Genomic DNA, 71,432 nt, shown 5'->3' on the forward strand with positions numbered 1-71,432 from the left:
TGATTTTTTACCAAGGTTCACTTGCTTGCTGGCAAGCTAGTCCTCGTTGTAGCGATTCACTCACTTGGAGGTTCACGCGCTAATTGGCATCACACGCCGAACCCTCAATAGGGTGCCACACAACCAACACAAGATGAGGATCACACAAGCCATGAGCAATTCACTAGAGTACCTTTTGGCTCTCCGCTGGGGAAAGGTCAAGAACCCCTCATAATCACCATGATCAGAGCCGGAGACAATCACCAACCTCCGCTCGATGATCCTCACTACTCCAAGCCATCTAGGTGGTGGCAACCACCAAGAGTAACAAGCGAATCCCACAGCGAAACACAAACACCAAGTGCCTCTAGATTCAAACACTTAAGCAATGCACTTGGATTCTCTCCCAATCTCACAAAGATGTTGAATCTATGATGGAGATGAGTGGGAGAGCTTTAGCTAAGCTAACAAGGTTGCTATGTCAATGCAAAATGGCCAAAAGGGTGAGCTTGAGCTGGCCATGGGGCTTAAATAGAGAGCCCCCACGAATAGAGCCATTGATCTCCTCACTGCACTAAACATGGGGTGACTGGACATGCAGGTCAGATCGATCGGACGCTGGACCCCAGCGTCTGGTCACGCGATGTGTGCCACATGTCCCCTGCTTCAAACGCTGATTGCTCGATCTCAACGGTCATCAGTACATTTAAGTTGTGACCGGATAGGCTGCTTCGAAGTGACCGGCAACAAGACCTCAGCGTCCGGTCATTTCCAGTAAGCATCCAAAAGAGAAAAATCATGACCGGACACGTCCGGTCATGCCTGACCAGACACACCCAGCGTCCGGTCACTCAACGTCATCATACATCATACTGACTGGACTCAGGCCCCGAGCGTCTAAAAGGTCCTAATGGCTAGAGGGGGGGTTAATAGCCTAATAAAAATTTCTACAACAACACATAACAACATGGTTAGACAATTATGAGGTGAAGCAAGTGTTGTGCTAGCCTACTCAAAATGCAAGCCACCTACCACAATTCTAGTTTAGATAGTATCTATTCACTCAATAGCTATGACACTACTATATGTTAGTGTGCTCTCAAAGGCTAACTAAAGAGCCACACTAACCAAGCAAGCAAGCTCTCACAACTAACTACACTAAAGAGCTTGTCAACTAGTTTGCGGTAAAGTAAAGAGAGTGATCAAGAAGGCTATACCGCCATGTAGATGATTGAACCAATCAATCACAAGGATGAATAACAATAGAGACCAATCACCTCGGAATCAATGATGAACACAATGATTTTTACAGAGGTTCACTTGCTTGCCGGCAAGCTACTCCTCGTTGTGGCGATTCACTCACTTGGAGGTTCACACGCTAATTGGCATCACACGCCAAACCCTCAATAGGGTGCCGCACAACCAACACAAGATGAGGATCACACAAGCCACGAGCAATTTACTAGAGTACCTTTTGGCGCTCCAACGGGGAAAGGTCAAGAACCCCTCACAATCACCACGATCGGAGCCGGAGACAATCACCACCCTCTGCTCAACGATCCTCGCTGCTCCAAGCCGTCTAGGTGACGGCAACCACCAAGAGTAACAAGCAAAATCCGCAGCGAAACACGAACACCAAGTGCCTCTAGATGCAATCACTCAAGCAATGCACTTGGATAACTCTCAATCTCACTATGATGATGAATCAATGATGGAGATGAGTGGGAGGACTTTGGCTAAGCTCACAAGGTTGCTATGTCAATGAAAATGGCCAAAGGTTGTGAGCTACAGCCGGCCATGGGGCTTAAATAGAAGCCCCCATGAAATAGAGCCGTTATACCCCTTCACTGAGCATAACACGGGCTGACCGAACACTCCGGTCCAACTGACCGGACGCTGCTCCTCAGCGTCCGGTCGCCCAATGATGGCCACATGTCTTCTGCGATCAACTGTGAATGTTTGATCTCAACGGTCCACAAGTTGACCGGACGCTCCGACAGAGCTGACCGGACGCTGGACCCCCAGCGTTCGGTTGTTTCTAGTAAGGGTCCAAAACATGTTTTTGCCGACTAGACGCGTCCGGTCATGCTTGACCGGACACAGCCTAGCGTCCGGTGCTTAACCCTAATCACTGTGCCGACCGACAACACAACTGGGCGTAGCCCTTCAGCGTCCGGTCGCAGAGCTACCCAGCATCCGGTCAGTTGACCGACGCCAGCATCATTGCGACCAACTCCATTTCACCTCTAACTTCTTCACCCTTGCTCAAATGTGCCAACCACCAAGTGTATCACCTTGTGCACATGTGTTAGCATATTTTCACAAACATTTTCAAGGGTGTTAGCACTCCACTAGATCCTAAATGCATATGCAATGAGTTAGAGCATCTAGTGGCACTTTGATAACCTTATTCCGATACGAGTTTCACCCCTCTTAATAGTATGGCTATCAAACCTAAATGTGATAACACTCTCTAAGTGTCTTGATCACCAAAACAAAATAGCTCCTACAAGTTATACCTTTGCCTTGAGCTTTTTGTTTTTCTCTTTCTTCTTTTCAAGTTTAAGCCCTTGATCATCGCCATGCCATCACCATTGTCATGTTATGATCTTCATTAGCTTCTCCACTTGAAGTGTGCTACCTATCTCATGAACACTTGATAAACTAGGTTAGCACTTAGGGTTTCATCAATTTACCAAAACCAAACTAGAGCTTTCAATCTCCCCCTTTTTGGTAATTGATGACAACCCTTATACAAAGATATGAATTAAAATTCAATTGAATCCATGTTGCTTGTCCAAGCATATTTACCATGTGTAAAAGGATATGGACAAGTTTCATGAACCCCAAATGGTAGCAATTGCTCCCCCTACATATGTGCTAAGAGTTTGGATTGTAGCTTGCACATATGCTTAGATAGGAAATATAGGAGTCAATGTCTACCAAATGATGATAAGGTATAAAAGATGGACCTTTGAAGCGTGATACCAATTGGAGTGCACCATTATACCTTCCTTAGCACCATGGTTAGCTTAATATCACTTGGAAACATACTTTGGAAAGATACCACTTGTAAAGACTTACATGGAAATGAAAGTTATCTAGTGATTTCATTTCATCATTCAATCTTACAACTAGCATATATCACACAAGCATGGATATTTTGAATTTTAGAACTTATGCCATGCAAGCAAACATATGAAATGCACATTCAAATGCATCATACAAGTTCATGAGCTTGCTCCCCCTACTTGTGTGCTCAAAATTTTAATTGATCCCTTTTCTTTTTCACTTTTTTCCCTATGTCATATATCAAGTATACATTTATGTTTCTCTACCTTTATGATATTTCTCCCCCTTTTTCACTATTTTTACTACTATCTTTGTTTCTCTCCCCCTTTGTCATCAATGACCACAAAGGTTCAAAATATAGATAGTATTATTTGTAGGGTCAAGATTATCAATGTCAATCAATGGGGTGATGATCATTTTCCCAAATTTGGTCCAATCTAGATTATTTGCCAAAGATATTTAACTCGGTTTGATCTAAGGACAAGCTTCTTCACACCTCCAAATAAGGGTTATCTTGTACCATATTGAGTTAAACACTTATAGTTCATTTTCTAGATTAAACACTAGGTTTACAAGCCCATAAACATGTCATATGCTATCACTAGATCATGTCAATCATAGAAGCAATAGTGATATCATATAAACATCAAATTCATTTGATTTTCATGAATGAGCCTAATAAAATAGAACCACTTGAAAGGTCCTAATAAAATTGAAAATGTGACTAGATGCACTAATCATGTCCTTAGCAAAGATGTATGTCATGCCAATCAACTTTTACCTTGGATTGCTCGAAGGAGAGGCATGTCATATGAGTGGGGGGTGCATCAACACATATTTGAGAAATCCAATATGTTCAACTCATTCCTTAGCTTGCAAAACCTTTTCTCATCCAATGGCTTGGTGAATATATCAGCAAGTTGATCTTCGGTGCCTACACTCTCAATGCAAATGTCCCCTTTTTGTTGGTGATCTCTTATGAAATGGTGGCGGACATCAATGTGCTTTGTTCTTGCATGTTGAACCGGATTGTTTGTCAACTTGATTGCACTCTCATTGTCACATAGCAATGGCACTTTCTTGAACTTGATTCCAAAGTCACTCAAAGTGGCCTTCATCCAAAGTACTTGTGCACAACAACTACCGGCGGATATGTATTCGGCTTCGGCGGTTGATAATGCAACACTATTTTGCTTCTTTGATGACCATGAAACAAGTGATCTTCCCAACAATTGACATGTGCCCGAGGTGCTCTTCCTTTCAACCTTGCATCCCGCATAATCCGAGTCAGAGTGACCAACTAGCTCAAACTTTGCTCCTTTGGGATACCACAAACCAACATTTGGTGTATGCTTCAAGTACCTCAATATTCTCTTTGTAGCCTTCAAATGACTTTCTCTTGATGAGGCTTGAAATCTTGCACACATGCATACACTAAACATGACATCCGGCCTTGATGCGGTCACATAGAGTAGGCTTCCAATCATAGACCGATACAACTTTTGATCCACCATGTTTCCACTTGCATCACTATCCAAGTTGCCATTGGTTCCCATTAGTGTGCTAATGACTTTGCTATCACACATGCCAAATTTCTTGATCATGTCCTTGATATACTTGCCTTGACTTACAAAAGTACCATTCTTCAATTGCTTGATTTGAAGACCAAGGAAGTAACTCAACTCTCCAATCATGGACATCTCAAACTCATTAGCCATCATTTTTCCAAACTCATCACAAAATTCTTGATTGGTTGATCCAAATATGATATCATCAACATAGATTTATAATACAAATAGATCTTTTCCAATCTTCTTGATGAAAAGTGTGGTGTCAACCTTGCCCATTGTGAACCCTTTAGAGAGTAGGAAATCCCTCAATCTCTCATACCATGCTCTAGGTGCTTGCTTCAAGCCATATAACGCTTTCTTCAACTTGTATACATGGTTGGGCTTCTTATCATCTTCAAAATCGGGAGGTTGCTCAACATAAACTTCTTCATTGATATAACCATTGAGAAATGCACTCTTAACATCCATTTGATAGAGCTCGATGTTATGGGCACAAGCATAGGCTAGCAAGATTCTAATTGCTTCCAATCTAGCAACTGGGGCATATGTTTCCCTAAAGTCAAGACCTTCAACTTGTGTATAGCCTTGTGCTACTAATCTTGCTTTGTTCCTTACTACTATTCCATCTTGATCTTGCTTGTTTCTAAAGACCCATTTGATTCCAATCACATTGTGTCCCTTTGGTCTCTCTATTAATTCCCATACTTAATTTCTTGTGAAGTTATTCAATTCTTCATGCATAGCATTCACCCAATCAACATCCTTTAAAGCTTCATCTATCTTCTTTGGTTCAATGGATGACACAAATGAGAAATGCTCACAAAATGATGTCAATCTTGATCTAGTTTGTACACCTCTTGAAATATCACCAATGATAATGTCCAATGGATGATCTCTTGCAATATTGGTTGGTTGGAGGATTGGAACTTGATTGCTTGCACTTGCTTGATCATTGGGTTGAGATGATGTACTAGCCACTTGATCTTGTTCATTATCATAAGAGCCACTTGCATTAACTTGATTTGTATCATCTTGCACATTTGAGTTAGAGAGCACTTGCACTTGATCATCTTCATCGTCATTCACTTGCCGGGGCCTCAATTCACCAATATCCATGTTCTTCATGGCATTTGAAAGTTGAATGCCTCTAACATCTTCCAAGTTCTCATTCTCTACTTGTGAACCCTTGGTTTCATCAAATTCAACATCATGAACTTCCTCAAGAGTACCACTATCTAAATTCCAAACTCTATATGCTTTACTTGTAGTGGAATAACCAAGTAGGAATCCTTCATCACATTTCTTGTCAAACTTGCCCAATCTAGTGCCTTTCTTCAAGATATAGCATTTGCAACCAAAGACCCTAAAATATGCAATGTTGGGCTTTCTACCATTCAAGAGCTCATATAGTGTCTTCTCTTTCAATCGGTGACAATAGAGGCGGTTGCTACAATAGCAAGCCGTGTTGATAGCTTCGGCCCAAAAGAATTGACTCACATTGTACTCACTAAGCATAGACCTTGCCATATCAATAAGTGTTCTATTTTTCCTCTCAACAAGGCCATTTGATTGAGGTGTGTACTTGGCCGAGAATTGATGTCTAATTCCAAATTCATCACACAATTCATCAATTCTAGTGTTCTTGAACTCACTACCATTATCACTTCTAACTCTCTTGATGGTTGTTTCAAACTCATTGTGAATTCCTTTGACAAATGATTTGAATGTTGCAAATACATCACTTTTGTCCACTAGAAAGAATATCCATGTGTATCTAGTGGTCATCCACTATCACAAATCCATATTTGTTTCCACCGATGCTAGTGTATTGTGTTGGCCCAAACAAATCCATGTGCAATAACTCAAATGCTTTACTAGTGCTCATCATGCTTTTCTTAGGATGGGTGTTTCCAACTTGTTTGCCGACTTGACAAGAGCTACAAAGCTTATCCTTTTCAAACACAACATCTTTCAAGCCTCTAACCAAGTCATGCTTAACCAATCTATTCAATTGTTTCATTCCAACATGACCAAGCCTTCTATGCCATAACCAACCCATGCTAGACTTAGTGAACAAGCATGTAGATAATTTAGCTTCACTAGCATTGAAATCAACCAAGTATAGATTTTCATATCTAAAACCTTTGAAGATCAAGTTAGAGCCATCTACACTTATGATCTCTACATCATCTACTCCAAATATGCATTTAAATCCAAGATCACACAATTGAGCCATGGATAGCAAGTTGAAATTCAAGGTCTCTACTAGCAACACATTGGATATGCTCATGTCATTGGATATTGCAATCTTACCAAGCCCTTTGACCTTGCCTTTGCCATTGTCACCAAATGTGATACTATCATAGCCATCGTTGCCATTGGTGTTGATTGAGTTGAACATTCTTGCATCACCGGTCATGTGTTGAGTGCACCCACTATCAAGAACCCAATGCCTTCCTCTGGCTTTGTAATTAACCTACAAAAGAAGATCAATTCTTTTTAGGTACCCAAACTTGCTTGGGTCCTTGAAGGTTAGTCACTAGGCTCTTTGGTACCCAAATGGCTTTCTTCTTTGAGCCCATCCATGGTTTACCAATGAACTTAGCCTTCACACCATTTGTGCCCTTAGTAAGCATATAGCATGAATCAAGCTTAATGGAGGATACATTAGCATTTTTGCTCTTATTTTTGCATTCTTGCTCTTTGTGACCCACTTGCTTGCAACTAGTGCAAAACCGACCATTGTTCTTCACAAAACTAGTCTTGTGAGGAGCAAAGGCCGCTTTGCCTTTCTTGGGGGTATAGCCCAATCCCTCTTTGTAGAGAGAAGCTCTTTGGCTACCCAAGCACATAAGCAAGCGGTCCTCATCACCATAAGCCTTAGCTAAGGTGTGAGTGAGCTTAGTGACCTCCTTCTTGAGGTTCTCATTCTCAACCACTAGTGAGGTATCACAAGTGAGACCATCACTACTAGATGAGGCGGAAGTTGATGTACTACAAGAAGGATTAGTAGGAGCAACAATGATAGGTATAGATAGTGATGTATCAATTAAATCACAAGTTACACCTACATCACAAGTTTCAACATGCTTCTTTTTATCTTGTTTATTAAGCAAAGTGGAATGAGCCTTTTCAAGCTTTTTGTGAGCCTTGCCAAGCTTCTCATGGGCTTCCTCTAGCTTCTTATGAGTTGCTTTGAGCTCATCAAGGGCTTGCTTAAGGGATTTACCTCCTTATTTATGCTCTTGCATTCCCTTCTCTTAATGTCAAAGTGTTCTTTAGCATCTTCTAGCATGTCAAATAATTCATCTTTGGTGGGTTCATCATTATCACTATCATTTTCATGTTCATTTTCATCATTATGTTCTTCATCACTTTCATCATCACAAAATTGTACCTTAGTGGCCTTAGCCATGAAGCATGATGAATATTCGAAGAGAGAAGGCTTCTCATTGATGGCAATACTTGTAAGAACCTTCTTCTTGGTGGTCTTGTTATCATCACTATCATCATCATCATCACTTGAGGAGGCATCACTATCCCAAGTGACTACATATGAACCACCTTTCTTCTTCTTGAATGCCATCTTGTCCTTCTCTTTCTTTTCCTTCTTGTCCTTCTTCTTGTTCTTCTTGTTGTCATCATCATTTTCGCTATTGTATGGGTATTGAGCAACAAGATGATCTTTGCTTCCACACTTGAAGCACCTTCTTGACTCTTCTTTGTTCTTGGATGAAGACTTCTTCGGCCGCAGTGGGATTCTCCGGATCATCGATCTCAATTTTGGTTTCTACCACCTTCTAAACCTTCCTATTGATTGACTTGATATAAGTTATCATCTTGGCCTTCCAATAGGGATAGTTGGAGCCATCAAATTGGGGTGGCTTCTTGGTGTTGTTGATTTGAGCCATTTTAACACCAAAGGTTGTTAAGCCTCAAATAACGGCGACCTCGTCTCTGATACCACTTGAAAGGTCCTAATGGCTAGAGGGGGGGGTGAATAGCCTAATAAAAATTTCTACAACAATACTTAACAAAATGGTTAGACAATTATGAAGCGAAGCAAGTGTTGCGCTAGCCTACTCAAAATGCAAGCCACCTACCACAATTCTAGTTTAGATAGTATCTATTCACTCAATAGCTATGACACTACTCTATGTTAGTGTGCTCTCAAAGGCTAACTAAAGAGTCACACTAACCAAGCAAGCAAGCTCTCACAACTAACTACACTAAAGAGCTTGTAAACTAGTTTCCGGTAAAGTAAAGAGAGTGATCAAGAAGGTTATACCGCCGTGTAGATGATTGAACCAATCAATCACAAGGATGAATAACAATGGAGACCAATCACCTCGGAATCAATGATGAACACAATAATTTTTACCGAGGTTCACTTGCTTGCCGGCAAGCTACTCCTCGTTGTGGCGATTCACTCACTTGGAGGTTCACACGGCTAATTGGCATCACACGCCAAACCCTTAATAGGGTGCCGCACAACCAACACAAGATGAGGATCACACAAGCCACGAGCAATTTACTAGAGTACCTTTTGGCGCTCCGCGGGGAAAGGTCAAGAACCCCTCACAATCACCACAATCGGAGCCGAAGACAATCACCACCCTCCGCTCAACGATCCTCGCTGCTCCAAGCCATCTAGGTGGCGGCAACCACCAAGAGTAACAAGCGAAATCCGCAGCGAAACACGAACACCAAGTGCCTCTAGATGCAATCACTCAAGCAATGCACTTGGATAACTCCCAATCTCACTATGATGATGAATCAATAATGGAGATGAGTGGGAGGACTTTGGCTAAGATCACAAGGTTGCCATGTCAATGAAAATGGCCAAAGGTTGTGAGCTACAGCCGGCCATGGGGCTTAAATAGAAGCCCCCACGAAATAGAGCCGTTATACCCCTTCACTGGGCATAACACGGGCTGACCGGATGCTCCGGTCCAACTGACCGGACGCTGCTCCTCAGCGTCCGGTCGCCCAATGACGGCCATGTGTCTTCAGCGTTCAACTGTGAACGTTTGATCTCAACGGTCCATAAGTTGACCGGACGCTCCGACAGAATTGACTGGATGCTGGACCCCCAGCGTTCGGTCGTTTCCAGTAAGGGTCCAAAACATGATTTTGCCGACCGGTCGCGTCCGGTCATGCTTGACCGGACACAGCCCATCGTCCGATGCTTAACCCTAATCACTGTGCCGACCGACAACACAACTGGACGCAGCCCTTCAGCGTCCGGTCGTAGAGCGACCCAGTGTCCGGTTAGTTGACCGACGCCAGCGTCATTGCGACCAACTCCATTTCACCTCTAACTTCTTCACCCTTGCTCAAATGTGCCAACCACCAAGTCTATCACCTTGTGCACATGTGTTAGCATATTTTCACAATACATTTTCAAGGGTGTTAGCACTCCACTAGATCCTAAATGCATATGCAATGAGTTAGAGCATCTAGTGGCACTTTGATAACCGTATTCCGATACGAGTTTCACCCCTCTTAATAGTACAGCTATCAAAACTAAATGTGATCACACTCTCTAAGTGTCTTGATCACCAAAACAAAATAGCTCCTACAAGTTATACATTTGCCTTGAGCTTTTTGTTTTTCTCTTTCTTCTTTTCAAGTTTAAGCCCTTGATCATCGCCATGCCATCACCATTGTCATGTTATGATCTTCATTAGCTTCTCCACTTGAAGTGTGCTACCTATCTCATGAACACTTGATAAATTAGGTTAGCACTTAGGGTTTCATCAATTTACCAAAACCAAACTAGAGCTTTCAGCGTCTGGTCATTTCTCGCACTGGTCATGAGACCAAAACCGCGCGCTCTCTGTTGCCACTGACTAGACGCACCGGTCCTACTGAGACCAGCGTTCGGTCACTTACAGTGACCTCTGTCTTTTCTATATAGAGCGCCAGGGGCACCGTCGGACTGTCCGCACTCTATGGCCGGACACTCCGCTGGTAAAGTTCCTTACCCTTGCTTAAATGTGCCAACCACTAAGTGTATCACCTTGTGCACATGTTTTCACAAACATTTTCAAGGGTGTTAGCACTCCACTAGATCCTAAATGCATATGCAATGAGTTAGAGCATCTAGTGGCACTTTGATAACCACATTTCGATATGAGTTTCGCCCCTCTTAATAGTATGGCTATCGAACCTAAATGTGATCGCACACGCTAAGTGTCTTGATCACCAAAACAAAATGGCTCCTATCACTTGTACCTTTGCCTTGAGCCTTTTGTTTTTCTCTTTCTTCTTTTCAAGTCCAAGCACTTGATCACCACCATGGCATCACCATCATTATGTCATGATCTTCATTTACTTCACCACTTGGAATGTGCTACCTATCTCATGATCACTTGATAAACTAGGTTAGCACTTAGGGTTTCATCAATTCACTAAAACCAAACTAGAGCTTTCAGCGGCGCCTGAGGGGTGGGCGCGGGGCGCCTAGGGTTTGGCCGCGGCTGATGGTCCTACGGAGGCCGAGCGTCTGGGCCTGCGGGGGCTGGTGGGCTCATGGGCCGTGTGCGCGAGTAGGCCGATGAAGTGCTGGTGTTGCGGCTTGGCTAGGCGGGCCACACGTTGCTGGGCTGTGCGGGCCAGGCGAGATGGAGGGAGGGGCGAGCAGGCCGGCAGCTTTAGCTAGGCCAGGCGAGGGGGAGGAAACCAGTTGGCCCATGGGGTGCTGCTCGGCAGTTGGGCCAATAGGAGGGGAAGGGAAAAGGTGGCTGGAATTGAAGGAAAGGAAAATGGATTTTTCCTTTAAGATTTAATGGCATTTGCGATGAAATTCAAAAGAGATTGAGATGATTTCAAAGGGGAGATTTGAGAAGGCATTCAATGAGAGGAGGAGAAGAGATTTTTCTCCAATCCTTACTAGGCTAAAGATAGGAGGTTTTCGCCATTTTGCTAAGGTGATTAGAGAGGGAAAAAGGGAAAGGAACTTTTCCATTTATATGAATTAGGTCTTAGGGAATTTGAAAGGGAATTCAGAGGGGAATTCAAGAAGGGGTTGAAAGGAATTTCGCTACGGACTTGTGCACCCCAAACTCCAAACAAGGCTCAACTCAAAACCAACTCAAGAACACGGGCACTCTCCTACAATCATATTTATATGTGTACACCAATTTATTAGCCATCTCTCCTTGGTTTGACTCAAGGTTGACCTAGCGACTATATGATTCACACATTGTAGGAAAAAATTGAAAAAGCTTGTATTTTTTGTTGCACAAAAACCTAGGTTGTTACAGTGAGATTGTACATGCGTCTTGTCGGGCCGTATCTGGCCGGTGGTTATCGTGCCTGTCGTCACCGCCCTAGGGCGGTGTTGTCTTTTTCGATCTTCGTGGCGCAGGGCTAGCATCTGAGCGGACATAGGTGACTATTGTCCTTGCAGGGTCAGTGAGGTGTGCCCGCCCTTGTCAGAATAGGCGTACTTGGCAGGGCTCGACCTCTCCCCGACCCTTCTAGGGGTCGTGACAGAGGTGAGGTCATGGGCTTTCCAAGCGACGTGCGACTAAGGCAGGAGATAGAGGTCGTGGCCGATCCTGGTTTGCTCGGCTCAGCTGGGCCTCGGTCGTTCGGGCCTCCACTAGTTGACGTATTGCGGGCCGTGTGGCCCGCTAACTAATCGATGCCCTGAGATACCCTGGGGTTATAACCCCGACACTTGTTTTCGAGTTTTTTCTGGTATTTTGCAAATGGTTTAAACGTATGTTCCAAGTGTTTTACCTGTTTTCGGATGGATGTTGCAAGTATTTTAGCTAGATGTTGAAAAAGTAGATCGAATATTGCACATGTTATAATGAGACCCACCTACCACAGCCGTATGCTGCAACTGCTAGGGCGTCGCCAAGCTGGCACAGATGGTCCCCGCGTGGGGTCGAGTAAGCAGTAACATGCTCGTGCTCGTCCACCTCACGTACTACTGAATTTTCATCTCTTTTTTTTTTAGGGAACTGAATTTTCATCTCTTTGATTCATTATAACACTGACTCGGACACCTATAAGTGGAGTCTTCACTTGTTAGCTAAATACTAGGATAACAAATGTCCACATTTTGGATTCATATACATTACCTAACATTACCGGCACAGGGCAGCGGAGGCGAACCTAGGCTGCTTATCGCCCCCATTGTTCTAGTCCTTCTCACATATAGATTTTTCAGATAGATTTATATCCTCTAATTGCCATAAGCTTCTCTAGATTTATATCCTTTAATTGCCATAAGCTTTTCTCACATACACTGGAGTCACGGTGACGGGAGATGGATAGAATAGACTATGTCTGGCTAGTGCCAACAACCGTATCATCAGCCGCTGCTGGCGATGACATTTACAAACAAGTAGAATCAACTACTAATTTCTCGTCGAGGTTGCATGTACTGGGAGAGGGTTTAATACCCTCCCTCTGTATATACATTTTCTTATAATGAAATAACACACATTTCTCTTGCGTTGCTCGAGAAAACAAATTACTAATCCCCCTCCCTCATTTTAGTGAAAAATGTGATCGCTTTTCTCAAGTGGTTGGAGATGTTTTAACTGATGCATTGTTGTTTCCCTTTATCCCAACATGAAATTTCAGAATTTAACACCAAATAATTAAGACCTTGTTTAGATGTTATAGTATTAAAAAACCATAGTTATCAAGAAACTATAGCTTTAGAACCATTGATGTGCAAAACTATGGTTTAGAAAAAAAGAGATCTAGAGTGGAGTTTTTAAAACTCCAAAAAGAAGCAATACCATGGTATTCAAAACCATAAAATTTGTTGCACCCAAACACTTCATGATACTCTGAAGCTAAAGTATTACACAAAATTATAGTATTTTTTCTAAAATTACAAAATACTTTGCATGCCTCGTTGAATAAATGGACTCGTTTTGCAGGTCATTTGTGATTTGACACCACAGGTGCGATGTCGACGGCGCTTACAACCTTTCGTCGGGCACCATAAAAGTCCATTCCGTGAGGCACACGTAAGGATGGCAACGGGTCGGGTTTGATTGGGTGGAGTCTCCGTGCACCCAAAACCGAAATCCAAAATCGAAACCCGAATCCGCCCCGAAAACCGATTCGTGTGGAAATCCATCACCAAAACCAAACCCACGGATACCCAAAACCCGAACGGATACCCGAAACCCGAATGGATACCCGAAACCCGCGGATATATATACACATATTCACATGTATAAACAAGAGGCAACAAATAATAAATATTTTCATGAGTCAACTTTAAATAAATTTAATAATCTAAGTAAACAAATTATTATTAGTATATTATAAAACATGAGTTTTAATTCCAAATGATTTATTTCGGATATCCATTGGATATCCACGGGTGAAAAACCAAACCCGAAACCGAACCCGATTGGTTTCGGGGCCCCGAACCCGAAAACCGTGGGTGAAAAACCATCCCAAACCCGAACCCGCAGAATCCGAAACCCGCAGATATCCGCACCAAACCCAATCCGTTGCCATCCTTAGGCATACTACTAAAAATTCCAAAATTTCTCCATCCCACCACTATCTACCTGCGCATGACTATGGCTACAGAGAGAAACCAGAATACGATGCCTGCCCAATACACACTCCATTGCATAGAACAAATTCATCAAGCCCATAGTATCAGGCCCGGCCCATTAGGGTTCCTCGCCCAACCTATAAAAACTAGTCCGCCTCCACCACTTCCCTCGTCAGCCGCCATATCACCCCCGGTTAGGTTTAGGTCTCCTCTCCGCCGCCTCCAGCTGCGGGGAGCTCGCCAAAATGGTCGCCCACAGGGTAAGCTTCTTTCGGCGGCGCCGTCTTCTTCGCCTGCTCTCAATCAGCCGCTTTGTTCCTCTTACCGGCGCGGCTGCTGATCTGGGCCGCTTTTGTGTAATTTGTTTCTTCGACCCTGCAGTTCCATCAGTACCAGGTTGTGGGTCGCGCGCTGCCAACCCCCGCTGATGAGCACCCCAAGATCTACCGCATGAAGCTCTGGGCTACCAACGAGGTCCGCTCCAAATCCAAGTTCTGGTCAGTGCCTTGTAGTCTAGTTGACGATGATATTTTGTTGCTTTGGTGTCTGTTTCGTGACAATGACTTGGCTCTTGTGCGCGCGTAGGTACTTTTTGAGGAAGCTCAAGAAGGTTAAGAAGAGCAACGGTCAGGTTCTCGCTATCAACGAGGTACAATACAACCAGTTCTCTTACTGCTAATGCTGATCTATTTGATGAATTTGCGTTAATGGGTTTCGTATTTCAAACATTTGGTCGGTAGGTTCTGTTAGTGTGTTGCTTTTGCTGATTTTATTTATATTGTGAAGTTGATGCCCTGCCCCACTAGTCACTACATTCCATCATTGTTGATTGGTTAAATGCAATAGATGAATGGTTAATGCTGCCCAAATTGAGAAGTGAGTAGCATAGGCAGGCCTGTTTCAGTTGAACTCTGAAATTGTAGTGATGAACATTGTCATCTGTTTTGTTCAAATGTTGGATCGTGGGGATTTGGTTTGCTCTTTGATTACTTCAGCAATGAGTGGTGCTATTCTACTCTGAGTGTCTGACAATGTGCATTAGATGCACATCTACTGGAGGACCATTTCTTAAGAATTCGTCTGCTGCCTCTATTTGCATTGAGTTGTAACTTTTGTCTGAGTATTTCTTGTCAAGCAGTGTATAAGTGAATATATCTTGATGTACATTTTAACAAAGTACCTTTGATTACAACTAAAAAGTACCCCCCTTTTATACTACACTTATATTATTTAAAATATTTTTAGTTGAAGGTTGATTAGTCAAATTCAAAATTAGGAAGTAAATGCAAACGGGGTGATGCATGTTTACAATTTTCAGCATTAGAGTGCTTTATGTCTTGAAGAGCTTCCAACTAGCTAATGCATTTCAAAAGCTTGTTGGAGCTATGTCAGTTTCCAATGTTAGACTTACCACATAGTAGTCATGTTCAATCATATTTTGCCCCACCTTACTTGCTATTTGTATGAACCCTGTTGATCTGACTTTGTAATGAGATGTGTTAGTTTGCATTATAACAATCTGATCAAGTACCTGGCTGTTGACCGGTGCTTATCTATTTTGCAATTTTGTAAGTTGCTGAGTGGGTTTGCTTGTTGCATTTTGACTAGCCCTAGGTGGATGTTGCTGTACCAGAACTAATGAGAATGGGTTTGCAATCGTAGAGTTAATTGTCTTCCAAGAGCCAATGGGGAAATTGTATTATCTAGGGCTGTAGAAAATTTGTTTCTGTTCATCATTGTCCCTTGAAGCACTTGTTGTCTGCAAATTTAAGTGTAGTGTTTCTTTTCTTTTTCATGTCTGCTTCAAAACTTGCTTGATCTTTCACAGATCTTTGAGCGTAACCCTACCACAATCAAGAACTATGGCATCTGGCTGCGTTACCAGAGCAGGACTGGGTACCACAACATGTACAAGGAGTACCGTGATACCACCCTGAATGGTGCCGTGGAGCAGATGTACAATGAGATGGCTTCCCGTCACCGCGTGAGGTCACCCTGCATCCAGATCATTAAGACGGCAACAGTTGACTTCAAGCTCTGCAAGAGGGACAACACCAAGCAGTTCCACAATTCGAAGATTAAGTTTCCTTTGGTTTACCGCAAAGTCAGGCCTCCAACCAGGAAGCTGAAGACCACCTTCAAGGCTTCAAGGCCCAACCTGTTCATGTGATCCAACTCACCCGACACCATCCCAAATCTGTGAGCCTAGCAGTCTGGAGGGTTGCTAGTTCAGGTTAATTGAATCTACATGCAACCTATTGTTTCTAAATTCTAGTTTTAGGTCCATGCCATGGCCTTTATTAGTTTGATGAATATCCCCATTTCTTTCTGTACTTTACCATTTGCTGTCTTATAAATTATAATAGCTAGTTCAGATCTCATCTCAAATGCCTAAATTATTGTTTGCTTATGACTTTGTGGCTGCAGTCTTCCCTTTGTCAAGAAAGTTGCAACATGATCTGGTCAAAGTTGTTTTACTCTGTACCCCTTGTCATTTGTTAATATTACCGATTGCTTGTTTAATTGAGTATATTTGCAATGCTCTTAAAGTAGTAAATTTTGCTAGTTTGGTGTTTAAGTTACGCCTTGTGTTTTTCTCAAAAAAAATCTTTTCATTACTTCGGAGGGCAACTTTGCCAAGGTTACCAACTATAAATTTGGTTTCCTTTTTTTCCCTGTTGCCAAAATCACTGTTGCTACTGGATGTTTGAACTTTCCAATCCATGAGCTATTTTATTTGGTTTCATGGATGAGCATCCTTGCCAACATTGTTTAGTAAAATTACATTTCACTTGCGAAGTTGTATGAAACTTGCAGTGCTATGAATTCTCATGTATTCTTCCATTCCGCAGCATAATCGGGTTCTTTTTGCGTGACATTGTGTAATCTATTTGTTTTTCCATTAGTGACATTATTTTGAGATTTTGCCTTGTATTTTGAATCCAGGTGTGTTAATGTTTACCCCTTCTGAGCACGTATGCTAGTTTGGTTTCTGATTACCATTGTAAATTTTTTCGGGCAACTTTGCCAAGGTTACCAATATTTACCTCGGTTTCCTTTTTTTCCCTGTTGCCTATATCATTCATTGCTTGATTGCCGCACTCAATTCACCTTCATGGTAGGCATTCTGGCAAACATCAACTAGTTCAATATTTTAAATCCAAGTGTGTTAGTATTTAGATCTTCTGATCATGTATACTAATTTGGTTTCTGATTACCATTGTAAATTTTTTCAGGCAACTTTGCCAAGGTTACCAATATTTACTTTGGTTTCCTTTTTTTCCCTGTTGCCTATATCATCCGTTGCTTGATTGCCGTGCTCAATTCACCCTCATGGTTTTATTGTAGGCATTCTGGCAAACATCAACTAATTCAACTATTTCATGTGCTTAAGTTCTTTTCCCTGAAAGTTCATAAGATCATAATCAACTCGTTATTGCCTCTTTCTCAGTAATGTTGCTTTTCCTCCCTGGTCATTGGCAATAGTTTACCGATTGTGGTACACTGGATTTAAATTGCATGGCTTGGAATAAATGTGATAAAAGTGATCACAATTGTTCGATTTGAATTTCTTGGTCTCCAGAAGCTACACTGGATTTAGCAGCCAGTTCGTTTCGGCTTATACGATTGTGGATTATAAGCTGAAACAGTATTTTTCTCTCACACCAAACTAACCAGCAATACTTCTGACTTATAATCCACGATCGTTTCAGCCGAAACGAACAGGCTGTAGATTGCATGGATCAGAATAAATGTGATAATCATTGTTGGAACTGAATTTTGTGGTCTCCAGAAGCCATTTGAAACTTTTTTATTTGTTATTATATATATGTATGCATTATTTTAGTGTTATATATTTGTTTTCGGCTGTATTCTTGAGGCTGAACGATTTGTAAAGCGGTAAAGCTCCAGCTCAAACGCAAAACTTTTCAAAGAGCTGCCGAATGTTTTTCGGCCGCATCCTGTTTCTCAATTGTATGTATTTGCACGACTGCAGTTACGTGCAGCATTGATTGCCATCTGATTTGAGGGACTGATGATAATCAGTTTATTTCTGCTCCCATCACTAGGACAAATTAGCTAGCTCGTGGACTCGGTTAATTTGGGGGCTTGTTTTTTTATTTTTTTGAAAATGAGGTGAGCCATCGTTAGACGACACTGTAATTGTCCATGCTTGCGAGCCTAACAAGCCAGGGAAATATCCTGCGAGCAGCCCCTAGCTCATAAGCGTGCTACTAGCTCATGCTCAAAAGTATTGGGATTTTATGGAATTTTAATTACAAAATCCGTAGTTGACAAACCAAGCATCACAATAAAACTGTAGCATTGCATTGTTTACAGTAAATCTTTAAAATAATACCGCAACTTAATATATTTTGTTTTAACGAATATTTATCTTGTGGAGATAAAACATAATATATTTTGTTAGCAAAAAATTAGGGTTGAAGCTGGAAAATGCACGATCAGATTCCTTGCTTCTTGACAGTTGGCCTTGTTTGTTTGTGAGTGTACTATTTTTGTGAATAAATAGTGTTTTTTTACAACAAATCATGAACAGTATTTTCTGTTATGGTTTTCCAGCAAAGTGAACCGGGCCAATAGTGCCAATGTTTGAACTATTCAAATATCGAGCACAGGGTGACCCAAAGGCATAAAACTAGGGTTGTTTGGACCACATTTTGCATTATTACGAATCTAGATTATGAATTGGATTGTTATAATCTTGATTACTTCTCTGTTATAGGCACTGGATTATTGTCTATTAACCTATAATCTCCAATTAGTAGGTTAGAGATAGATCATAAGATTACAACACTATCGGTTGGAATATTAGAATCCAACATATCTGATTACTATGTTACAAAATTATGTCCCAAAGAGATCTTAAGTTTATCCCCAATCAAAATTTGTTTTGTCAAAAATCGTGTGCCCTTGGCATGGTTTACGTGATGTTTGGGTGTTCCTTTGTCCAATTTACGTCCAAACAAGTGCTTACCAAGGTTTCAGTAACAAGAATGCAAAGGAAGCAAAATCCCCCCCCCCCCCCCATAAGACACAAGAAATTTACACTAAAAAAATATGGGGATCGTGATCTGAATCCAACAGCTCTCACCAGGATGAAGATGAATTTGATCGGAAGAACCACAAACCCTGGATACTTTAGCAGGTGTATGCTCTCTCTGTTCCTGAAAAAAATCAATTTCTAGCTAAAAAAAATTGTCTTTAAAAGAATCGATTTCTAGAGGTGAATGGTCTATGATCCACATTAATCTCTCTTGTAGTTTGGGTTGCATTTAACACCTCTCTCCAGTGCTGCTAATAGATACTCCAAACAACACTACTTAATTAAGCTTCTCGGTAACTAGAGAGCTATTAAGGTTCAACGGTTCAATGAGGGGCAACATGATCTTTTATCTTCGTTACTAATCTGTCTAAAGTTGCTAAGAATTCATTTTTGTAGGGACAGAGGGAGTATATATTGTCATATGCTTGATCGTTTCATGTCACTATACTTCCTCTATCCCAAATTATTTGTCGCTTTTGTTTTCCGTGCCGCAAGTTTGATTCAATTCGTAGAAAATGCATGCAATATTTTTATCTTTAAATAAACTTATTAAAAAACTATATTAAAAAATCTTTCCAATGATACCAATTATGTACCATAAATATTATATTTTTTAATATATATATTTTGTCAAAGTTGTTTCTCGGGAAACGAAAACGACAGATATTTTGGGACCGAGGCATGTCAGCAAGAAATTTTGACTTATATGGAGGCAACTCGAACCCTACTGACAGTTTACTAGGCCACACGCCCACATATTAGTGCACTTAATATGAAGTATCAGAACCTTAGTTCCAGAAGACCATCACCCTGAAATTGAAGGGTCGAGGACGCGGCCAACAAAGACGATAGCACGAGACACCTCCTCGATCACAAAGAACACAAACGGGTGGTCAGCAACGAAATCCACCTTCACCGGTTGATTCGTCACCGCACTTGCCCCACAGAGCATATAGCTGGCGGTGGCACCATTGGCAACGGTGCCTCCCTCGTTCACCTCCAGCACCGCCTTATGGCAGACGTCCGCAACGTACAGCGGCGTCGTCCTCGTCGCGCTTGGCCGCCATGTCGGCCAGGTCAGCTTCACCAGCCAACGAAAACGGACTCGATCCCCATGCCGTCTCTCAGGACCTGCCTCACGCTGCTGGAGACGGACAGCTTGAACCTCGGCAGCCGGAAGGCCCCGACGGGGACCTGCAAGGTCGGCAGGCGGTAGTGCCAGAACCCGGGGCCGGAGGCGATCTTCTCGACGAGACCTGGGAGCCCGTCGTGCTCGTCCGGCAGGAAGATGCACATGGAGTCTTTCGGGGCGGGGTCGTCATCGCCGTCGCCGGGGCCAGGCTTGCTCTCTGATGTTGTTGACCCCTTACGTCGTGGTGCTGGCGCCGGTGCCTGTGCCGGTGCCGGCGATCTGTATGGGAGCTTGAGCACCTTGTACCTGCTGCGGACGGCGATGAACTGGCTCCGCACCGAGCACATGAAGGGCACGTCGGCGGTGCTGCCGTCGAGGCGGTGGAACTTGTCCACCACCGTGTGCGCCTTGGCGAACGGCGCCTCCCATCTGCCCTTGAAGTAGATGGCGCTGCAGAGCACGAGGGTTGTGAGTGTGTCCACTGAGCTTGGATCAAGGATCGAGTCGATGCGATTGTTGGTCGCCGCCGCCAAACAGCCGTTGATCTCGCCAACCGCCTTCTCCGGCTTCACGAAAGAGAGAAATTAAATTTTGTTTCAGTGCAATCCATTAATTAATAATAATGTACAAGAACCGAAAGGAATTGGGATGATTTCGATTAGATCCGTATACACGTTACACTAGTAGAAGATCTCACCTCGTTACTGAAGTCGACGGCGCGCGCCTCGGCGTTGTAGGAGGCGGCAGCGGCGTCGCGGAAGGCCGGCAGGAGCGCCCACGCGGCGTCGAGCCACGCGCCGCACGCGAACGCGACGGCCGGCCCACCGCCCTACCTGTCCGCCAGTGCGCGCTCCGCGGCGCGGCGGGCGAACGCAGCGAGGTCGTCGCCGGAGTCTCCGCCGAGCGCGTCACCACCGGCGAGAAGACGAGATTGGCGGCGGCGGTGCTAGGGCCGCCCGCCGGCTCCCCCGCGACGACGGCGGCGGGCGGCGCTTGTAGTTGCAGTTGCCTGGTGAAGCAGAGCGCGAGCGCCGTTAGGCTGGCGGCGTTGGACCTGCGCGCGGTCTTTCCTGATCTCCGTCGCTTTCGCGTCATGGCTAAGTTGATGAATACTTGATCGGCGATGTTCTTTTTTTTTTGTATGTCAGGATCGAGTCGCAGTCGGAGCTCGGGATCAAGATATGGAACTTTTGTCTAGTTCTCATACAATTCCAATATCCGCGATTAATAATACCATAAAACTCAGGTGTATGCTCGGGATCAGCGCTTCCTTTCTCTCCTATGCTGAAGCCCTTTGCTGTGCTTTCCTTCTCGAATTCCATTCCATCTCAGTTGTATCAGATTATATTATCATCAGAATTCATGTGCTTGTAATGGAGTTGTGATGTTGTGTCACTATAACTGGTATCAGAGTGACAGACGATTCCTTGGGGCCTTTGGTATGGTCATGGAGTTGGAAACGCAGAATAGTAGTGGCCGTTTGATTTGAGGCTGAATTGTTGCATGTGTATTGACTACAAAATTGGTGCCTACAAGGTCTTTGACAAAATGTTCGCAGGTGGATTTGAGGACTGCAGGGCCCCTAACCGGTCCTCAGACCCGTATTTGGTCCAGTGCAAGTAGGGCGACACCACTAGGCCCCAAAATTTTAGGATCCCCTCCGACTGGCCTTCAAGAGGTTGGTATGGCTGTATAGGCCTTTTGGTTTTGTTTTTTTCCTATTGCAGCCTGCGGCCTGGTAGCTTTACGTGAGTTTCTGACTCGCGTTTTGACCGGGAGTGTAGGAGTCAAAGCCTGGAAGCCGAACTGACGCTGCCGTTGCCTGTTCTTCTCGCAGGCCGCAGGAGCAACAACTCGGTGATCCCTGATCCAGGTACATGCCCTTTATTTTCTTAGCTAATTAGTAACATCCGTCATATGTTTTTGTCTTTTTGATTTGTTTTGCTGGGTTTTTATTCACGAACAGGGTACTCTATTTTTATCTCATGTCCTCTAGAATTAGAAAATAGGATGATTATAAAGAATACCTGAAGAATGATGATTTTATTTCAAAGAATGCCCGAAGAATGATGATTTTTACACCAAGTCAAGAAGATATCGGTAAGGTTCAGATTCAGCATTTAATATTTTAGCATCAATGCCTGTCTATGGTTCTTGATATTGTGAGAAAACATGCTTTATATAATACTAGGTAAATGCCCGGGCGTTGCAACGGGAACATATAATACAACGATAACATATGTATGAGCGTGTGTTATACTGTTATCTAAAATAGATACCGCAATCATAATGTTTCAATCAATACTATATAAGTCTTCACGAAAGATAGATAGTTAAAATATAACTCTAAATTTGAATGCAAAACTAAAACATCAACTACAATTGTCGCATCACTTCATGCCTACGATACGCGAAAGATAACTTGCACTTCTTTAGGAATCAAGTGCTATGGAAAAATAATCATAACAAGTTTGTGTTTCACAATACATGTTTAGAATCTATTCACAATTAAGAATCTAATCTCTCAATAGTTCGACTAAGAGAATGTGCTTTGCACGAATACCAAGCTGCAGTTGGTCACCAATCAATGATGATCCAGAAGATTTTCTAGTCCAAGATGCGGCATCTGACTTCTTGCAGCTGAAGCATACAGATGACTGAAGCTGTAGTTAGAAGTATCCTGCATATAAGTTGTTTGTTAATTTTTAAAGTTAAACTACCATTTGATATCTAAAAAAATATGTATCGACGTGTGATGCATTACCTCTTTTATATTCTTCCAAAATGTATGGTGGGCTAATTACGGCCGATATTCTTTTGTTGGTCACCAATCAATGATGATCCAGAATAAGCAAAATGAATGCACCAACCACGAATTTAAGAACAAGATATGCAAGAACTTCATAATGATTGGAAGAAAACCTGCGCGTACCATTCATCCAGGTCCAACTCCAACATCTGCATCCTCCTTACGATGCCGCTGCTGCCGCTCCACCTTCCTCAACCCAACTAATGACCTGAGCCACTTCGCCAAGATGCCCATCGCGCCGCCACTCCAGCCGCCTCAACTGTAGTAACCTAAAGACGCAAAATTTTCGGTTTCTGTTAGCACTAGCACAAACTGCAGCACAATGTCACAGGACAGAGGGAGGAAAAGGAGTGCTCACATTACCTATTCAGTCCAAATTTAGCCAAGAACTCTACCTACAGATCAGGGGATGCTAGGGGCCACCTGAGGTGCCAAATTTTCAGCATCAGTTGTATCACATGAAACTAACAGCTTCCTTCGTCCTATAGAATGCTTGTTGGCAGTGACGCCAACTGCGTTTGATAACAACATAATTGTATTAATCAGGTCCAGTTAATGCTCCCATCCTAATAGTAAAAAATCAACTTAGCAATAGAACATTCAGAAATAACATTTGGGCACAAAAGCATATATTTGCAAGTAGAGAGGCAGCAGAAACACCTCCAACAATTAAATGATGGGTAAAAACCAACCATTTTTCCAAATCAGTGTCAAAATAATTAGAGGGCTAATAAGTATTGAGATGCTAGTAATGCAGGAAGTACTCACGGCTTAGCAATCTCTGTAGAAATTTCAAACCTAGGATCAAGGCCTTGAACAATACAATCTCGAACTGCATAAAAGGGAGAAAGCATGAGTAAAGTGACAGCATAATAACAATTTCTTTATAATAAACATGTAAACTATTAGACAAAGAAACTTGAGAATGCTCTGACCACAAATGGTTGGTCAGCAGCAATCGCCAGAAGATCCTCTCCTGCAAAATTTAATTCGAGTCAACATAATAAAATTGATAGAATAAACCATGAACTTCTTTTCAAATTGGTAGGTCACACAACATTACCGATTGCAGCAAGTTTCTGCTTCTTCTTTTCAAACTTCTTTAGTAGGAAAAAGGACGCACATTTTAACCATAGCTTTAAGCACCTGCAGGAATACAAGATTCAACACTTCCCCAAAGGTCGTAGGGTATAGATTATCATCGGCTGGCTCAGGGAAAGGAGAAGGAAGAACCTGTAGATGGCGACAAGGAGTACAGAGATCCAGCGAGGGCCGACGGGAACGGGAAGGGAGGGGTTGAGGTGGGCTGGTCCAGATGGGGTAAAAGGAAAAGGAATTTTCCTTTTATGACTTAGAGATAATTTGGGAGGGATTCAAAAGGGGTTTGAAGGGAATTCAAATAGAGAAGTTGAGGGGAAAAGGAAAAGGGACTTTTCTATTTATATGAACTAGGTCTCAGGGAATTTGAAAGGGAATCCAAAGGGGAATTCAAGAAGGGATTGAAAGGAATTTCACTACGGATTTGTGCACCCCAAACTCCAAACAAGACTCAACTCAAAACCAACTCAAGAACATGGGCACTCTCCTACAATCATATCTATATGTGTGCACCAATTTATTAGTCATGTCTCCTTGGTTGACTTAGGTTTGACCTAGCGACTACATGTTCCACACATTTGCAGGGAAAATTTTAAAAAGTTCATATTTTTGGTTGTGCGAAACTCCGGGTTGTTACAATCACTACATCAGACAAAAACAATTCATGACCTACTGTGACAATAGCCAGGCAAATATAACTCTTCCAGATGTATCTGTGTTTTTTTTTCCTAAAGTTTCCGCAAACCTACCACCAGGCAATATTCATAATATAATTGAGTTACTATAGACAAATTTAATGAACATAGAAAAAAGTCTACTGGACTATGAGGAAATAAAGTCTAGATACCGAGAGTTAAATTGTAGCATTTGTGTTCATGTCTATGTGGCTAGATGCTTTGTGACCGTCACATCGGATTGTTCAAAAAATAGATAAAGGTCATTCCCGCATGCATTTTTTACTTTCAAAAAAAATATTACTTTCAAAAATTCCCACATGCATTTTGTGGTGCAGAGATAACTTTGTGACCATCTCTTGCCGTTGCATTGCTAATGAGACACAATCAACCAGTGTTATTAAATTGGTGACCATCAAAGCCAGAAAATAAACTAAAAAATGAATAGTGTGACACAAACTGTGATGACCCATAGTCCCTCACCTTATATCTCAGTTTTCGCCCAAGTGAAATTCATTGATGTTGCTATGATGATCTCACGAGATGGTAATCGAGTGGCCGTGAAATTGGTCGATGTTGCTGTGATGACCTCACGAGATGGTAATTGAGTGGCTGCAAAATGACTTCTCCCTTTAATTGAAGACATATATACAAATTAGTTTTGTTCCACAATTATATGATCGCAACATATCTGATGGGCAGATATTCTACACTGTATATTTGTTCCTTCAGGCTTGATCTGCAGTCATGCGCTCACACTGTATATTTCTTTAATTGATACCATTCACTGAATAAATGGAGATCAACAGATATGTGAATCAAATGTCAGATATGTAGAATTAAATGGACAGATATTTAGAATAGGCTAGGCTAGATACAAATAGGCAAATGTCATAACATAAGGTCAGAAGAAAATAGACAACCTGGTAAATTTGTGGGATTATTATTGTTCATGTGTATCATATGTTGTTGGGAGTAGGTATAGCACAGATAAAGCAGTGCAGCCAACTTACTGAAGGGGAAAACATGCTGATGCTCTGTAAATGGCAATGGTAAATGGTCTCGTAGGTAGCTTAGAAGACTGGTTACCAGAAACAAATTAGTTATTTGAAATGAGATTGACTCAAGTTTTGACATTACGTTCAGACAAAATTAGCAGCAAAATCAATGTTTAACTCTGACACTGATTGTATAGAACAAAACTCAGTTATTTTTACTGAACTATAGCCTTAATAGCAAATGCATTAAGGAACCGATAAGAAAATGCATAGGTAAACAATCAAAAGGCAATAACATACAGTTGATCAAACACATCAGCAGTGATCGACAAAGTCAAAACAAATAGGGAACATACTACCCACTAAGACTGAAAGCAGAGTACTTGTGGTGTATGCCAGTTTCAGTTTTTTCATTGTTTGACATCTATACAAACATGTGATGGGCACGCCATTATTGCAAAGCTCCAAATTGTTTGTGACGAAACCAGTGCAATGTAAGTATCCAGATTAGAGATAGTCCGAACATACCATAAGAAATCCCAGTTGAGACCACCGATTCACGCAGGACCTGCAGATCAGTCATCGCCTGTATCTGAGGATGGTGCGAGGAGCGTGAGCAGTGCGTCGAAGGCCTGGCGTCAGATGCCTGGATAGATGCCGGATATTAATCTACTTGGACTATGAATATACGTGGGAATAGAAAAAGATCAAAGTATATGATATTGAATTATCAAACTACTTCACTGATACAGTAAATCAAACTACTCCACTAATACAGTATATTCTACAATACACAGTGTTCTGAACATGTAGAAAAGCTTCATTTTTGCCCACCCCCCTGCTGAGAATTTATGAGACCACATAATTCTTCTCAATATATATACTAATGAGCCCATTCCACTGAGTTGGACCTTGATCAGTTTTTAAAGAGAAAAGATGGAATACTGCAGATAATTACATAAGCATTTACCAGGGCACATTCACCTAGTGGTCCAACCAGAGAAGCGGAGTCTAAGATTACCACACACACATGGATCACAAAATAGAAGAGGAATGCTTTATATATCCAGAAACAAAAATAAAAGTAAAAAAGAATGCTGAGTGTATTTGGAGAGACGGAATGAAGGAAGAATCATCTCTTGACCAAACAGGTATCTTTGACGCGTACGCCTCCTCACCTATGTATTTGGAGACGGAGCAGCGTGGTGACAGGTGCAGTTGACAGAGCTGCCATCAGCGCCGACGACATAGGGCCCCAATGCTCCACTTCCGCATCGCCGTGGACAGGCACCACCTCTCCTGGGTGTGGTCATCCCAGCCACAGCAGTACGAACCCATTGTCACAACTCACTACCTTCGATATGGACAACTGAGGAACTGAAGCAGGCAAAGCACAGAAGCATTTTGTCACACTCATCACCTTGGTCGCTGACTTCATTGAGGACTTGGCCCCAGCTGCCGCCACCCTAGCCAACACTCATCAACACACGGCGGTGGCGTGCTTGCAATTCTCGAGGTCGAAGAGGTCCTTCGGTGGTTGACGCCCGCGGCAGCGGCCTTGCGCTTCTGCTGAGGCACACGACGAACTCGCGCGTTTGCGTCGGTGTCTAGAGCGCGTCGTAGTCGAGTCCCAGGTTGTCGCTCCGGCACTTCCGCGAACTGTTGGGCCGCCGCGCTGCGAAGGCATGGGTGCGACGGCGATGGCAGCGCAGTTCCGACGGCGAGTGTGGAGAGCGGCAGATCGCGAGGAGCGAGGGCAGGGGCGGCGATATGGGGCTTGAGGAAGTGGTACGCAGTACGCTTCCTCTTTTACAGCCGACCGGGTGTTCGCGCCGGGAGATGGACCTTCCTTTTTCACGCGTTGAATTTGGGGAGCGAGGCCGTGATTGCCGGACGAGACGAGCGCTAGGTTTCCTTTGGCGTGTGCGTGCGATCTGGGGCTGATCGCGGTATCGCATGGGGAGAGGCAGAGCGAGCGGCTTTGGTGTCAGACGTGGACGGAATAGTTATGAATGATTTAGTTGTAGAGATAAAACAAATGCACTTTAGTAATTTGTATTGCTCTATAAGGCCCCATTTGTATGATTCGCACCGGGGCCTAAAATTCTAGGTAAGGCCTGCCCGTCCTGGAGGTAAAGATTTCCAAACGGGCCGGTTGAAATGGGCTGGCACCATAGTGCTGACCCGGGCACGGCCCGTTCCAACAGGCGGCATGGCTCAGGCACGCCGGCGGGGTTGCGGTATATAAGCCACCCGCCACGGCCGCCCCCCACCATCCAAACCCTAGCTCATTTCGCCTGCTCTCGTCTCCCTCGCGCCGCTCTCGTCTCTCTCCTCGCTCTCGCCCGCTGTCGTCTTGCTCCTCGCTCTCGCCCGTTCGCCTGATCGTCGCCTTGTTCCCCTGCTCCGCCGTGTCCATGGCGTTCTCCGGCGGGTAAGGGGTCAGATCCGGTGGGTTCCATCCTCAATCTCCCTGCTTTCCCTCTCTGCCCTCAATCTCCCTCTTCTCTCTCAGATCTGGTGGTTCCCGCCTTCAATCTCCATCTGTTCCCTTGTTCTTCATCCTTGAAAGTCGATTGAGAATCGTTCTTAGCATCCTCAACGCATCTCCATCTTGTGTCCGTCGTTCTCATCGCCGGCCGCCGCCACCTCCGGGGCTCCGGTCTCCGTTGAGGTACCGGGGGTGTGCATCCGGTCCATCTCATCGTCGTTTCCGACGCTCCGGCTCTAGAGGTAAGGGTAATCCCCTACCCTAATCCCCTACCCTAACCCTAATCCCCTACCCTAATCCCCTACCCTAACCCTAATCCCCTACCCTAACTGTCTTTTTCTATTGTTGATTGATGCAGCCGTCGAGGAACCGGAGACGGCAAAGATGACCCCAGGCGTAGGCGACGCCGATGAAGGGGAGTTTGATCACTCCCAGAACGATGAGCTGCGGATGTGCGGGTTAGCCGGGGATGATGACGAGGACGATGTCCGCGAGGATTGCGCCGAGCTATTTGGGCGGTCTGCTGCTGATCCCCTTCCCTGTGACCAAGATGCGGTCCCGGTCCACGGGGAAGGGGCCGATCCCGATGCCGACGGTGGCGACAGTGAGGTGGTAGGCTCCAATCGGCCTTCTACCTCTGCTGTCTGGGATGATTTTGAGAAGCACTTCAAGAAGGTGCTAGGTAAGGCGAGACCCGTCAGGTATGCTGCCACTTGCAAACATTGCAAGAAACAATACTCTGCTTATTCTGCTAATGGCACTAGACATCTTACTCGACATCTTAAGGTTTGTGTTAAGCGTCGTGAGAAATGTCACATGTCTCAAACTCAAATTGGTTTTAATCCTGATGGTTCTGTTCGTCACTGGGAGTACAATGCTGATGTAGCTCGTGTTGAGCTTGTTCGTATGCTTGCTAGGCTAGATTTACCTTTACTGATTGGTGAAACTGATGCCTTTAAAGATTACATTAAAACTGCTCATAACCCTGCCTTTGCACCTGTCTCTAAGCAAACTACTGCTAGAGATCTGTTTAAGCACTTTAATGGTAAACGTGAAAAATTAATGACTTGTTTGCAAGACAATGTTGTTTCATCTGTTGCTGTTACCTCTGATATTTGGTCTGGAAAGGCCAAAGAAGATTATCTGTCTGTTGTGGCTCATTTCATTAATGCTGATTGGCAATTAGAGAAAAGGGTGCTTGGTTTAAGGTTGATTGATGTCTCCCATAATGCTGAAAACATTGCTGAGCGTGTTAAAACTGTCCTTGCTGAGTATGGTATACATAACAAGGTTTTTTCTGTGACTTTGGATAATACATCTGCCAATAAAAATGCAATGGATAAACTAAAATCTATACTTAAAGAGTATTTAGGTGCTGATCTGTTTTTGCATCAACGATGTGCTTGTTATATTATTAACCTGATTGTTAAGGAAGCATTGGCTGCTGTTAATCCTCTCATTGACAACTTTAGAACTGCAATCTCTTTTTTGAACTCCTCTAGTCAAAGAATTGCTGCATACAAGAGTTATTGCATTGCTAGCAGTGTTAGACCTAGGAAGTTCTCACTGGACATGGATGTTAGGTGGAACTCCACCTACCTTATGCTGAAAACATTGTTACCTCACAGGAATACTTTCAGTACTTTCATTGAGGCTAATTACCCTAGACCTGTAGGTAGTCCTTTCCTGTTGACTGGGATATGGCAACTAAGATGTTGCAATTTCTTGAACTGTTTTATGACTCTACTGTTGCTTTATCTGGTGTGTACTATCCTACTTCTCCACTTATGATTCATCATATTGTTAAGATTGTTGTTCACCTACATAAATATCAACATGATGAACATCTGAGATCTGTTGTGCAGTCTATGATTGACAAATATAATAAGTACTGGAAGAACATACCTAATCTTCATTCCATTGCATTCATACTGGATCCAAGAGCTAAGATTAAGGGCTTTACCAAAGTGCTTAGAAAGTTGAATTCTCATTTTAATGTTGATTACACTAACAAGTTGCTGGACACCAGAGCTCTTCTTTTTAGAATGTACAACATGTATGATGCAATGTATGGCTCTGTTAGGCTCAAAAGGGCTGTTCTTGCATCCCTTTCTGGTAAAAAAAGAACAGCTTGGGCTGACATTTATGATGATGATGAGTTTGACATTGGAGCTGGCTGTTCTTTCCTCCCTCCTAATCTTGATCAGTCCAGGGGTGTTTCTGCCACTTCTTTGCTACCGGCAGCTTCTGCTTCTAACTCTAGTGAGCTTGCATCCTACCTGGACTCTGACACAGTCAGCCAGTTAGATGATGATTTTGACCTCATGCAATGGTGGCATGAGCACAAGCTTACTTATCCTGTGCTTTCTATTCTTGCAAAAGATATTTTTACTGTGCCTATGTCAACCATTTCTTTATAATCTACCTTTAGCACTACTGGCAGGATCATCGAGGAGCATCGCCGGAGGCTGAACCCTGAACTGTGGAGGCACTAACCTGCATCAAGGACTGGGAGAATGCTGAATCAAGATTGCAGCACATGGTGGAGGATAAGGAGCTGGAAGAGGCCTTTGAAGCACTTTATCTTGATGTTGATTAAGTTCCCCATTTATGTAATGGTTATGTAATAGCTATTAAGACTTGGACATGCTGGAGGCTGGATGTAATGAACTTATGAACAATCTTAGGAGCTGGCTGTACTCTTTTCCTATTTAGGGTTTCTCACAAGGGTGAGTTTTACCTAAACAGGTTTTTAATGAGGCAGCCATTGCACAGCTCCTACTTTAATTAGTTTTAGTTTCAAAACTTGCCTGTGTTCTTTGCTGTTCTTTGCTCTTTGCTGTTTTTTGCTGGCATTGTCTGATGTTTTTGATGAGTTAGAAGTTATCTCTGTGAACTTATGATTTGAATGAATGCTTTTGTAATTTCAGTGTTAGGGCCGGCACGGGGCACGCTGGGCTGCCGTGCCGGCACGGCACGCTAGGCACGGTCCAGCAAGTTTAGTGCCGTGCCTGGGCCTGAACTCCGGCACGGCACGGCACGGCACGCCTCATCAACCGTGCCTGCCGTGCCGTGCCCAGGTGGGCTAGGGCCATGTACTGCCGTGCCGGCCCGTTTGGAAATCTTTACCTGGAGGACAGGAGGACACCATCGACAAGGTTTGCTACCCTATCACTCAAAGTGTGTTTCTTTAGGTCTTTTGTCCATTTGGAGATGTGGAGCGGGTGCTTGTGTTTCGGGATTAGACCGTGTGTTTTCTTGGGTTAATTTTCAATCTAAGCTTGTTGCTGCTGAAGCCTTTGGAGCCTTGCAAGGTCAGCACATTTATGATGCGCAAATAGGCGTGTGGTGTGGTAGGGCTGTACAGTGGAATACTATTCATCAGATTCAAACCTTGTGATCCCATCTTTTTCTGGATTTTTTCCAGAAATTTTAGGGTACATGCACGCATGCGCATTCAGTGGTACTGCGTGTATCCAGAAAATTTAGGGTACGCGCATGTGTGCGCATTTGGTGGTACTACATGTTTCCCACGCACTGGAGGCGACGTCATCTCCCAATCTCTTCTTTGCGTGTGTACGGACGCGCACGCGTGTGGGCGTGTGGTGTTAATGTGCGACTTGTATACGTCCAAGTTGTACCCGATAAAAAAAGCACATCGGGCCTGTTCGGCTGGTATTAAAGCCGGCTGAAACTGTTTTGTTGTGAGAAAAAAAATACTATAGAATCTAGCGATAAGCCGACTGATAATTTCATGCGAACAGAGCCATAATGTGGGCATCATCTCAAGATCATGACAACACCAACTTACTTTGCCATGAGCTGCTGTCACACTACGAATTGTCTCTCACTATCGCCGTGGGGCACGTATGTGAAACCAATCTTGTTGTTGCATCTGTGGCAAACACTGAAGTTGTCCCTGGCATTACCAACATCGAGTTGCCCACCACATGTTTGATACCGGGCCTCGATGTCAATACCAGCATTGGCCTTGCAGAAGCGGCATTGCCGCTCGTGAGCCTGCATCGATGATCTCAACTTTGAGGACTTGTATGTGGAGACTACTGCAAGCGCAGCACAAGCAGAGACTTCTGCTCTTGCAGAATACGACGACATCGACATCGTCAGCCGACCCACCGCTACTCTGAACAATGTGGACTGAGATAGTACAGCCACTTGGTTATTAGTATCATAGCTTGGGAAAGAATAGCCAAAATCTGTTACATGATTATGGCCTCCTTTAGTTGAGCTTTTGGAACCTACTTTTGTTTCAAAAGCCAAAAGTTAACCTAAGGAGTAGTTTTCCAAAGCTGCTTTAAGATAAAAGCAACTTTTCCTCTAGTACAAAAGTCACAGCAGCTCTCCCTGCTTTTTCACCGGCCGTGGAGGTGAGCTTCTTCAAAGAACTTACCCACTTGCCACTGGTCATGGAAGGTACCACTTTGTTTTTCTTCTTTCTTTTCCTCATACGTGAATCGTGATTAGATCCACAGCCGCTCGCGAAAATGGATGTCGCGCCGCCGCGCACTAGCTCTAGGGTTTTGCATGAGCGGAGCATCGGCAGTGGCTGTCCTCGATGCCAGCCGATTCCGGCCGACCGCGCCTCTCTGTTCCTTACCGCGGCGCTGCTCCAGCGTCTGGACGTAGGTGGCGTCTGCTGCGCCACGCCGTGCGCACGGCTTCTTCTGCGTCGTCAAACACAACGTGTCAACCCACCTCATGGTGCGCGCGCTCGAGTTGTCGGCTGCGTTCTTTGCGTTGCCGGACGAGGACAAGGTCAGGGCATGGGCAGCCGATGGTCTGAAGCACCCCTATCCGCGGGCTATGCGCGGCAGCCGGCGCACTCGAGATGCCGGATTCAGGTCAGTCGATAACCCGAGATGCAAAATTTGCGCACTGAAATTGGAGTACCGTTTGTTTGTTTGTGCATCGGGATTTCTAAAAGAAAGTTTTTTTTTTCGAGACCATTACAATTGTCCGAGTTTGAAAAAACACCATTACAATCCATGCCATTTTCTACACCTGCCGCGTACGAGGACCCACTGTCAGACATGTAAGCGTATAAGAATGCATACGGATGTCAAGTCCTCGCCTCCTCCGTCAGATCGAGCCCGCTTGGGGGCGCCTCGCCTCGCCGCGCTCGCATCGCCGTGACTCAGACTTCTGCTTCGCCTCACCGTGTACCTCCGCTCTCGGTGTTGCTCCAGCTACTATGGCCAAGGACGCGGCGCCCTTCGCCGTGTTCGACGTTGCGCACTACTACGCTGTGGCGCGCGAGAGTCATGCCATTGAGGATGTGGATCTCGCCGTGCTAATGGTAGCCGCCGTGGGGTTGCCCAGCGTGATGGCGTGGATCCGCCATGGACGCAGAGCCTCCACCACCTGGCACTGGCCACGCACGTGGCGGCGCACACGTCCTGCAGTTGGAAGTCGTGCGCGGCACACTCCACGGGCATCGGCGGGCGAGAAGAAGAACAGCGCACGCGAACAGCAGGGCTGCCAGGACACACACCTCTCCCGTGCTGGCGCCTGCCCGTGGGGGCCAGAGGTGTAGCGGTGGCCTGCGCGCGATCACGGCGAGGCCATGTACCACCACCGTCGCCACCGCGCCCCGCTGCCCCGCCCCTGCTCTCACGGCCACAAGCGCAACATCGTCGTCCGGGCGGCGACCGCCACAGTACCCGGGTGTCACGGTGACAGCGCCGGACTCGCCATCCGCGACATTCAGGGACTACAACCTCCTATTCCGATCGCAGCGCGCCGAGTCCCCCGACCCCATCACGCCCTGTGTCACGGAGGGCATGATCCCGCCGGACTTCCTAGCGAGCACCTACTGCTTTGCCGGTCCCGAGATGTTCGCCGACAACCATGGGTCTACTGTGCACTCGCTCGACAGCCACGGTTACCTCTGCTCGTTCCGCTTCGGCGCTTACGTTGTGGTGCACTACTCCGTGCGGTACGTGGAGACGGCGGCAAGGCAGGAGGAGCACGACGCAGGTGGCGCATCGTGGTGGTTCACGCACCTGGGCCCCTTCTCAGTGCCGTAGAGCGGCACCTTTGGCCAACACCAGTGTGCTGCACTGGGGCGGTCACGTGCAGCCACGGCAGCCTGCGCGCGCGAGGCGAAGCGGACGTGGGCGGGCTTGGTCTAATGGAGGTGGCGGGGACTTGATGTCCATATGCATTCATGTATGCATAACAGTGGGCCCTTATAAGCGACAAGTGTAGAAAAATAGCATGGATTAGGGAGAGAAGAAATTATAATGGTAGATCTCCAAATAGGCGAATTGAAATGATGTTTATCAAAACTCAGGGAATTGTAATGGCATCAATAAGAAAAACCCCTAAAATAAAACTTCCACCAAATTGATCCATCTAGGGACGCGGTGGAGGACTGCTACGCCAAGCTCACCGAGCTGGGGCTGCTCGGTCCTGAACGAGTGCACCAACGAGTCCTATCTTCTGGTTCATCTCAGTCTAGTACCAGTGGCGGAGCTTTTCAATTTTGACGCCTAAGGCCGCTATCAAAGCGTATATAGCGCTCGGCGCTTGCATCGGGTAAAAATACCGCCCGCCCTGGGTCTAATACCGATAGATAACAAAACTAGCTTATAAATACATAAGTAATAAGTTTAGATTATATCTTAATTCCATACTAAAATCCATAACATAATTGATAGAAACATGAAAGTGGTTATAGAATTACCTAACTAATGATGGTTTGGATCGGCCTGGTCTATCATATATTCATCAAGAGCATCATATGAACCTAAACATACATACAAATTAGTAATGTAATCCATAAAATACAATTGATCATTCGACAATGACAAGGAAGGTAGAAAAATATCAATGCAAGTATGCAACGTACCACTTGCTCTAGTTTGAGGTAATGGAGGTAACTTTTTCATCTGAGTCTTCAGTTCTTTAAAGTGATATAAAATATCTTCATATTTGATCTTTGCAAAGACATCTCGCTCAATATAACAAATCATCCTATGATTCAACCATTCACCCCCATCTTACTCCTCAACTCATTCTTGACAAATTTCATAGCTGAAAAGGCTCTCTCAACCATGGCGGTCGCAACTGGCAAAGTCAAGGCTAAGACAACGAGACAATAAACCAATTGAAAAACTATGTGTCTTTCAGATTGAACCATCTTAATAGCAAGATCTCCAAGGTTGTGACAATTAGCAAAATTAGAATCATTTCTCACTTCACCAATGAATATGTCAATTTGTTCTCTAAGGCATAAAATGTCATATGAGGAGAAGTCATCTTTATAAATCTGAGCCAGCTCTAGTATTTTGGATCTGTCATAGTTGGTAAAAGAATTCCTTGGATCTAGACAAGTAATGCATCTCAATAGTTGAGTAGACCTTTCAGCAAAGCGATTATTCATTTCCACAATAATCTGTTCATGCACCACATTGAATATTTCATACTTGAAATGGTGATAGTGAGTCACTAATTGCCCTCCTCGTCCCCTTGCGCGACCCCTAACAGTTAATGTGTCCTCCATATTTGGTACAATGATATTATGTAAGAGACAACAGGCCTTTACCTCCTCAAATAGTTCTTCCCAACCATGCTCTCGTACCTCACTAACTTGTTCCAATGTTGTCCCAATCAATCCTACAGCAAGAACAATGTTCTGATCTTTCTTTTGCAAGCATAGAGACAAATCATTAGTTTTTCCCAACAAGCGGATCATGAGATGCAAAACAAGCACAAATTGTGATCTCTAAGAAGCTCCCCTTATTGCCTGAGCTAGAGGATTCATCATGTCCACGGAAAGCATGTGCTTGCAATAAAAAGGAACCTTATCACTCCTAATATAATGAGCATCCACCCTTTATATTCCTCCTCCGACTTCTTACCACCATGGTTCATCACATGTGCCACACTTTGCCTTTGATTTTTAAAGTCTTGATAAGCCCTTCTAGACTTATTGTGATCTATACCATTAGAATGGGCATCAATCAAATCACGCCCATCCTTCCATCCACGAAATCCATTAACCGTGAAAGCATTAACACCATAATTTTCAGCTCTAGGTTGTTTAAAGAGATAACAATACAAACAAAATGCGGCGTCTTTGACAAAACTATACTCCAACGATGCATGATTGAACCATGCATCTTGAAATGATCTATTACGATTGCCTATCTTTCTTTTTGGATAAGCATGACCTTTTGGTTGGCATGGACCGTTTGAAATATAAGCTCTTCTAACTGCATCCCTTATGTTTGGGTCCATTTGCTCAATCGGTATCCGAAGCCCAGGATCAGCAACAATATCATCGCCATTAGGAGTAACTTGGGGTTGGGGATTATTTTGCAAACCATTTGCATTGCTAGGTCCAGGTGGATCTTCTACTGCTGCTGTAGGTGGTTCTTCTACTCCTACTGGTTCTTCGAAAATCTGTGTTCCTTCTACTACTTCTGACTGTACTTCTACACAAGGTTGGATTTGTGACACTGGTTGTATAATTGGTGTAGGAGCAGGAGAAAAAAAACATTTTAATGTCCTTCTCCTCTTCATTGTGCAACTCTAGTACTCCACAGACTACAAAAATTGACATAATCAAAATCAATTACAGTATCATTCATGGAATTTCTAGATCAGAACGATTGATTTGAGAATTGGGATTGGGATTTGGATATTACCGCTGCTTCCTGATGGATGGCGCTGCAGCACAACCGCATAGGGCCTAGCCGCCACTCCGGGACAGGCGGACGGCCACGGCCAGTGCGCCACCGCGCTAGGCCCAGGCTGGCCGGTGGGCAGCGGCGGGCGGCCGCTAGTCTTGCACTCCCACCCCTGCGCGACTGGCAGCGAGAGCAGGGGAGGACGACGGCGCCCAGCCGCCTAGCCCAGTGGCCGTGGTGATGGACTAATGGGAACTGCCGCTGGGACTGGGAATAGCGAGAGCAGAGCAAGAACAGCGGCGCCCAGCCTAGCTGCCTAGGGAGTGGCCGAGTGGGGATGGGGAGTTGGGGACTGCCGCTGGGGGCTGGCCGACTGGGGTAGTGGGGCCTCGCCGCGACGGGCGTCGGCGAGACCGAGACGAGCGAGTCGAGGTCGAGGGGAGGCGGCGAGGCGCCGAGGCGGGAGCGGGGCAGCGGGCAGACTGAGCAAGTCGCTGAGTCGGAGTCGTAGGGTTCAAGGGGGGAAGGCGCTTGCTTGATTTTCCTAGGCTAGAGTTGTGAAGGATTCGGCCCAACGACTAGGGCCAAGCTGAAAACATACCTATACTATAAAGGGAAAATTTGGGCCACGCCTAGGGCCGTGGCCCTAGCGGTCCCAGGCCCAAATCCGCCCCTGTCTAGTACTACATCTGAATCTGGTACATCTTATGATATTAATATATTTTCCACTATGTGGTCTTCTCGATGTTTAAAATTCACAAGTTTCAAAGTTCAAGAGCAATTATTAGGCATGTTACACTAAACATTTTCACTACTTTTTGGCAAATATAGGTTGCTGCCTAACAATATGAGTATGTAGCACTAGGAAAGCAAGAGTGGACTACATATAAAGCTAAGGGATGTAACATTTTTGGAAGGGAAATTTTGCTACAGCACACCATTAAAATTTGTAATATACTGATGGACACCGCAACGAGCAATTTGAGGTTCTTTGCTGTAATATACCGCAGCCAATATTTTATTCATTTATTAGATTCGTGGAGAGAGAGGGTGAGGGAAATGTCCAAACTACCCCGTCTTCGACCTCTGGTCCTTCACTAATATTTACCGTCACACACTACGTCGATTCATCTCATTGTCCTTCTTCCACCAACAACGGCGGCGGCGGCTTAACCCTCTCTAGCCTTGCACGAGCGGTGGTGCGGTCCTCTCTAGCCTTGTGCGTGCGGTGGCGCGAGCTCCCCCGGCCTCGTGCGGTGGCGCGGCCTCCCGACCTCGCAGGGCAGCAGCGCGAGCTCCCCGGTCTCGTGCGGCGGCGGCACGGCCTCCCCGCGTAGCGGCGGCATGACCTCCCCGGTCTCCTGCGGCTGCGGTGCATCCTCCCCGCACCTCCCTGCCCAGCCCCGCATCCGCATGCACGACCAGCTGCCATGCTCGACGCCCGCAGGTCCACCACTGGCATGCTGGGCTGCAGCACCGCGTCCTCGTGGAGGCAGCAGAGCACCACCTGCGCCACGTCCGCGCGCCCCTCTAGCCTCGGGGCCACCAGCTCCTCGTACGGCCCCTGCTCGTGCAGCTCTAGAGGAGCGCCCTCCCTCCCATGGTGTCAGCAGCAGCTGGCAGTGATGGACCTAGGTTTTTACCTCTGGGTATGCGTAGCAAAAAAATTTCTTATGCAATTCGATGAAAATTTCTTTTTTTTTTTATTTTTTTTACATTGAAAATTTCTACCTATCTCTATGACTGACGGACCCCAGGGTATGCGGTGGCCCACCTGGCATACCCTGTGGGTCCGTCCCTGGCAGCTGGTCGCCGTCGTCGTGCGTTCGGGGCAGAGGTGGCGTGGCTGCTCTTCTCAAGTTGCGGAAACAGCGCGGCTGCACGAGACAAGGGCTAGAAAAAGAAGAACGGAAACGTCAGCCGTGGAAGACCTCGCCAGAGAAGACAAAGCGCCGACGGTGTGTTACGCCAAAAATTGGTGTACGGCCGGAGGTCGAAAACAAGGGCAACAAAGTCATTCTTCTGTCTTCTCTCTCCGTGAATACGAGAAATAAATAAAATAATAGACACGGTGTGTTATGACAAATATATATGATTTTATAATAGTACTAGGCAAATTCCACTCAGTACGGTATCCATCAGTATATTATGCATTATGTCGGTGTCCTACATCAAAATTTCCCTTTTTAGAAACAATGTAACGAAACATCACCTTGTTCACTTAGCTTATAAGCCGTACTTTTTCAGCTAACGAACAATATTTTTCGCTCACAATAAATCAGCCAATAATACTTTCAGTCATGACTTATCAGCCAAACAACGTGCATATCAGTGAGATCGGCCAAACAACGGGCACGGGCTCCCTTTCACAAATGCAAAAAGCATTCTTAAATTAATCTTCTCGAGAACTGAAGCTGTCGTGAGGGCTGTCAGCGACAACGTGCCTGGGAGTGGTGCCCCACTTCCAACACTTTAACCCTGGGAATCACCTATCCTCTCACACCACCGCACAAGCTAGCTCAGCATTTTGCTCAGCCATAGTCGCGAGTCAAGATGGCGGAAATGATGGCGACCGCCGCTGCCACTAGTGTGATGGGCTCCGTCATCGGCAAGCTGGCCGCCATGCTCACCGCCAAGTACAAGCTCGCCAAAGAGGTCGAGCGTGGGATCCGCTTCCTGCACGAGGAGCGGAGCACCATGGATGCCGTTCTACAGATGCTCGCGGACAAGGATGAAAACCAGATCGATCCACGCGCCAAGGACTGAAGGAGCAAGGTACGTGAGCTGTCCTACGACATTGAGGATTGCATCGACCTTTTTATGCTCAACCACAGCCAGGGAGTTTCCAAGGCCAACTTTGTGCGCAAGGCCATGCGAAAGGTGAAGACGCTGTTCAAGGACGGAGGAATAGCAGAGGAGGTTCAGGAACTCGAGAGCCTCGTCAGCGAGCAGAACGAGCGGGGGAAACGCTACTATGACATCAATCAGTGTCTCGCCGCCTCAGCACAACCGGTGCTCTTGGATCCTCAAGCACCTGCACTCTTTCAGGAGGCCAGCGACTTGTGGGAATTGATGCTCCTCGTGAGGAGATCATCCGGTTATTGAAATGTGAAGAGAAGCATGCAGCACAAGGTGGTGTCCATCTATGGGATCGGTGGACAGGGGAAGACCACCCTCGCCATGGACGTGTACCACAAAATTACTGAAGCATTTGATTGCCGGGCTTTCGTGTTTGTATCACATATGGTTTAAATCTCCAGCTATAGTTGTCGCTATAGCCGGCTATAGCTGTTTGAAGCTGATCAAGCTATTTGTATTTATATACAACTTAGCGGCTATAGCCCGCTATAGCCTCATTTAGCTTCGCTATAGCTGTTTTAGACACTAGTAGAGAACAGACCTTTGATCCTCGGTCAAAATGGACTCTAGTCCCGGAATTTTTTGCCCCCGGGACTAGAAATACCTTTAGTCCCGGTTAGAGACTCCAACCGGGACTAAAGGTCCATGCCCAACGGCTACTGCGCCAGACAGAGGTGGCAGGGACCTTTAGTCCCGGTTGGAGCCACCAACCGGGACTAAAGGTATACTTTTACTCCCGGTTGGTGGATCCAACCGGGAGTAAAAGTCTACTCCCGGGCCGTGGCTGCGCTCGGGGTTGGAAAGTTACCTTTAGTCCCGGTTGGATCCACCAACCGGGACTAAATGTTCTCCCTTTATAAATCGGCCGTCTCCTTCTTCCTCCCCGAGCCCGAGCTCAGCACATTTTGAAGCTCACTGCACTAGTGTTCTTGCTTCCTCCCTCCCTCCATTGTTCCTCAATCCATTCTTCGATTCCTCCGTCGATTCTTCAGTTGTAAAGGTTACCAATCTCATACTCTCATTTTTCACCATTTTCTTATACCATTTTGTTCACTATATATATATTTATGGTTCTTTATTGTGGTTTTTTTCATTTGTAAGCAATTTGAGCTCAAAATCACTTCAAGCTTGCATATTTACATGAAAGAAGGTTAAAGTATATATAAATATAAACTTAGAAAATAGTTAGAAAATTATAGCAAATCCGTACTAGTTGAACTTGCGGACCGTGTTCAGCTCGGCGAGCATGTTCTCTGCCGAGCGGTAACGAACGTCAAGGAGGAGCTTTGATTCTACGAGGGAGAGCGACAACGGTCGTGGAAGACCGTGTTCCCTTCCTTGTAGAATCGGAGCTCTTCCTTGACCAAGTACGGTGCCGTCCAGTGGAGAAATGCTCGCCGAGATGATCACGTAAGCAAGGTCAACTAGTACGGATGGTTATTTATTCACATGTCCCGATATCGTCGCAGTAGTCTGTCAATCACCGTACCTAAACGTAGTATATATAAATAAAAACTTAGAAAATAGTTAGAAAATTATAGAAAATCCGTACTAGTTGAACTTGCGGACCGTGTTCAGCTCGGCAAGCATGTTCTCTGTCGAGCGGTAACGGACATCAAGGAGGAGCTTTGATTCTACGAGGGAGAGCGACAACGGTCGTGGGAGACCGTGTTCCCTTTCTCGTAGAATCGGATCTCTTCCTTGACCAAGTACGGTGCCGTCCGGTGGAGAAATGCTCGCTGAGATGATCACGTAAGCAAGTTCAACTAGTACGGATGGTTATTTATTCATATGTCCTGATATCGTCGCAGTAGTCTGTCAATCACCATACTTTTTATTTTAACTTTTTATGAAATGAAAAACTTAGAAAATAGTTAGAAAATTATAGAAAATCCGTACTAGTTGAACTAGCAGACCGTGTTCATGTCGGCGAGCATGTTCTCTGCCGAACGGTAACGAACGTCAAGGAGGAGCTTTGATTCTACGAGGGAGAGCGACAACGGTCGTGGAAGACCGTGTTCCCTTCCTCGTAGAATCGGAGCTCTTCCTTGACCAAGTACGGTGCCGTCCGGTGGAGAAATGCTCGCCGAGATGATCACGTAAGCAAGTTCAACTAGTACGGATGGTTATTTATTCACACGTCCCGATATCGTCGCAGTAGTCTGTTATGTGTGTACACTCCCATTCTTCTGTTAATTTGCGGAAATATCATGTGAATTACTTACCTGCCACAGTAAAAGACGAGAACACAATGACCATTAAAAATATCATTGTTTAGAGATCTAGATAATTTTATAGTTTCTTAATTTTATTTGTTTATAAAAGAAGAAATTTATAGTGTATTAAAAAATGAGTATAGAGAGTAGATGGCAACTGCTTCCGGGTCCTCGACCTCTCATGGGTTTCCAAAGCGACTTAGGCCGGGCCTTCCTCTCATTCCATGCGGCAAGTGTCGTGATGAGACGAAGATTGTGATGGAGTACTGAGTGAAGAAGGAGGGTCCCAACAAGGATCGTATCTTCTACAAGTGTCCGGATCGCAATGTGAGTTATTTTATCGTATTTAATGATTATGGTTAGTTTATACCTATTTTCATGATGGTTGTGATTAAAGTTCTAATTTTTTGTTTTAATTTTAGTGGGATGGCAGTGGACGATGTTCAGGCTTCTACTGGGAGGAAGAGTATATTGAACTCGTGCAAAAATATCTTGCACAACAGGCAGATACGGCAGCTAATGAGGCAGTGATCCAGTCGAAGAAGCCCAAAGATGTTGCACAATCGGGGGATCTGTCTGTTTTAGTTGAGATTAGTCGCGAAATCTTTGTGCTCCTGAAATGTATTTTAGCTTTAGTTCTTTTAGTGGTAGTTGGGATTGTCTACATTGTAGCGATGCTTTCATAAATTTATATCTTTTGTGGTGGCACGCATGTTGTATAAATAATTAATTGTGATCTAGGTTTTAATATGATATTTATGTCATGTAATGCAGATGAGCCGTCATTGGATGTATAATGCTGATCGCCGCTCCCAAGAGTTCATTGACGGCGTGCATTCTTTGTTACGTGCGGCCGAGGCAAACAAACGCGACGGTTTCATGTGCTGTCCATGTGCCATATGTAAGAATACGGTGGAATATCCTTGCTCAAGGACTCTTTATTCACACTTGTTCAAGTCGGGTTTCATGCCAAACTATATTTGTTGGACAAAGCACGGAGAAACCGGTGTTGTAATGGAAGAAGGTAAAGAAGAACAATGGGACGACAATGATATTATTCCTGATGGTGCGTGCTTCAATGATACTGCAATGGGAGAAGCTGAAGAAGAGGTAGCCGCAGAAGATGAGCCGGCTGATGATCTTTCTCCGGTCATTCGTGACGCACAAAGAGAATGTGAAAGTGAAAAGGAGAAGATCAAGTTCGAGCGGATGCTAGAAGATCACAAGAAATTGTTGTACCCAACTTGTGATGCAGGGCAGAAAAAGTTGGGAACCACACTAGAATTGCTGCAATGGAAGGCAAAGCATGGTGTATCTGACAAGGGATTTGGAGAGTTACTAAAAATCCAAAAGAAGATGCTTCCGAAGTACAATGAATTGCCCGCCACTACCTACGAAGCAAAACAAGTCGTCTGTCCTATGGGGCTAGAAATAGAGAAGATATATGCATGTCCTAATGACTGCATCCTGTACCGTGGCAAAGAGTACGAGAAATTGGATGCATGCCCGGTATGCCATGCGTCGCGATATAAGATCAGGCAAGATGACCCTGGTGATGTTGAGGGCGAACGTCCGCGTAAGAAAATCCCTGCCAAGGTTATGTGGTATGCTCCTATAATACCACGCTTGAAACGTCTGTTCAGAAACAAAGAACATGCAAAATTGTTACGATGGCACAAAGAAGACCGTAAGGTAGACAATATGTTGAGACACCCTGCTGATGGGTCCCAGTGGAGAGCAATCGACAGAGAATTCTCGGAGTTTGCAAATGACGCAAGAAACTTAAGGTTTGCTTTAAGTACAGATGGTATCAATCCTTTTGGAGAGCAGAACAGTAGTCATAGCACTTGGCCTGTTACTCTAAGTATCTACAACATTCCTCCTTGGTTATGCATGAAGCGGAAGTTCATTATGATGCCTGTGCTCATCCAAGGCCCAAAGCAACCTGGCAATGACATCGATGTGTACCTGAGACCACTTATTGACGAACTTCTCATTTTGTGGAATAAAAAGGTGTACGTATGTGGGATGAGTACAAACAGGAACACTTTGATCTGCGAGCATTGTTGTTCGTAACAATCAATGATTGGCCTGCTCTAAGTAATCTTTCAGGACAGTCAAACAAGGGATATAATGCATGCACACACTGCTTCGGTGATATTAGAGGTGTATTCTTGAAAAAATGTCGAAAGGTCATGTACCTTGGCCATCGTCGATTTCTTCCTGCAAATCACCCCATAAGAAAGAAAGGCAAGCATTTTAAAGGGAAGGCAGACCACCTGACCAAGCCTCGCAACCGAACCGGTGAGGATGTACTCGATATGGTCAATGATGTGAAAGTCGTCTTTGGAAAAGGACATGGAAGCCAACCTATTCCGAAAGACGCTAACGGTCATGCACCCATGTGGAAGAAGAAGTCCATATTTTGGGACCTACCCTATTGGCAAGTCCTGGAGGTCCGTAGCTCGATCGACGTGATGCACCTGACGAAGAATCTTTGTGTGAACCTGCTAGGCTTTATGGGTGTGTATGGAAAGCCTAAGGACACATTTGAAGCACGACAGGACCTGCGTTGTTTGAGAGAAAGAGACAACCTGCATCTAGAGAAGACAGATGATGGACGCCATTACTTACATCCTGCTAGCTACACTCTAAGCAAAGAGGAGAAGGAAATCATGTTTGAATGCTTAAACAACATCAAGGTACCATCTGGATTCTCCTCGAATATAAAGGGTATTATAAATGTGCCAGAGAAGAAATTCTGTAACTTAAAGTCCCATGACTATCACGTTCTCATGACGCAATTACTTCCAGTTGCATTAAGAGGAATTCTACCTCCAAATGTACGTCTAGCCACCGTGAAGCTATGTGCATTCCTCAATGCAATTTCTCAGAAGGCAATTGATCCAACTGATCTAGCTAAACTACAGAATGATGTGGTTCAATGTCTCGTCAGCTTTGAGTTGGTGTTCCCTCCTTCCTTCTTTGATATTATGACACACCTCCTAGTTCACCTAGTCAAGGAGATTTTCACTCTCGGTCCTGTGTTCCTACACAACATGTTCCCCTTAGAGAGATTCATGGGAGTCCTGAAGAAATATGTTCACAACCGTGCTCGCCCAGAAGGAAGCATCGCCAAGGGCTATGGAACAGAAGAGGTCATTGAGTTCTGTGTTGACTTTATTCCCGACCTTGACTCGATTGGTGTTCCTGAATCGAGACATGAGGGGAGACTAAGCGGAAAGGGGACACTAGGGAGGAAAACATATATAGGTATGGATGATGATTATTTCAATAAAGCGCACTACACAGTTCTACAGAACTCCTCTTTGGTAGATCCGTATATTGAGACACACAAGGATCTCTTACGATCCGAGTTTCCAGGGAAGACTGAAGCTTGGATTACGCATAAGCACATGGAAACTTTCGGCGGTTGGTTGCGAAAAAAATGTCAAGGTGATGAGAGCATCCATGAGCAACTGTATTTATTGGCTATGCAACCATCATGGCATATCGTCACATACAAAGGGTACGAGATAAATGGGAACATATTCTACACAGTAGCCCAAGATAAAAGGAGTACCAACCAAAATAGTGGTGTCCGCATAGATGCCACAGACCCGAATGGGAATAAGCAGACATATTATGGACGCATAGATGAAATATGGGAACTAGAATATGCACCTACTTTGAAGATCCCATTGTTCAAGTGCCAATGGGTCAAGGTGACCGGAGGCGGGGTAACAGTAGACAACGAGTATGGAATGACAACAGTAGACCTTAGTAATATTGGGTACAAAGACGAACCATTCGTCCTTGCCAAGGATGTGAATCAGGTGTTCTATGTCAATGATATGTCTACCAAACCAAAAAGAGGGAAAAACGATAATGACTCAACCAAAGAGCCAAAGCGCCACATAGTTCTTTCAGGGAAAAGAGTCATCGTGGGAATTGAGGACAAGTCGGACATGTCAGAAGAATATGAAAAGGATGACCGAATTCCGCCCTTCAAAGTGAACAAAGACCCTAGCATCTTGGTAAATGATGAGGACACTCCATGGTTACGAAGCGATCATATCCAAGGGACATACGTAAAGAAGAAGTTCACTGCTGTGCCCACTTGATGATATAGTGATTTAATATAGTGTGTGTTTGAGATATTATGTAATAATTGTGAATTCAGATGTTTATTATGTCATGTTTCAAATTAAATCAATGTTTGATTTGGTGGGATTTCTCTCTCAAAAAGGTAAATTAGGATACTGAGTGATGAAAAATTAAAATATTAACGTTAAAATGATGTGAAAACAAATTTCCTGTCCAAAACCAATAGTTTTAATAATTTTAATTAAACACTACATTTTTGCATTAACGAAATAATAAATATTAGTTACATTATGTTTTATAATTCTAACAAAAAATAAAAAAGTTAGGTTATAGATTTTTCCTATGTGCAATAAACAAAAAGAAAATTCATATTTTTAACAAAATAATTTTATGCCTTTTATTTAATTTACTATGTATTTAACAAAAACTATTGCATTTCTATTGTATTTAACAAGACTATTGCTTAAAACAGGCGGGAAACGAAACTGCAGGCCACCTTTACTCCCGGGTGGGAAGCCCACCCGGGAGTAAAGGTGGGCTGCAGTTTCGTGGCCCGCCAAAAAAAAACCCTTTACTCCCGGTGTATGTTATCAACCGGGAGTAAAGGTATACACGCACCGGGAGTAAAGGTACCTTTACTCCCGGTTGGTAATATGCACCGGGAGTAAAGGGTTTTTACTCCCGGTTGGTGGCTGGCACCGGGAGTAATTCTCTTTGATATATAACCGCCAGCGCCTGGCGCAGATCGATCCGCTCGTCTTCTTCCTCATCGAACACCGCCGCCCTCTTCTTCCTCGCGCCGCGTCCGTTCGCCTTCCGTGACACCGGCGCCGCCCTCTTCTTCCTCGTGCGGCCTCCACCGCGTGCGCCCGTGCCCCTCCTCCGCGCGCGCCCATGGCCCTCCACCGCGCCCTCCTCCACGCCCGAGGCCCTCCACCGCGCCCGTGGCCCTCCACCGCGCCCGAGGCCCTCCACTGTCGAGCTCGAGGTGATATGTCCGTCGATCTCTTTGTACATTCTCAGACGGTGGCCGGAAACTGAACATTGTTTCATGAATCTAGAACACTGCCTTTGCTCAATAGAAGAATTTTTTCTATCTTCATAGATCAATGTTTGTTAACGAAATTTTATCCAAATATATTCATGTAGGGTCTTTTTTTGAAGGATTTGTTGTAGGATATATAATGGTCAAATAGGAACTCAATTTGGATACCCAGTTTGTAAACTTAGCGTTTTTTAGTTTATAAAAAATATCACATGTGATGATGTAAGCAGTTTTGGTTGGACTTGCATGCATGGCTACAGACAAATGAAGGAAAACTTCAACGTTTCTTCATTTGTGAACTTTGAATATACAGATATAATATATTAATGTTGTTAAAGTAATATGAGCATTACATATTTTTTCCGGGAAGACATTCTTATCATTTCGGAAATAGTAATGGTTATATTAGCAATAAGACACATATACTTACATTTCATAATGACTTATACTTACATTATCAACATAGAATTTTCTCATATGATGAATGACTACATTGTTCACATGGTACATAGGATCACAACATCACGCACCGACACCGCCCTGGCCCGCCTCACGTCGTCGTCGTCGTCAGCACGCTGGCCCGCCTCACGTCATCGTCGTCAGCACACCGGCCACCGCGCCGACACGTATATATACGTCATTTGTATTCATATGCATGTATATATATGTCGCGGAGCACCGCCGCCCTCGTTCGCCCATGCGTTTCTATGTATACGGCGGAGCACCGCCGCCCTCGTTCACCCATGTGTACAGACATATATACGGCAGAGTGGAGCACCGCCACTCTTGTCACACCGCCCTTTCTCATGGCCTAGTTGATCAACATTCGTATTATCGTTATCGTTAATGCTAAACAATCACACCAGGGCGAACCGCGCTGTTGATGTCACCGACGTGGTTTGCCCTAGTCACCGACGCAATTTGCCCTCGGCCATTTATGTATAGCCCTAATTCGCCCTAGTACCGACATAGTTCGCCCTAGTGTGGCGAATTGCATCCGTGACCGAGGGGCAAGATTTAATCATGCATATTGTTCGTAGATTTTACGCATGTAAGCAAAGATTTGACGTACTATATATTGGTTTTGTTTTTTGAAGCTAGATGGCCGACCCGAGAAACATGGATGAGGAGGAGTTGATGATGAATTTGATCAACACTGGCACTCAAGTTGCCGGCGATGATGGTGCTAAAAATAACGTGCAAGAGGATGCAGATGACGGGAGTCAGTATTTAGCTCTTGAACAAAATGAGCAACAACATATTGGCCAAGTATATATTTTTTATTATTAGCTATATATATTATCATATGTCTTATGTGTGCTCATGACATTAAAAATAATGTTTATGTTTTGTAGCCCTCTGGATCGACATCAACAACTACAACGAAGAGTAAAAATGTTCGAGGTCCCAAAAAGCCATTGGAGGGCCGCTTCATCATCTCAGAGTTCAATGTGGATACAGGAGAACCGGGGGGCCGAATAAAATGAAATTTGTGCACCACTGTGGTTACCTTGTACGGGACTGGCTCCTGATTAGTACCCGTGAATGGAAGAAGAAGACCAATGCTCCTCATATCAGTTTTGTCTCCGATCGTGACAAGGCGTTAATTTGGAAAGATGTCTTGGTACATTTCATGCTCCAAACAGATGGTTATGATGATATAATAGATGGTGATGAATTGAAGGAGCAAGTTAGGGATTGGGCAATGAAGAAGATGGCCACCCAGTTTTAGACTTGGAAGAAACACCTATACACGACGTATGTGAAGAAGAACATAGCACCAGATTTTACTGTCCCAGGCCCGATCTCAAAGCAGAGGCCCTATTGGGATGAGTTTGTACAGTACAAGACTTCGGAAGAGGGTGTGAGTCGGGTGATAAAGAACCAACGTAATGCCCAATAGAAGACATACCACCATACCTTGGGATCAGGTGGCTACCCGACTGCCATTAAGAAGTGGAACAAAATGGAAGCAGACCTTCTTGCCAAGAGTATCAGACCAGAATCACTCGAGTGGGGAGAACGTGCAAAGAATTGGTTTTTCGGTCATGGGGAACACTAGACCAGGAGATAGGGAAGTGCGTTTATGGCGCAAGACTGCAAGAAGCAGCAGAAAGATTGTTTTATGCTCAGAGAGCTACAGCTAGTGGTGCATTCAGGCCCAACAGAGAGAAGGATGAGCTGACATACACCATCGGGACTATTGAACATGGTGGCCGAACTAGAGGCAAAGGAAGTGTCTCGTGGGAGCATGGATTCCCTTAGGACAGACCTTCCTATAGAAGTCGCTAGAGAAAGAAGGAAGAAGAGGCACAGCGGCTCCAGAGGTTGGAGGAAGCGGTGCGTGAAGCACAGGAGCGGGAAAAAAACCTTGAAGCGAGAATGCAGGAGGAAATCAGAAGGCAAGTGCAAATAGCAGTGAGTGCAAGCAAGCAGGCATCAGAGCCAGGAATCAACATTAGCCAATCTGTTCAGTTGAAAAGCAGCTGCGCTTCCACGGAGATACCAAATCAAGGGGACACAGGACTGCGCTTCCCTGTGGATGACGTCACTGAACCTTGTACAACGTGTGAGCTACACATTCCGAAGGAGAATTCCACAATCAAGGTGGCTATCGGTCTTGTTAATCCTATCGACCGAACCAAGACACCAAGGATTCATGGGAATATAATCCAAGAAGGATATGCTACCATCTCGGTAGATAAAGCTGAAAAAGGTTTTAGTGATTTGCCTCTTGACATTCCTAGAGGTGATGGCGAGAAGACTCTAGGAGAAGCGGAGAAGACATTCATTCTATGGCGCAAGTGCTACATCATCATTCCAGGGATGTTGGCTCCACCTCCTCCTGAACTACCTCACCATAGGTACGTGCGGATGAAAACACTATATCATTAATTTGTATTGGCTTAAATAATTAACAATCTGCTCATAATAATATGTCATTCCTTTTTTTGTAGCAGATCCTCCCCCAACCTAAATCCAATTGTTCAATCGCCAGATCATCATAGTGCTCTGTACGATGACATTGTGTTGGAAGACGAGGCTGCATCCACACCATCTCCAAGGAGGTCTCCAACGCCGCAGCCGCCACCTCCAAGGAGGTCTCCAACGCCGCTGCCAACACCTCCAAGAAGATCTCCAATGCCACCCCCGCCCCTGCCTACCAAGAAGCCTAGCAAGAGGCCAGCCCCTCAAACGAAGAACCAGTCCCCGCCTGCAAAGAAAGCCACCCAAAATAATATCTGAAGAGAAGGAAGAAGGAACTGATGCATATAAAAAAGACATGTCTAGATTCTATGACAAACTTAAAATGAATCAAGAAGCAAGGAGAAACCCGGAGAAATCGTACTTCTTCGTAGCTCCAGATATTCTAAGAAAAAAGGTGACTTCTTACCAGCAACAACAGCGGGAATCTCGTAAGCCGTCCAAATCAACGTTATCGGACTATGACCGCACTCTCGCCAAGTCAATTGAGGCGGCACAGAAAAAGAAGAGGGCAGGGAAAGGAGTTGCCCAACTCGGACAACAAGCGCACCAATCAATCCCCCCGCTAGTTGTTGGTAATGAATATGGTTCGAATTTAGGATTAATGCATCAGGCAAACATACCTCCGGATGTCGATTTGGATCACCTTGGTGAATTTCTTGATGAGACTGGTCTCGACCTTTACCAGATGTTTGGTGATGGAAACATTGAGAGTGCGGCGGAGGTTGATATTTGGAAGAAAAAATTTGTACTAGGCCAGAGTCTATACAACCCTCAAGCCTTATCTGATCTGGGGACGCAAATGTACCTGCTAAACAAGTGGTACATGCAGGCGTCTACCAGTAGAGACTTCTGCGTTGGTGTCAGAATTAGAGACGAACATTGGTTCTGTGGCGATGATGTTATGTATGTTGACTTTGCAGAATTTCATCAACTATGCCACCTGACCTCTCTGGACAAAGTTATCATTAGCTGCTATTGCCTGTAAGTAATAATTCTTTCGATCTATTATTAAACTCATCATATGTGTGTATATGCATATAAATTATCCTAACAAATACTATATATATGCAGATTTACAATGACAGAGCTCAGAAAGGAAGGCTGCAATGAAATTGGTTTTGTTGATCCCCATATAGTATTCAAAGACCCAATTACTCCAAAGACTAATTGGAAGTCTGAGTCAGAGAGTAACCTCATGAACTTCTTAGTGAACCAACGCCACAAGAAGGATATACTCTTTCCCTATAACTTCAAGTGAGTGTTAATCATGTCGATTATATCCTTAATGGCTCATATGTTGATTCTAGTTAATTAATGAGTGTTATGCGTTATATCCTATAAACACATGCAGCAATCACTGGATATTGATGGACATCGATCTGGTGAAAAGTCACTCGATAATCTATGACTCGATGAGAAAACCACAACAAGACTACCAAGATATGATAGATATTATCCAGAGGTAATTTTGGGATCTCTAGCAACTATATATACACACAAACATGATGATTAACTATATCTGATGACGTGGCAAATTTTTTATTGGGCAGTATTTGGAAAACCTTTATTGAGAAGCAACACATGGAAAAATGCAAAGCGCCACTGAATGTAATCCCTTTGAAAGTAAGTCCCCTGAATCGCATCATCTTTATTAATTAAACATATAGCTTTCACCAGATCACCAGATTGGATGATAAATCTTTTTCTCGTAAAGTGGTGTCTGAGGCAGGAACAGGGGAACAACTACTGTGGTTACTATGTTTGCAAGTTTATCAAGGTGCTCTCCCAAAGAACTCCTACAGAGAGACTCAAAGTACGTTAAAAATACACTATATATTCATTTAATTATTATTATTGATTGTGTTACTATGTCTTTATATATATATATATGTACATATATTAATTTATTTTCCTTTAATTCAAACCTGTAGACTCGATGGTTGGAGGAAAAGGTCATACGGCAAGACCAAATCAAAGCAATTCAAGAGTCTATAGCCGGATTTTTTAATGAGCAGGTCATCGATTCCAAGGGCGAGTTCTACTTCAACCCAACACTGCCATTGAAGCCAAGCTATAGAGGATGAGAGGAAACTTGTTATGTCACAACAACTGTAATGCAATCTTTTGTAATATATGCACATGAAATAATATAATGTAAAATACACATATGCATGCATGCATGTAAATATATATATGATGCATGCATGCATATATATATATATATATATATATATATATATATATATATATATATATATATATATATATATATATATACATATATATTTCTATGCTTGAATTGTGTGATTTAATACGTTCATTGTGCTTGAACCGAAACATACTATACGCGCGTATAAATGTATAATTAGCAGCGTACAATACGACTTCGAAAACCTATTTTGAAAAGAAAACAAAAAAATGAAAAGAAAAGAAAAAAAACCTTTAGTCCCGGTTCGTATTACCAACCGGGACTAAAGGTGCCGGCCATCGTGGCATGTCAGGAGGCACCTTTAGTCCCGGTTGGTGTTACCCACCGGGACTAAAGGTCCTCCTTTAGTCCCGGTTCCTGACCCAGGACTAAAGGACCCCCCCTTTAGTCCCGGATGCTTGCTCCCGGGTGGGGAACCAGGACTAGAGGGGGTTCTCCACCGGGAGTAAAGCTCGGTTCTCTACTAGTGAGAGGTCATCTGCTAAATACCTTTAGCCAGAGATTGAAAACCTTGGTATCACAAACTCCAGACATGAAGAAGCTTCTGAGAGATATATTGTCTCAAATAAGTAAGAGTGATTTTAACCGGTCAGACAGGTTGGAGACACATCAGCAGCTGATACGCACACTGAGGGAATGCTTAAAGGGCAAAAGGTAACCAAGATTATTTCTTTACCAAATAATTAACCTGTTTATCTGGCTACGGTAATAATGTCGTCGAATCTTTGTGTCGGTGCAGAAAGTGACCAACTAGTAAATATTTGTAGTTTTGCTGTACGTTGTGATCGGAGGTGGCCTAGCACTCAATGACACATGATTTATACTGGTTCCGACAACGTGCCCTATGTCCAGTCGGGGTCGGTCGGTGACTTTATTCCTGAGCCCAGACGCTCAAAGTCTGTAGTGGGGGTACAAACGAGAAGGAGGAAGAAGAGAGGATACAAGAGGTTTGGATGGCTCTGATCGGAAGGGTCGCGGTCGGAACTGGGTGGTCCTGCGGTTGAGAGTGTTGATGTCGATCTAGTGAGTCTGAGCTTGAAGAAGTCGATCTCTTTTGGTTGGAGGGAGCGCATCCACTTTTATAGATGAAGGGGATGGCTTTTACAGGTGAGAGGGAGAGAGTACAGATATTTCTAAGCCTTGCTGCCTACGGTGATGAAAACTGGATAATGGTTGAAGCCCCCCAATACTGTCGATGTCGCTGTAGGATGTCAGATGTGCATAGGGGGTTGAGCTATCTTCTTCAGGAAGGATGGACGCCGGTACCCGCAAATACTTCTGGATGCCTTTGTGGCATGTGAGGAGCCGCGCTATGTTCACCCGGTATGGCAAATCCTGGAGCCCATACCGCGATCGATGTCCAGAGACACGCGGAGGGCTTACCATATGGGAGGTTCTAGCGGCCCCTAGAATACTTTGTGTCAGGGTGGCTGTAGAGCACTGTTTCATGCAGGGTATGGTCCCTGGTACAGTGGTTTTGACTTGTTAGCCATACCTTGCCTTTCTCCGCACGTCTTTTGGTTCTCTCCGAATAGGGAGCCCCCGGTCGGATGACTCCAGTCGGCTCTCGGTGCGTCGGTCAGAGAAGAGCGGTGAGCAGGCTTCCTACGAGCCCCGGTCACGGGGTCGGAGTAGGAAGCAGCGTTTTGGGCTAAGCCTTCCGATTGGAGAGACTGCTTGGAGATGGCTGGTGCCTGAAGCGAGTGCTCCGGTCGGAGAGGTGGGCCGAAGAAGTTGATGAGCAGGCACCTGTTCTTAAGGGTAGACCTCCCAGTCGACGACCGAACTTCCCTTCTGGCCCGCTATGTTTTAGTTTTTTGGGCCGGTGAAAGGTCCTAATGGCTAGAGGGGGGGTGAATAGCCTAATAAAAATTTCTACAACAACACTTAACAAAATGGTTAGACAATTATGAGGCAAAGCAAGTGTTGCGCTAGCCCACTCAAAATGCAAGCCACCTACCACAATTCTAGTTTAGATAGCATCTATTCACACAATAGCTATGACACTACGCTATGTTGATGTGCTCTCAAAGGCTAACTAAAGAGCCACACCAACCAAGCAAGCAAGCTCTCACAACTAGCTACAATAAAGAGCTTGTCAACTAGTTTGCGGTAAAGCAAAGAGGGTGATCAAGAAGGTTATACCGCCGTGTAGATGAAGAAACCAATCAATCACAAGGATGAATAACAATGAAGACCAATCACCTCGGAATCAAAGGATGAACATAATGATTTTTTTACCGAGGTTCACTTGCTTGCCGGCAAGCTAGTCCTCATTGTGGTGATTCACTCACTTGGAGGTTCACGCGCTAATTGACATCACACGCCAAACCCTCGATAGGGTGCCGCACAACCAACACAAGATGAGGATCACACAAGCCACGAGCAATCCACTAGAGTACCTTTTGGCGCTCCACCGGGAAAAGGTCAAGAACCCCACACAATCACCACGATCGGAGCCGGAGACAATCACCACCCTCCGCTCAACGATCCTCGCTGCTCCAAGCCATCTAGGTGGCGGCAACCACCAAGAGTAACAAGCGAAACCCACAGCGAAACACGAACACCAAGTGCCTCTAGATGCAAATACTCAAGCAATGCACTTGGATTCACTCCCAATCTCACAAAGATGATGAATCAATGATGGAGATGAGTGGGAGGGCTTTGGCTAAGCTCACAAGGTTGCTATGTCAATGAAAAATGGCCAAAGGTATGAGCTATAGTCGGCCATGGGGCTTAAATAGAAGCCCCCATGAGATAGAGCCGTTATACCCCTTCACTGGGCATAACGCGGGCTGACCGGACGCTCCAGTCAGTTGACCGGACGCTGAGCCCCCAGCGTCCGGTCGCCCGATGGCGGCCACGTGTCTCCTACGTTCAATGGTGATCATTTGATCTCAACGATCGAAATGTTGACTGGACGCTAGACCCTCAGCGTCCGGTCGTTTACAGTAAGGGTCCAAACCATGTTTTTGCTGACCGGACACGTCCGGTCATGCTTGACCAGACCCTGCCAGTGTCCGGTCACACTGTGACTTCTTACTGTGCTGACCGACAACATGACTGGATGCAGCCCTTCAGCGTCCGATCACAGAGTGACCCAGCGTCCGGTCGTTTGACCGACGCCAGCGTCTTCGTTGCTACACCTGACCGGACACGCCGGTCCAACCGAGGCCAGCGTCCGGTCACTTCTAGTGACCTTCGTCTTTTCTGTCTAGGGCGCCGGTGGCACCGTCGGACTGTCCACACTCTATGGGCGGACACTCCGCCGGTGGAGTTTCTTACCCTTGCTCCCAAACTTCACCACCCTTGATCAAATGTGCCAACCACCAAGTGTATCACCTTGTGCACATGTGTTAGCATATTTTCACAAACATTTTCAAGGGTGTTAGCACTCCACTAGATCCTAAATGCATATGCAATGAGTTAGAGCATCAAGTGGCACTTTGATAACTGCATTCCGATACGAGTTTCACCCCTCTTAATAGTACGGCTATCAATCCAAAATGTGATCACACTCTCTAAGTGTCTTGATCACTAAAACAAAATAACTCCTATGGTTTATACCTTTGCCTTGAGCTTTTTATTTTTCTGTTTCTTCTTTCCAAGTCCAAGCACTTGATCATCACCATGGCATCATCTTCATCATGCTATGATCTTTGTTTGCTTCGCAACTTGGAGTGTGCTACCTATATCATGATCACTTGATAAACTAGGTTAGCATTTAGGGTTTCATCAATTCACCAAAACCAAACTAGAGCTTTCAACCGTCCCATGAAACATATGTTGTTTTCCTGGGCCGAGCCCGGGCGTGGAAGACGGTCCTTGAGGGACCCCGGGTTTATGAACCCGATAGGAGCCCCCGAGCCCCCGGGTGATTCGAGTCAAATTGTCCGGGGGATTTTTTGTCTTGTTGGTGGGTGCGCGCGAGCGCACCCGTGGGTGTAGCCCCCGAGCCCCCGGGTGGTTCGGGCGGAACCGGCTAGAGGGTTCTTTGTGTTGTGTCTGTGGGTGTGCGTGTTTTTTGAGTTTCAAGACGTGATTTTGTTTAACCACGGCGGCATTGTTCAGCCGAGGTGTTTTTAAGCACGGGGATTGGATTAAGACAGAACTTATTGATCCCGACGTCGTTGCGCGCCGGGGATCGATCGAGGAAGTTTAGTTTTGGATGTAACAGAGTTTGATCTTTGGCGTCGGTGCGCGCCATGGGATCAGGTAAGGTGGAGTCGTGAGTAGACCTAGGCATCGGTGCTCGCCGTGGATCGAGAGAGTTAGTTTTAGTTAGTGAAGCCATCTGAAGCCGTTACGCGAGTTTAGGAGTCATGGTCCCGGGAGCCGTAGCCGGATGTCACCGATCCTGTCGACGTGAGTTTAGGAGTCGCGGTCCCAAGAGCCGTAGCCGGATGTCGCCTATCCCGTCGATGCGAGTTTAGGAGTCATGGTCCCAAGAGCCGTAGCTGGATGTCACCTATCCCGTCGACGCGAGTTTAGGAGTTGTGGTCCCAAGAGCTATAGCCGGATGTCGCCTATCCCGTCAACACGAGTTCGAAGTCGTGGTCCCATGGCATTTAAGCCCCCTCGCCCTGTCGGGCCTTCGTGGGGGTTGTGAGTTGTTTTTGCGCTTCCCCATCTGGTTCCTCACAACCAGAGGGGCTGAGTTTCATCACCTGTCCCGATCGCTTGGGCTCGAAGACTAGCTCGGTGAGCTCGCTAACGGGTGTGATCGAGTGGAATCCGGGTCCGTCGTTCGTGACGGGGTCGGCATAGCCCTCTTGTGGCATTCCACTACTCCTTTACCTGCAACCCGGTAGATGCCTAGGTCGTTTCACAGAGCGACCCGGGTGGCCTAATGGCCTCCCCTTGATGGGGATTCTATGGGTCTAGCGAGAGGTTCAGGATCGAACGAGAAGGTTGAGATAACCCGGTTTGCCAGACCGGGCGAAGGCCGCACGGTGATCATCTACGGTTTTCTCCCCTGGCTCTGTTTGGTTGCTCATGTCGAATGAGGCAAGCCACCGCTTTGTTGCGCAACACGGAGCGTTCTGGTGCATTTCACTGCACGTGCGATGCTTAGTTCCCGAGCCCTCGGGCGGTTCATGCCCTAACTATCTGGGGGATTCAGGTGTATGGAATGAAATGCGCGTATGGATGTATGAATGTTTTAAATTGAAATAGAGGGGCTTTGATAGTGTTTTACCTTGAAGACTGGAGAGACGAGGTTCGTCGGGCTCTAGTCGGGAACGTTCGTCGGGGACCTGCGCTCATCAATCGTGGGTTAGCCCTCGTGTGAACAGTTTTGTATTTAATGAACATATGCTTACCTTGATGACCTGAGAGACAGGGTTCGGAGAGCTTCAGTCGGAAATGTCCGACCGGGACCCGTGCTCGTCATTCGAGACGGAGTCGGCATGGCCCGCATGGGGCGCCCTTTCGCTTGCTACCTATATCTTAGGTGCTTATCCTGAGTGAATCGATCGACTCGGGAGGCCGGTTGATCTATCCTGGGTGATTCGATCGACTCAGGGAGGTCTGGTTGTCTCTTCTGGCATTCAAGTGAAGTTGTCGAGTGGCTGTAGTAGTTTTAAATTTGTGGGGGAAGCCCCCGTATAAAACGTTCGTGTACTTAACAGCTATAATGGTATTTTGTTTTCTGTGATGGAGTTATTCCGTTTGGGGAAGCTTGTTCCCTTCCGTTCCTTAGTTTCTCCTTAGCATAGTTTTGTTTGAAATTTCTTTCTATCTCGTACCTACCCGTTTGTTCCGTAGGTCGCAACTTTGTGAGCCCAGGGCGTGGCCCGCGAGGCTCGGCCGGTCGTAACCGTAGGAAAAGGCGGGGTGCGATCAGTCGGAATGTTCTAAAGCAAAGTTACATAAGGTAAAACAAAGGAATGAACTACCCTTTTGTTCAGGTAGGAAGGAATTTCTCCATACAACAGTAAACAAAACATAGAGGTAGTACTCAATATTTGTATATTTATGGAGCCCCCAAGCGACCTAGATTGAAAGTGTTCGGGCGGGGGCGCTCTTTTAGGAGCATGTGCTTTAACCGAAGGTGTTTAGACCGATTCTAAGGGAAAAACCGACGTAGCTGTTCAATGTTCCAAGTGTTGTTGAGAACATTGCCGTTGTTGTCCTCCAGTTGGTAGGTGCCTGGTCAGATTACCTCGGTTACCGTATAGGGTCCTTCCCAGGGTGGAGAGAGCTTGTGTTTTTCCTTCGTCGATTGGGTCCTTCGTAGCACAAGATCACTGACTTTGAGAATCCTTCCTCTGATCTTCCTTTCGTGGTACCTACGGAGGGTTTGTTGATAGTGGGCGGAGTGGATGATGGTTGTCTCGCGGGCCTCTTTGAGCAGGTCGACTGCGTCTTGTTGAGTCGCCACGGCTTGGTCGCGATCGAAAGCTTTTACTCTCGGTGCGCCGTGGTCGAGGTCGGAGGGCAACACAGCTTCCGCTCCGTAGGCCAGGAAGAAAGGTGTGAATCCCGTGGATCGGTTCGGGGTCATTCTTAGGCTCCAGAGGATTGCTGGGACCTCTGCAACCCACCGCCCAGCGTGTTTGTTGAGTCGGTCGAAGATGCGCGTTCAGCTACGGCGATCAACACGGTGTCGTCCGACCAGCGCCAATCCTTCCTGTTCTTCTTGCCCCTCTGAGTGGAGGGGCCTTCGTCTGGATCCATGCGCTTGGGCTTGCCTTTGTCCCGGCCTCCGCTAAAGACTGCTTCGACCACCTCCTTGCCAGAGGCATGGTTGGTGGCGACGTCGAGCAGATCACGGGTGGTGCGGGGTTTTAGGTAGCCAAGCTTGTGGATCAGGGACTTACAGTTTGTCCCGAAGAGGAAAGCACTGATGACGTCTGCATCGACGACATCAGGGAGGGAGTTACAATGTTGGGAAAACCTACGGATGTAATCTCGCAAGGATTCACTGGGCTCCTGCTGGTAGCTCTTGAGGTCCTAGGAGTTTCCCGGGCGGACGTACGTCCCCTGGAAATTCCCGACGAAGACCCTCTTGAGGTTTGCCCAGTCACAGATGCTGTCATGTGGAAGGAATTCGAGCCATGCCCAAACATGTTCCCCCACGCAAATGGGAAGATATTGGATGATGAAAAAATCATCATCCACCCCTCTGGCTCGACAGGCGAGCCGGAAGGCTTCAAGCCAGATGCCTGGGTTTGTCTCCCTAGTGTATTTGGTGATGTTGGTGGGAGGCCGGAAACGCTGTGGAAATGGTGCTCTTCGGATGCACTGGCTGAAGGCCCGTGGCCCTAGGCCCTTAGGGCTAGGGCTTCGGTTATCCAGCCGGCGATCATGCCTGGGCCGCATTTCACCGCTTCCCTCGATGGTTCGGCCAGGGTCCATGTCGCCTGCTGCCGTATGGCAGACGTCGTTGCCGTGTCGGGCCCGATGATGGTTGCTAGCGATGCTACGAGCATCCTGGTGTGGTTGGTGTGGAGCAGGCGCCTGGTTGGACTATGGCGCGGCTACCGCTCCCCAAGCCGAGCCTGCCGGCTGCAGCGGTGAGCGAATGGATTGATCCGGCTGGTGTGTCCCCATCCCCCCGGTGGGAAGAGAGGGCATGGGTCGGAGTCGTGGTGTGGAGCTTTCCGCCTGTTGGACGGCGGTGGCCTCTACTAGAACCCAAAGGTTCCGGTAGACTGCCCGCTCCTGAGGGTCGATGGGCTCGGGAACACCACGGAGAAGTATTGCTGCAGCAGCGATATTCTGGCCGGCCTGGGCAAATTGTGGGACATCGTTCCCCTCGCTCACGATGTCGTGCTGAACCTGATGAGCGCGACCCCGGGCACCACCCGCCAGGCTAGGCACGTGGGGCGCAACGTGTTGTACCGATGGCACCGGTGCAGGCGGCGGCTGACTCTGTCGTCGTTGTCGTAATTCCTCAGCGTGTGCTTGCGTAGACGCGAGGGCTTCCGCACGCAGGTTCGGAGGGGTGTGAGTTTGCACAGACTTTGCAACCACCGGCGGTTGTCGCGGAGCGTCCGCCATAGCGCACTCCTAGGACGGACAGTGGCGGGGTGCCACATCACCGATGCTTGAACCGTCGCTCTCGCCATCACCATCTGGGAGTTTGTGGGAAATGGTAGGAACAAAGCCCGCCATTCCCATGAACTCGGACATGAGGGGGGATGGTGACAGCATCCTTCGGAGCCCCTGAGCATAGGCGTCCGCGAAGGACGCAAGGCCATAGGGGAACCAATCGTATGGCGCTTGTGGCGTGGGCGGTACATTTCCTCCGGGTGACTAGTGAGAGGTAGTAAATAAAGAGCGAGTAGTACGCATATTACTTGCAGCGGGGTTTGAGTAGAGAGTTTGCTCGGAATGAAGCACAGATGCCGCGCCGTCGAAGTCGCGCATCCCAGAGTCGATGGAGGACGTCCCTCCGACGGGTGCTGGGCACGAGCTTCCTCACGGAGGTGGGGTACGCTAAGCCGGTCGACGACGAAGTCTAGGCTCCCAAAGCAGAAGGCCTGGGATGGCTCGAAGACAGGTGGAACCCACATCCCAGCGGGCGAGAGTGTGGGGAACTTGAGCGAGCCGAAGCGAATCGTATCGCCCGAGCCCGCCACGGTGGGGGTGGCAGAAAAATGGGCCATCCGATTACCAAAAAAGTGTTGAACGTACAGTGTCCTCCCCACGAATGGCGCCAACTGTTGGTGCAGAAAGTGACCAACTAGTAAATATTTGTAGTTTTGCTGTACGTTGTGATCGGTGGTGGCCTAGCACTCAATGACATAGGATTTATACTAGTTCAGGCAACGTGCCCTACGTCCAGTCGGGGTCAGTCGATGAATTTATTTCTAAGCTCAGGCACTCGAAGTCTATAGTGGGGGTACAAATGAGAAGGAGGAAGAAGGGAGGATACAAGAGGTTCGGTTGGCTCCGACCGGAAGGGTCACGGTCGGAACTGGGTGGTCCTATGGTTGGGAGTGTTGATGTCGATCTAGTGAGTCTGAGCTTGAAGAAGTCAATCTCTTTTGGTTGGAGGGAGCGCATCCGCTTTTATAGATGAAGGGGATGGCTTTTACAGGTGAGAGGGAGAGAGTATAGATATTTCTAAGCCTTGCTGCCTACAGTGATGAAAACTGGATAATGGTTGAAGCCCCCTAATACTGTCAATGTCGCTGTAGGATATCAGATGTACACGGGGGGTTGAGCCATCTTCTTCAGGAAGGATGGATGCCAGTACCTGCAAATACTTCTGGATGCCTTTGTGGCATGTGAGGAGCCACGCTATGTTCACCCGGTATGGCAAATCCTGGAGCCCATACCGTGATCGATGTCCAGAGACACGCAGAGGGCTTACCATATGGGAGGTTCTAGCGGCCCCTACAATACTTTGTGTCAGGGTGGCTGTAGAGCACTGTTTCATGCAGGGTATGGTCCCTGGTACAGTGGTTTTGACTTGTGAGCCATACCTTGCCTTTCTCCGCTCATCTTCTGGTTCCCTTCGAACGGGGAGCCCCCGGTCGGATGACTCCAGTCGGCTCTCGGCACGTCGGTCGAAGAAGAGCGGTGAGCAGGATTCCTACGAGCCCTGGTCGTGGGGTCGGAGTCACGGGGTCGGAGTAGGAAGCAGCATTTTGGGCCAAGCCTTTCGATTGGAGAGACTGCTTAGAGACGGCTGGTGCCTGAAGCGAGTGCTCCGGTCGGAGAGGTGGGCCAAAGAAGTTGACGAGCGGGCTCCTGTTCTTAAGGGTAGACCTCCTAGTCGACGATCGGACTTCCCTTCTAGCCCGCTGTGTTTTAGTTTTTTGGGCCGGTGAAAGGTCCTAATGGCTAGAGGGGGGTGAATAGCCTAATAAAAATTACTACAACAACTTCCGTTGGTCAAACCTGCAACAAAACGATGTTAGTTGTACCAAACACACTTCTGAATTGTAGCATTGTTATTAATCGATAACGCACCCGTGCAATGCTTGATTGGTGGAGTAAAGGAGTGGTGGATAGCCTGTCATTCTTCCAAACTGTCTACAGACCCGGATGGGCAAGTGAATCTCGACCACATGGAAAAAAATAAGAGAGACATCGCAGCGATACTCATGTGACTCGTCCCTAGTGACAGAACTCAGATAGCCTTGGAGCTCCGGAGAATCCCAAGGACACCAAAACACCTGAAATTTCATAATTGTGTTAGGTTGTGATATAGTGTACATCGAAGAAGACACTACTACGATAGTATAGAGAGCGTAACCTGGTGCTATGTCAGGACATCGAGACCGTCTGTATACTCCTTGTACTTGCGCCACACATTCCCTCTAACTAACTGTGCTTCCGTCCAGACATACAGAGTTGTAGGGAGTGTATCATGCCCGTTGCATCGCTACATTGAACACGATAATGAATTAGCAACAAATAATCTCATCATATCTAACTGCTTGGAAGAATATAATGAACCGAAGTACTTATCGGTAAACCATTATTAAGGGACCTCCCAATAGGCAATCGTTCCCAACACCAAACCTGGAGTAGGTAGGAGCAACCCCCAAGGTTTGCATGTCCTGAGGTGTGACGGCAGGTAACGCATAGCTGTCGATACGTCCATGCCAAGACTATACTACCCTAGCTGTACCCCGCTATGTTCTCCCACGGCTGACGAAGTATGTCAAGGAAGATCCAGCTGATGGTGTTGCCCGAGGCGTCTAGGAAGAGGAAAGCACCAAGAAAGTGCCAGAGCCACACTCGAGCGAACCTGTCGATCTATGCCTCCTCAGCTTGTGGGTCCAAGTACTCAAAGCGCTCTGTGATCTAGGACGATGAAACATCGGAACTTTTCCTGTAATTGATCAAAGAAAATGTGACCCGATGCCAGCTGTAAAGCAATACAAGTATTAAATAGGCTTGAATTACTCACTTATTTTTCTTGGAAGCATCGTCGTCCGATGGAAGAAAACCAGTAAACTGAGCCACCAGCTCCCTCCAGTGATTGTTGTCAACTATCCCTATCACCGAAAGTCCCCCCAACCGAAGGACTAAAATAGCCTTCACGTCCTGCAACGTCAAGGTCATCTCGCCACAAGGTAGGTGGAATGTGTGGGTCTTAAGCCTCCACCTGTTATAAGAATAGAACGACTGTTAGTTGTCCCCAATTTGTTACAAGAAAGTTTACGTACAAAGAATGCACTCGCACCTATCTACAGCTACAGTAAGTAGTGCTGGGTCAAGGGGCGGAAGACCGTGGTTGACAACACGGACAAGCTTGAGGAAGCCGGCACGCCGTATGTACGGCGTATAACGCTCGTCCCACTGATGCGCCCTAGTGTGAGTGCAGGGCCTCAAAGGAGGCAAGGACACCTCTGCGTCGTTGTCACTCAAGATGTGTGCTCAGTGCTGGTCGTCGTACTCCACCTTAAGAATGGGGTACAACAGGTGCTGCGTGGGAGGGACCATCCTGTGATAAATTGATAAACAAAGTGTTAGAGTATTCAAATTAACAAAATTCAAGTTAACATTAGTAAGTTCACAAACAAATCACAAACAAATTCACTAACCTAACTAGCCTAAATCCCTAAACCCAAAATCCTAACTATACTAGATAATAAATACATAATCAATCCATATAAAACTTTGGTTCTAAAATTACAAGTAATCTCTCCGTCTCAAAATAAATACACATCTTGCTTCTCGAGTAGTCAAATATATTTAAGTTTGATCAAAACTAAAAAAACGGTATCAATATTTGTATCTCCTAATAAGTTTATTACGAAAGTATACTCCATGCTTAATGTAATAGTACCATTATGTATCATAAATATTAGTACGCTATTATATAAATTTGATTAAATTTTTTAAAAAATTTAACTTCAGGAAGCGAGATGTGCATTTATTTAGGAGGGAAGGGGTACTTCCTCTGTCACATAACAATAGTCGTTCTAAGATATCGCAAAGACACTAATACTCAATGAAAATAGCCTCGATGCCCCTACATGCTCCTAGAAATGCTAGCACTAGCAGACCATCATCAACTCTTTTGCTTCTGCGCCGGCCGCTCAAGGATTGCGAGGGCACGTGGGGGTACCATAGGGATACAAAAAAATACTAACTATACTAGATAATAATAAAAAAATATGAAATCGAGAGGGAGGTACCTTAGGAGCGGGCGGCCTTGACGCGTCGGTGTTCGTGGCACGGCCGGCTAGGGCGCTGCGCGGCGGGAGTGGCCGGGCGCGGTGTGGGTGAGCGGCCGAGGCCAGACCATGCGGGCGCGGGCGCGTGTAGCCGCAGGCAGGGCGCTGGCGGCGGGGCACGTTCAGTTGGCGGTGGCGGCGGCGGCGTTCGGGTGGGTGGGCAGGGCAGGGGTGCGGGCGGGCGGGCGGGCTCGCACGCGGTATATATCTGGTCCAGCCGTGCCACAGATCAGGGCGCGACACTGCCGCGCCAAGGTCGGTGGCGCGGCAGGACCAGCCACGTCATCGCCCCCCAGGCCGGCCCACGCCACGTCAGCCCTGTGCGGTGCCACCATGCATGGCGCGACACAGGCATTTGGCCGCGCCAGGGCAGTAGGCGCGGCCAAAAGTGTTAGTTTAAAAAAAACTGACAGTGTTAGATTTAAAATTATATTCAAAAAAGGGTTGAAATTAAAAAAAATCGCCAGTGCCACCTTGGTGAGATGACCAGATTGGGGCGATGCTGCGAGCGTCGGGTCGAATCAAGCCTCCACATGTTAACTTGTTAATTAAGAGAACATGAAGAACAATATTTTGCTCCCGCGGATCGGTTCGATGGACAAATTGGTCGACCCGAAGTCCCAACTCCCAAACCACCCTCACATGGAAATACTAATATACCCTTCCACTTAATTTCTAAATTATTTTTGTCCCACAAAATTTAACTACTGGCCACACAACCTAGGTTCCTTGTAATAGGTACGTCTCAGTTTTTAGCCATTAGTTTTTGACAAACGAATGGCCATATTATTTCCGTGCATAGTAAAAGTTCTCTTAGTTTTGTTGACACTCAAAAGTGTTTGTCAATGTTTGACCACCGATAGCCTACCATGGGGGTCCCCGGGGCAGTATGTTCGGGCTTCAGCGTATGCAGAACTCGACGGTAAACGCAAGAGACAGTCGATTTATCCTGGTTCAGACCCTCCATCTTTGATTGAGTAATAGCCCTACGTCCAGTCGGCATTAGCCTTTGCGTTGGATTGATCGTAAAGTGTTATGTCATACAATCTTTATCTGAACTCCCGATCGAAGGAGCCTAGCCCTCCTTTTTATAGTCAGAAGGCCAGAGTCCTAGTCGGTTTACAATGAGAGTTCCTAGTAGGATTACAGAATAATACTGCTACTAAGATTACAGGGAAAGAATCCTAGTTAGACTAGATCTTCTCCCTTCCTTGCGGGGTATCCCGTGGGTCCCGCACTGACAAGCCCCCAAGCACTTCATGGTTGAGTTCTGGAAGCCTCGTCTTCTTCCTTCAAGTCTTGTCGAGTAGGAACAAGCGTCGTTCGAGTGCTTTCTTGAGCGAAACCGTGTAGCGCTTCGTGAGATCTTTGCGTGGTGTGTATCTTTTTGAAGAAAAAAGTACTCCCATTTGGATGTAGCCCCCGAGCCTCTTGCTGTTTGGCACAAGGAGCTTGAGGATCTATTTTTGAAATCGCCCTGATTCTTCGTCGAAGGGCTCCCGAGCATATACCCGGGTTCTTTTTGTCGTGTGGCCTTGAAGTCGTCTGTCTTGAAGAAGTCTTTTGAGTGATGTGCGCTTTTTGAAGGAAAAAGTGCACTCACTGAGTGTAGCCCTCGAGCCTCTTGCTATTTGGAACAAAAAGTTGGAGGGTCTTGAATCTTTATGTCGTTTGAAAAACTGTTGTCTTGAAGTAGTCCTCTTGGTGACGTGCGCTTTTTGAAGAAAAACGTGCACTCACTGAGTGTAGCCCCCGAGCCTCTTGCTATTTGGAACAAAAAGTTGGATGGTCTTGAATCTAAGTTGTTCAAAAGAACTGAAAATCTCTGCTATTGCAGCCCTCGAGCATATATCTGGGTTCTTATGTTCAGAAAGAACTCGGATGCAGGGTCTTGGCATATTCTCTGGTAGTCTGCTGTTGTCAGATGTAGTTGTATGGTGGTGGTTGAGTGTAAATGTTGTTTGTTCACGAGTTGTACAGTGTTGGTATATCCTTTCGAATATGCTTGTCCTTGAGTACTGTTCCTTCATGCCTGAGTCCTCCTTCATTGAATTCTGTCTTTTCACTCTGTCCTTTGTTAGGCTTGTTCCGTTGGTGCTCCCGGTCTATGTGCACCGCTTCTTTGGTCTATAAATACCCTTCTGTTGTGCTATCTTGATTCATCGAGCACTTTGTTGCGTGGTCTGAAATCTCCATAGTCATGAATATGTTGGTTTGTGAAGTAGAGCAGCCCCCGGGCGTATTTTGTAGTTCTTGTGTATCTTGCCGTAGCTGAAGGGAGTCTTGTGATTGGGATTAGAGGTAGGCTAATCCCGCAACAGCATTGTACTTGGAAGTACATGGCGGTAGTTGGAGGGAGTCTTGTGATGTGGGATGCGATCCTTCATCTGGCAGTTCTGGGTCGATCCTCGTCGCCTGCCCTGAGACTGTCCGGCGCAGATCAACATCATATTCAACATCACATCGGACTTGGGTAGACAGATGCCTGCCGGCCTTCTCTGATCCATGTTGTCCCACCGTGCTGCTGATTTCCGCCTTGGATGCACTGCGTCCGTCCTTTGAAGAAAACAGTGTAGCCAAGGGCGGTTTGTCCTTCCGAGTAGCAATTTGGAACACGTAGTCGTTCCAGAGCCTAGCCATGTCCGAGTTCCTCTTTGCTACTTTGCTTTTTGTGGTACCGAGTTCGTTGGGTCTTGTAAGATGTGTAATCTTCTATTTTTTGAAACCAGTTATAATGGAAAGAATCTTGTCTTCTGAGTTGTAATTCATTATTTTCCTAATGTCCCGGTTGTTGATGAGATTTCTGAGTTCTTTCTGTAAGGACCGGGTTGTTGCACTCCTTGTGAGATAACCCTTCTTTGCTTTATTATTAATGAGTTCTTTTTGTGGTAATATGATAACTTCGCCATGGCGCTGGATGGATAAGTCTGAAATCTACCCATTGAACTGTACCGTTGTGTGGATTTGAGTCGTCCGTCATTTTAGCTGCGTCGGTAAATGGACCGTTGCGTCCTCATGCCGTGGTAAAACAGGCCTGGTGGGCCACGTTTTTACCGGTGTAAAATCTATTTAAAGGCCTTTGTCCTCCTTTTCTTTGGTACCCTGCCTTTGCCTTGAAACCCTAGCCTTCGCAACTCTGCTGTCCCCATTGCCGCCATCATCTGAGCACTGCCGTCCGAGCCTTCTCTTTCCCTAGTGCCTTTTTGCTTCCGCTAGTACATGGGTAGGAAGAAAGCCACGAGCAAGTCCTAGGCAGCCTTTGTGGATGTGGAATCATCACTTTCCGTGATCAAGAACCAAGAGTTCATGGCCATGAGGGCTGCCTAGAAGGTTTGGCTGGCTCCAACAATGACTAAAGACCAGCTTCGCGAGCTTGTTGGCGATGGTCTGATCCAAAGCAAGGACATTGCTGAATGGAGGGCTCCGGGCGAGCATCGGGTCCCTGCTCTAGGTCCTGGTGAGATTATTCTCTTCATTTCCTTTATCCGTGCTGGACTTTGCCTCCCAGCTTCTGCTTTTCTTCATTGGTTTCTCGGCTATTTTGGGATTAGCCTGAATCACCTTGCCCTCAATGCTGCCTTCATCTTTCCGTTTTCGTTCATCTTTGTGAAACCTTCCTTGGAATTCCTCCTTCTCTTTCCCTCTTTCATTACTTTTTCCGCCTAAAGCCCCAACCCCACCGCGATGACACCAATGTTCTTGGTGGCTGTGGAATTCAGTTTCGCCAGGGTCTTAAGAGCAAGTTCTTTGACTATGACCTGGTTGATTCTGTAAGGGATTGGTGTGCTGACTGGTTTTATGCTGCCAACTTGATTCCTCCTCTTTCCGTTCACTCCGGCTTTGTTCCCTTGGTTAATGACCGATGAGAAAAGAACCCTGTGACGACTGCTGAACTCCAGACGATCAAGCCTTTTCTCAATAGGATTTGCACTCTAAAATAGCAAGGCTTGACCAGCTTCGGGATTATTTCAAGTTTTTTTGTCGCCGAGTTCAACCTTTGAAGGAGCGCGAACATTACGGTTTCGAGTACTCTAGGGCGGAGGACCCTTCTCGTATGGTCCTGCCCTTGACTTGACTGATGAGGAGGTTCTCGAGCGTCTCCAGAAGATACTGAAAGGAGTAAGCGTTGTTCCGCTTGCTGTCCTTGAGTACAGCGCAAAGAACCTGCCCCCTGCTGTGAGTTGTTCTTTTCTTTATACGGGTACTTTTGATTCTCTTTCGTTGTATCTACTTTTGCTTAATCTTCCTTGTCTTGTTGTTTTACTCTTTTATAGGAATTGGGGCATAATTTCGCTGATCCAATTCCCCTTGATGATCTCCCTGCAAATGTGGAGGCTGGGAGTAGTCTTGCTGGGGCATCCTTGACCAGTAAGTTTCAAACTACCATGATGCTTCCTGGTGTTTCTTCCGCATTTTCTGACTTCCTGGTGTTTCTTCCGCATTTTCTAACGTATATGAAGAGTATGTTCCTCGTCCAGTTCCTTGAGCTCCTCGTACTTTCGGAAAGAGGGGGCGAGTGGATAGTTCTTCTACTCCATCTGCTGCCAAGAAGTCTCGCCAGTCGAGTACTCGTCCAGGTACTCCAGTTGTAGCTAGCATGCTCTTAGGTGAGCATATTAATACGATCTGTCCTTTTGCTATTTGTTTTTATCTTTGACCGAGTACTTTTGTCCTTTTTTAGCCGGAGCCATGGTGGCCTTGGTCAAGAGTGAGGAGGAAGAGGATGATGATGCTGCCCTCGTTACTCGTCGGTGAGTTCTTTTCTTGTTTCCCTGTTGTTGAACCCTTCTTTTTGTTCTGACTTTGGTCTTGTTCTCTTGTAGTAAGCGGTCATCGGATTCAAGTTCTTCTAGGGCTCTAGTACTGGCTGCACCGCTCCTGTCGTAGGGTGGCGGTAATGTTTTTGTCACTATGGTTCCCCCTGCGAGGTCTTCTTTTGATTTCATGAAGAAGAAGATAGCTGTGTGAGTGCATTCTGGTTTTATTTCTTTATTTCTGTTCCTCTTTTTTCTTATTCTTTTTGACAAGTTTCCTTGTCAACTTTCAGGTCTTCGTCTTCCCCGAGCCTCCAGTTGACTTCTTGTCAAACCTCTGGTGCGCCCTTGCGTACCGAGTCTCAGGACTCGGAACGCATGGTCTCCAAGGTGGCTGTGAGGGGGACGGAGTCCGCAGCTGCTAATTTGCCGGCTCTCGAGGTGACCGTGGCCATTGCGGCGGGTTCATCTGAGGGATTGGCCGTGGCTTCCTAGGAGATTGCCCTGGTCGTGCCTTCTTCGCCTCGGCCGACTTCTCCTTCTCCTCTTCTTGCCTCCGGTGGTCCGCCTTTGGCTGATGACGTGGTGCAGCAGTTTGATGCCACTCATCGATTGTCGGAGCTAACCGCCGCCTGAGGAAGCTTATCGACCCTTGCGACTTCTTTTGGGGAAAGGCTCCAGGTAAGTTTTTCTACAGTTCTTTCTTTGGATGTTCATTTTTCTCCTGTCCTTTATTCTTGTTTTTCTCTCTTTCTTTTTGCTCAGTCTTTTTCTCATGATCATACCAGCTTCTTTTTCTTGTCTGAAAACAAGAAAAAGTTGTCTTCTGAGGTGAGTGCCCTAAAGGCAGAGCTTGACCTCTATCGGACCGAGTTGGAGACTGAGCGCTAGACGCATCAGAATGAGGAGAAGGCTCTCCGTGCCCAGGTAGTTGAGGTGGAAAAGCAGAGGGATGTAGCTGCCTAGGAGGCCTTAAAAAACGTGGAGGCCATGAAGAAAGAGTGCCATGGTATCGTGAGTTCTTTTTCACTTTCCTTTGTATTCAAATTTGCCTTTTTGCTGACTTGTCTTTTGTTGCTTGGTCTAGCTCTCTGAGTTGAAAAGCAGAAGCTCTCGGAGGGTATCGAGGAGATGAAGACACTCGCTCATACTAGACACAATAAGGCTGAGGAGGTAATTACTCAAGCTGAAGAAGAACTCGTGCTTGCTAAGTTGATTAGGCGTGGAGCTGACAGAGATCTTGTGCAGGCCCAAAAGACCATTGAGGACTTGACTAGCAAGTTGGCAATGGCTACTAAGAACTGGAAAGCTTTATGGAAGTCTTTTCGGTCAGTAGCCGACCTTCTCCAGACTCCAGCAGATGACGGTCATTCTTGGGCCCAGTTCATTCCCCAAGTGCTAACCCGTTTCCAGGAGTTCGTGAAGAGGTGTGCTCATCTTTGCACCAGGAACGTTCTTGCCCAGGTCCAGGTTCTTTCTCTGGACTTTCCTTTGTCCAAGGTTGCCGATGAAGCTGAGAGCCAAGAGTACCTGGATGCTATTGAGAGGTTGGAGCCTAAGGTCGATGACTTAGCCAGGAAGATTGTTGATAATCTTAATATTGATGTTTCTTCTCCTGATGACAATGCCTGATGTAATCGACCTTTGTATTCTAGCTTCTGTAACAAAACAATATACTTGAAAACTGAATGGAGAATCTTTATTTTTTGTTGATGTCTTCTTTGTCTGTATTTCTTTGTCTCATAAACAACTCGGCTTAGGTAAATCATTGTCTTGACAAACTTTCTTGACCTATCGAGTGCTTTTCTGGCTTTCGTCTATGACTTGTAAACAACTCGGTATAGACCGTTGTCTTGACAAACTTTGTGTTCTTGTTAGTACTAAAAAGACTTAGGATATCTCTAGCTTCTTCTTCTCGGCTTAGCTCGGAGTGTGGTCAACATCTGGTCCTATCTCTGGTTGCAAAAATATCCTAGGGCCGGCAAGCCCCCTGAGCACTTCATGGTAGAGCTCAGGAAGCCTCG

General features: G+C 45.8%; 3 protein-coding genes, 1 long non-coding RNA gene and 1 pseudogene across 6 annotated transcripts; 3 read left to right on the forward strand and 2 right to left on the reverse strand.

The window, feature by feature from the left end:
• The first annotated feature begins 14,343 nt into the window (after positions 1–14,343).
• On the forward strand, positions 14,344–16,689 carry LOC136481813 (large ribosomal subunit protein eL20-like). Its single transcript, XM_066479101.1, has 4 exons — positions 14,344–14,426; positions 14,548–14,663; positions 14,752–14,815; positions 15,995–16,689. The coding sequence occupies exons 1-4, from the start codon at positions 14,412–14,414 to the stop codon at positions 16,334–16,336; spliced, it is 537 nt and encodes a 178-aa protein (XP_066335198.1). The 5' UTR covers positions 14,344–14,411; the 3' UTR covers positions 16,337–16,689.
• A 3,307-nt stretch (positions 16,690–19,996) lies between these two features.
• LOC136481814 (putative serpin-Z6C) lies at positions 19,997–21,458 on the reverse strand (annotated as a pseudogene).
• A 1,402-nt stretch (positions 21,459–22,860) lies between these two features.
• LOC136481815 (uncharacterized) lies at positions 22,861–27,273 on the reverse strand. Of its 3 annotated transcripts, XR_010764859.1 has the most exons (9): positions 27,121–27,273; positions 26,471–26,588; positions 24,236–25,731; positions 24,108–24,148; positions 23,941–24,004; positions 23,536–23,684; positions 23,296–23,441; positions 23,128–23,177; positions 22,861–23,043 (listed from the first exon to the last, which is right to left on the reverse strand). It is a non-coding gene; the product is annotated as an uncharacterized lncRNA (long non-coding RNA). The 3 variants fall into 3 exon arrangements; XR_010764858.1 differs by having other exon boundaries at positions 23,536–23,595; positions 24,236–26,588; XR_010764857.1 differs by having other exon boundaries at positions 24,236–26,588.
• Positions 27,274–28,817: 1,544 nt separating this feature from the next.
• On the forward strand, positions 28,818–31,032 carry LOC136479719 (zinc finger BED domain-containing protein RICESLEEPER 2-like). The gene is made up of 3 exons (XM_066477490.1): positions 28,818–30,104; positions 30,299–30,826; positions 30,940–31,032. Exons 1-3 carry the CDS (start codon positions 28,818–28,820, stop codon positions 31,030–31,032), a joined length of 1,908 nt encoding a protein of 635 aa, XP_066333587.1.
• Positions 31,033–39,640: 8,608 nt separating this feature from the next.
• Positions 39,641–40,192, forward strand: LOC136479720 (uncharacterized). The gene is made up of 2 exons (XM_066477491.1): positions 39,641–39,793; positions 39,926–40,192. The coding sequence occupies exons 1-2, from the start codon at positions 39,641–39,643 to the stop codon at positions 40,190–40,192; spliced, it is 420 nt and encodes a 139-aa protein (XP_066333588.1).
• Positions 40,193–71,432: the final 31,240 nt, after the last annotated feature.

This window comes from Miscanthus floridulus, chromosome 9 (genome assembly GCF_019320115.1).
Source record: "Miscanthus floridulus cultivar M001 chromosome 9, ASM1932011v1, whole genome shotgun sequence".
Classification (NCBI taxonomy): domain Eukaryota; kingdom Viridiplantae; phylum Streptophyta; class Magnoliopsida; order Poales; family Poaceae; genus Miscanthus; species Miscanthus floridulus.

What these genes read in the sequence shown, in the direction of transcription:
- LOC136479720 (XM_066477491.1), top strand. Translation starts at nt 39,641, where the DNA reads ATGGCGGAAATGATGGCGACCGCCGCTGCCACTAGTGTGATGGGCTCC. An exon ending in AGCGGAGCACCATGGATGCC is followed by an intron (nt 39,794 to 39,925) that starts GTTCTACAGATG and finishes AACCACAGCCAG; the next exon opens with GGAGTTTCCAAGGCCAACTT.
- LOC136481813 (XM_066479101.1), top strand. An exon ending in CGCTCCAAATCCAAGTTCTG is followed by an intron (nt 14,664 to 14,751) that starts GTCAGTGCCTTG and finishes GTGCGCGCGTAG; the next exon opens with GTACTTTTTGAGGAAGCTCA. An exon ending in AGGTTCTCGCTATCAACGAG is followed by an intron (nt 14,816 to 15,994) that starts GTACAATACAAC and finishes GATCTTTCACAG; the next exon opens with ATCTTTGAGCGTAACCCTAC.
- LOC136479719 (XM_066477490.1), top strand. Translation starts at nt 28,818, where the DNA reads ATGACCCCAGGCGTAGGCGACGCCGATGAAGGGGAGTTTGATCACTCC. An exon ending in AGGCTAATTACCCTAGACCT is followed by an intron (nt 30,105 to 30,298) that starts GTAGGTAGTCCT and finishes TCTGTTGTGCAG; the next exon opens with TCTATGATTGACAAATATAA. An exon ending in TTGCAAAAGATATTTTTACT is followed by an intron (nt 30,827 to 30,939) that starts GTGCCTATGTCA and finishes ACCTGCATCAAG; the next exon opens with GACTGGGAGAATGCTGAATC.